Source organism: Adiantum capillus-veneris, chromosome 3 (assembly GCF_014529385.1).
Source record: "Adiantum capillus-veneris isolate H3 chromosome 3, ASM1452938v2, whole genome shotgun sequence".
Taxonomy (NCBI): Eukaryota; Viridiplantae; Streptophyta; class Polypodiopsida; order Polypodiales; family Pteridaceae; genus Adiantum; species Adiantum capillus-veneris.
In genome coordinates, this window is record NC_140933.1 from 63,824,389 (window position 1) to 63,896,477 (window position 72,089).

General features: G+C 45.4%; 1 protein-coding gene across 1 annotated transcript; it reads right to left on the bottom strand.

Annotated features, from left to right (window-relative positions):
• Positions 1 to 11,666: 11,666 nt before the first annotated feature.
• On the bottom strand, positions 11,667 to 46,706 carry LOC147461021 (uncharacterized). The gene is made up of 2 exons (XM_086508677.1): positions 46,077 to 46,706; positions 11,667 to 12,397 (listed from the first exon to the last, which is right to left on the bottom strand). Exons 1-2 carry the CDS (start codon positions 46,422 to 46,424, stop codon positions 12,158 to 12,160), a joined length of 588 nt encoding a protein of 195 aa, XP_086364803.1. The 5' UTR covers positions 46,425 to 46,706; the 3' UTR covers positions 11,667 to 12,157.
• Between the last annotated feature and the right edge of the window lie 25,383 nt (positions 46,707 to 72,089).

Below are 72,089 nucleotides of genomic sequence, written 5' to 3' on the forward strand. Positions count from 1 at the left end.
TGATGGTAGATAAGGTGAAAGTAAGTAAGGAGAGGGAGAGAGAGAGAGAGAGAGAGAGAGAGAGAGAGAGAGAGAGAGAGAGAGAGTTACTATACACATGTCTTGAGGTGAGGTGTCTTTTATGGTTAGGTCAATGGCTATTTTGTGTTAGTATGTTAGTGGTTAGTGTTAGTAATCACTAGAACGTTAATGATATATTTACAATGGGTAGAATGGGTGGGATGGTTGGAGTAAGATGGTTGAATGAAGTGAACAAATCCTTGTGATGGTGAAGCTTGAAGAAGTTTTGAACTTACTTGTGTAGGTTCTTAAATGACCATCGATCTTCTTCTTCGTCTTCTCTTCTTTACGCCACCGCTGCCAAGGTTGATCATCGTGATGAAAATGGTAATTCCGTTGATGAGATCTTTTGATTTGCAGAGGTTAAGCATGGTACACATGCTGAATTTATGTATATATATAAGGAGTAAGATGGAATTGTACTTTGGAGATAATAGAGAGAGGCATAGAGATGGTGTATGTACATGGAGAGCTCATATGAGAGCTATGGGAGTAAGTGGGGAGGTTAATGGTGAAGAAGGTGAGAGAAACCATTGAAGGTGCAGGTTTGAGTGAAGGATTGAGAGAAATGTGTGTGTGTGTGTGTGTGTGTGTGTGTGTGTGTGTGTGTGTGTGTGTAGAAGTGTGGAAAGAGGTGAGAGAAGACTATGGGCTACTTGTGAAAAAAGTGGGCAGACTGGGGTCCACTCAAAAAATCATAGCTCACCGCTGGTAGCGCCAAAAATCATGAAAAAATTTGAGGTGATTATTCAGAGCGTGGGCTACATTTTCTCTTTTGACCACTGCTCCAAATTCGGAGTGGAGATAGGTGCCAAAATTCTCACCAAAAAGCCTGTTTTTATGCTTGCAAAAGTCTTTTAGTGGACCCCTCCTTTGTTGAATTTGTACAATGCATCCAAGAGTGAGCCCCTCCTTTGTCATATCATAATACAAAGCATCCAAGTTGCCCTTGACACATGCATGGAGGAGGATTATTGGTGAATAAAGAAATATATACATGGTGGGACTAGTGTATGGACTATTCATGGACTTTAGCTCAATGAGCACATGGTGTTAGAATAATGAGTAAAAATAATAATAAAAATATGGAGGAGTTATGGATATGGAAAGATATTGGAATCATATGATATGGTCCCTCCTTGAATTATTTTGGGTGAAAGAGGAAAAGGTATGCAAGTAAATAATATAATAAAAGTAACCAATGAGTAGAAATCAATTTTTTGTTTTCACGAGGGTGAGGGTGAAAATGTAGGAGTGATTTGTATAAAGGAAAAATATGAGGTTAGAGTATGTACATATTGGCAAAAAAATATATATATATAATTATGGTGTAAGAGGATGAAAGAAGGTGTACATAGGTTTAATAAAACACACACCTAAGTAGAAATATTTAAATAAAATACCAAAATAATTATAAAAAATCCCTATATTTAGGCCATATGTACAATGAAATATTTACACACAAAGAGGCCATAATATACTTTTATTTTTTTATTTTTTTTATTTTTTTTGGCTCACCTAGCCCAGTGACTAGCTAGCTGAGGGTTTTTAAGAAGATATGGGAAAAGTCCCGTGACTCACGCACGCCTATGTACAGTGAAATGGTAGGGATAGCCACAGTGTTTGGGTGATTTTGGTAGGGTGAGGTAACTCACTGTGGCAATTACAAAGAGCCTAAAAAACGGCTATCAATATATATATAAAATTTATATTTATATTTAAGGATGGCATTTGGGCAGCCATGCTCTCTCCTCAAGTAAACCCCCGGGGGATTAACTATGCAGTTCTGAATGGTATCACATGAGTGTAAGTAAGTGGGGTTTTTAATAGGGGTACCATAAGCGTATACAATAGGGGTAATCCCCACTTATTTTCTATATCTACTGGGGGGGGAGGGCAGCCCTCAAATCTTAAAAGTCCACTAAATACCTCTCATGTTTGGCAAATGTTATCCGAACTCCCAAAATTTTCTATAACTTTCCCAAAAAAAAATACAATATCCCTTATCTTCAATTTGTAATCATCTTGTTAGGCCATAATTTTTGCACCTGCTCAATGGAAGATGGACTTTTCCTCGCTAGAAGTAGATGCTCCATTCTAAGGTGTGAACGCTCTACCCTCTCAAGTTGCTAGATATATTGCTAGTTTCATAACACAAGTCAAACTAGCAAGTGAGCTTGAACTCTCCTTATTCATCTAGCAATCATCTTCCCATATAACTACTCAACTTACTATATGGCAAGAAGATTGCTACTTGAAGCATCTAGGAGTATTCTAATGCTTACTAGTTTGCACTTTTACTAGATGTGTGTATTGAAACTAGTATGATATCTAGCAACTATATATTCTTTTCCATATGGTAAGCCGCCCAAAGCCCCTTGTGAGAGAGAGCAACACTAGCCATCATACATGAACACACACACACACACACACACACACACAGTGTGTGTGCTAGGTGTCCCCTAGATAGTCAGCCCTAAGACCAAAGCCTATAGTGGGACTTGGACATCTTAGCAAAGGCGGCTTTGCAAGACTATTGTGTAGTTTGCAATCTGAGTCAGGACTCGGGAGGGCTAAATAGAGAGAGAGAGAGAGAGAGAGAGAGAGAGAGAGAGAGAGGGAGGGAGAGAGAGAGGGGGGGGGGGGGGGGGGGGGGGGGGGGGATGGCTGCTTAGAAAAAACCATCAGACAGAGGTGTGAACCACAAGGCATTGTGAATTATGGGTAGTGGATTGTGCTTGCTCAATGCTCATTGCTCTCTCTCTCTCTCTCTCTCTCTCTCTCTCTCTCGGGTTATTACTAAGAGAAAAGCACAATGTGCTCTATATTTTCCAAAAGGAGCACCCATAGCACCGGCCTATGCTCATGCCTTCGTTCCCTCCTCTTCTTTGCCTACTTCCTACTAGGTGGCTTGTTTACCTCCATTTCTTTTTCTTAATTCTGTGATTATAGGCATGTTTTTTTGCAATAAATTAAAGTTGTCCGTGTTTCTTAACCTATCTGCTCATATGGTTCTTCTCTTATAGTACTTATTATGTCATGAGAGCATCATTGTGGCGCTAGAATAGATGGATGGTAAACGTATGGTAATGACATGGGGAAGTGTGTGCGTATGATGCACCAGGTTGGAGGCTGGCATGCACAGGTGGTGACATGTCTGGACAAGATTACCAAGAAGTGCCAGATATTCAATTCATAGCCTCTTCACTTGCAGCCAATATGGAGGTGGATCTCAAGCTGGATCACTTTACGGTAGAAGCATATGTGTGGGGGTGTGTCTTTTTTCTTTTCTCTGGTGCCCCCTGACAAATAAATGGTTGTGAAGGAGACATATTGCAAAAGAGCTATTGTAGCCCTTTTTTGAGGATATGGCCTTCTTCCTCAAAACAACATAGAAGTGCAATTGAGCACGTTGACCCTACGTCTTTCGCAATGAGGTAGGCTCCTTTCTCTCCTCGACCATCGGCTCTACATTATTATAAGCTTTACACCTAGTGTACCACTTTGTCATAATTCTACCAGCTTTTACACTAAAAACCTATAAATTTAGCCTGTTTCCATCATGGTGACCCTCCAAACTTGCTAGGAAGTTTCAAATTTTGTGCTTAAAAAATACACCAAAGGCCGGTTTTCTGTGAATACTCTTAATTTCTACGGATGTCTACTCCCTCTGAATTTCTACGCGTGTCATCCCAACCTTCTTCTATAGGTGCCCAAGAGCAAGCACTGTTTATATTGGTAAAGGAAACTACAACTTGATTCTTGGAACACTCAACATGGGTTTACACCAAGGCCGTGCAACCACACACCACATTATGAAAACTTTGAAATGTAAAGTGATTATACACACAACAGAACATACAAATGTGATTTTTTTTAAATCCCAATAGCGCTATAGTTAATTTCATCCAATCAGCTCTTCTTTGAATTGCAACATACAAATGTGATTTTTTTTAAATCCCAGTAGCGCTATAGTTAATTTCATCCAATCAGCTCTTCTTTGAATTGCAACAAATGATATGCTTTGAGCTTTGCCCATGGCTAGGTTCTCAAGGCTCCTTGGAAACAAGGCGGGAGACGGGGGGGCATTTCACCCTTTTGGCTCTTTAGGAGGACCATTTCCCTGTTTTAGCTATTTAGGAGGCATAGAAAACTAGGAATCTCCTTGGAAACATTGTCACTCTTCCCCTCTCTCTTCTTGTTGATCCCCATCATATTGCATGAGATTTTAAAAGTAGAGTCAATGTACAAAGGAAACTATCAAAATTTCTTTAAAATGTATTAAAAAGAACTATCACACGTTCTAAAAATAACAATATTTTGAAATTAGTTTTAGTGTACTAAGGAAATTATTAAATTTTGAAATAAGTGTCAATGTATAAAGAAAACTATCAAAACTTCAAAAATCGACAATTTTTACAGCCCGTATATATATTACTGAGGGGGTCAAGTTGACTATACAAGCACCGTAGAAAAGGGGGTACATGGGTTTCTTTAAAATTTGTAGATAGGGGGGTGGTTTAGTGCTATGGGGTCCGTAGATAGAGGGGTTTTCCCATATGGTTGCACACAGGTAACATCCCCCCCTAAGTATAAGTGAATCCCTCGGGAGTAAACCACATTTGGCTTACATGTCGACCAAGGCAATGCTAAGCACCACATGTTTCTCCAATGGAATATTAATCAAAGCGTTGCTAAAGCACAATATCTCTCTCCAACAACCCTTGACTAGCAATCACACCGTGAATTCTCTCCACCATAACATGTTTCACCAACATTCCCATCCAACTTAATTGATTTTATTGGTGGAGGCACCACATTTAACATACGTAACGACCAAAGCAATGATAAGCATGGCATCTTTATCCATAAACCCTCGAATAGCAATCATCGTGTGATATTTCTCACCTGTCTCAATGCCTTTACTAAGGCGACATTCTTACAAGGTGCAATCGTAAGCAATGATTTATTGAAGGCACCACATTTAACATACATATCAATCAAAGCTTTGCCTAGCACGACATGTTTCTCCCATAGCCCCAAGGCCAAGCCATGTTGTAATTATACCGCTATAATGCTTTCCAAATAATGTCATTCCGGATGGAAACCCTTCAAGAAACCTTTATGCTTTCGTAAAAGCATCATATTTAGCATATGTATCAATCCAATCATCCGCAAAGATTAACATTTGGCTTACACATCAATCGAGTCACCACCATATATCCCATTTGGCATTGCCAAGCACCCTATTTGGCCAAAATATCAACCAAGGCAGTGTTGAGCACAACTTTTTCTTTGAAAATTGTACTACATTTGGCATACTAATCAACTAAGGTATTGCTAAGCATAACATTTGACTTACATGTCAATCAAAGCATTGCCAACCAGTACCGAGTAACACATCATTGCCATGCCTATAGTTTATATGTCCCCATATTTGGCATGAATATCAACCAGGGCATTGCCAAACACCACAGTCGTCTTCGATGCCACAAGTTGGTCAATAATTAGCATACACATTAATCAAATCTTTTCCATCCTCCACATCAGCATGCAAATCAATTAAAGCATTGATAATTAGGATATTTTTCCCCTATAGCCTATAACCAAGGGTGGTAATAAAATCAAACAACTTGTGTCCTGTTTGAGTTTCCCCTTGTGAAACGTCACGAAAACGGCTTATTATGCTTGCTTATTTTTGGGTCTTTTTCAAGCATACAATTCACACATTAGACACTTTTCACACATTGTCCTTTCATTGTGTGATTTGTTAAAAGGTGTCAAGACTCACCGCCAGTGCGTAGTCGTGATTGATGCCGCTAAAAGTGCTTTTGAAGTAGTCAAAAAGGCTCCATGTTTTGTCCTTGCCTCTTGGGAGGAGCCTTTTCAGGTTTGGATTGATGCTAGCTGTATTGCTATAGATGCAGGTTTTACAGCAAAATGATCATCCAGTCACATTTCTCTCTCGTAAACTAAATAGGGCTGAGAAGAATTATTTTGTTTATGATAAATAAATTCTCTATATCATCATGCATTGAAACACTAGAAGTATTATCTTTACGGGCGAGAATTTATCATTCATACAGATCACCGAGCACTTAAGTGTCTTCAATCTATGCCTAGTGCACATTGAAGTGATAGACAAGTACATTGATATGAGTTTTTTGAGCAAATTGGCGGTATGATTGAGTATGTACCTGGAAAACCTAACCTATTGCTGATGCATTTAGTAGGAAATGAAAAATTCTCTCGTTCGAAACACATTCCTTTCTCTCTATTCAAGGTGTTGGTTTTGATGATCCAAAAAAATAATTATATAGGTTCAAAGTTTGAAAAGCAATGGCTATAAATACTTAATGCACAAGGTCTGTGCAATTATATCATTCGTGATGGTTTCCTTTTCTTTAGGAACCGTTTGTGTATGTTGTCTTTTCACACACCATCAATTCTGCATGACACACATGATTCCTATTCTTGATAGACCATGAGGACGTAAGTATAGATTTTGTAACCAGTTACCTCCTTCCGCACCTGCACAGAATAGCAATGTCTAAATATTGTTGTTATTGCACAAGATGTTGCACGATGGTTCATAAAACATTGGTATCCATTGTGTGGTCTTCTCAAATCAATTATGTTGGATCGTTTCACATCCCACTTTTAGCGTGATTTGTTTAAAAATTTTGACACTCGATATTTTTCTTTTGCATTTTATCCACAATTTGATGGATAAATTGAAATACACAATTAGTTTTCATTTGATGTTCTAAAAGCATATGTTTATGATAAATAGCCTAAGAGAACAACATTTGTTGTTAATTTAAATTTTCCTAAATGATTCATTTTTTAGTGCAATCGGTCTACTCCATACAAGGTAGCTTTTTACTAACCATAAAAATATTTGTTGACTATGTCTATTTCCAAAGTTCTTGATGCTGATTTTTCTAGTCAATTATATATGGAGGTACTCGAGAGTATTAAGCTTCGGCTTAGCAAGGATCAAGAGTCCTATTCAAGACATGCTAATAAGCATCGACATGATGTCTCATTCAAGGAGGGTGACAGGGTTTTTTAAAGGGTCATAAAGCAACGTCTCAAGCAAGTTAGTAAGAGGTGTCCTAAACTTTCCTTTCGTATATATATGGTCCGTTTCCTATACTCAAAAAGGTAAATGATGGTTCCATGCAATTATGTTCACCATCTTCTTAGACAATGCAGATCATTTTCCATATTTCTTGCTTAAATCTTTTCACGACGATCCTCCAAGGAGCATTCTAGATGACGAACAACCAAAGATATTTGACAAAGCCAAAGTTATGGAGCCAAAATAGATTCTTTTGCATCAATTCAAGCACGAAAAAAAGAAACAAGCGAGGCAATACTTCTGGACGTTCAAGGATCAAGGGACACGTGAAGCTGCTTGAGTGGAAGATGAATTTTTCATCAACTATCCGATATGCTAGCCTCAAACAAGGAGGCCATGTAGCTCGATACTCGTACCTCACATTAGCCATGAAGAGATGTCACGTGCACATGGCTATGTGCGCTACATGAGCATGACAATTTGTACATACCTCTAGATAGGAGTGTCTAGAATCCTAGGAGGATTAGTATCAATAATTTTGTGAGTCTTCTTGGAGGACCTACATGTTTGGACGAGACCATTAGTTTCAGGCCAACGGCAATCGGAACCGCGCTCAGAAGTGCCTATATAAAGGGCAGAGGTTGGGTGGAGAGATAGGTTCTAGGCTCCCTTTGGTCTCCCAGTGATATCAGCTAATTGGAAAAAAGAAAACAATGGAGCTGCTTTTGGAGAAAGGGGCTCGCATGAACGATCTCCATCTCTGGCTCTTGACAAAGAAGAAGGTACAGGCATGGCCGCTTAGAAGACGGAGGAACAATGGGTAGGTCGATTACCACCAAATCGCGAGCAAGTTAGGTTGTTGAGTTCGTGCTACCAAAGGGGGAAAAAATTTTGTTTCTTCCACGGTCTCTCTCAAGCGCCGTAGTGTACGCTGCAAATGTTTTTGTCCTCCCTACGCTGCCCGCCATCGTTGTTGAGCTTGAGAGTGGTAGTTTTCTCACTTGAGCGCACAAAGCAAGGTTGCCTTTATAATTTATCCTCTAAGGGAGGGTGCGGTGGTCAGCAGAGTTCAAGCCAAGATTCCATACCGAATCTCTATGAAGTTCAAAGAATTCCAAAAAATTTAGAAAATTCTATGAATTTTACAAGCACATATCTCTTCGATATTTCAAAGACGCTTTGGACTAGCAAAGCGGCATCAACCATAGGTTGCACCATACAAATCCAATAATTTCTAGCAAAAATGTTTTTTCTATCAACAAATTGATGGTTCCTAGTCATCAGATTAGACACGGTCTTTTCTGGCGAGCTTTCAAATATCGGCAACGTTCGCGCTTGGACGATGATTTCTAAAGTTTGCGGTCAACATCGACAATTGACTATGACTTGACGATATCGATTTAGCAAGGCTAATCAACTTTGTTTGCGATTGTTCATAGCCGGTTCCAGTCTGGTTTTGGCAAGCAACCTTCTCTCGAAGGTACATCTCTTCTCTGGCTAACACAACACGTTATACCATGGATTCGGATATTGACATGTAACATACGCTTGATTTTAAAAATATTGTACCAGTTCCATCTGTTATTGCCCTGCGGTTGGCTACTCTCACAGAGGACATTTGCACGGCAACGGGACCGGATGATAGCATCAAATTGCTTGATATACTAGGATTTAAAGCACTGCAAATATGCATGACTGTTTTAGAGTTTAATTTTGCACAAGTAAATGCAAATGTCACTAAGATTTCTTATATGCATGTGCAATTCATACAACAGTTGGCCAAGGGCCAAGTTAATGAGCAAACTAAGGTCTATACGACACCCGTGTCTGGCGGGAGCACCCTTGGCCTGCAGGAGCAAGGCTTCAATCTAGAGGGGTTCTCGGAAGGTGCACTATGTAATCATGTTAATGTACCACGTGAGTTCAATAGGAGGGATTTTAAAATGAAAAAATTTTAGGCAATTTAACAGAGATACTGTTAGCAGGTCGTTGTAGCATAGCTGTCTGGCACTAACATAATGTCAATATTCAGGAAAGCGTTTGGATGGGACATGGAGACTCTTAGGGAGCGTCAACCTCAAGAAGTGAACCTATGGAACGGAGCTATCTATAGCACTAGCAAATCCATCACTCTCTACTCAAGTAATCTACCTATGTCATGTCTCAACGCTCTCGATCGTCACGCCATTTCGGCACTCAAACGATGTCAAAATGCTACGAAACTTTAGGAGAAGTCTAAGAGGCCTAGGGGCACTATCCTAACAACTTTAGTCGCAATCCGGCAAGGTATCAAAATCACAATCCATCATGATCAAGGTCTTGAAAATTGCAACGAAACTATCCAAAAAGGTCGCCCTATAGTTTAGGAACACTCTTCTATGGTCGAAATATCAAAAAACAACCATTTATGCACTCAAAAAAACAGATTTAACTCGTAAACAGGACATCGTGAACCACGACAAAATTGAGAATGATTATACTGAACTTAAAGAGCACAAGACAAGGAACATAATGCAATTGTTGGAAACAAATTTGGATTACCAGAGCTTGAAAAATGTCGATTACAAGTTGTTTGAGAGTAGCCGCTCTTAGCCGTACGCTCAAAAGCTCTCAAAAAACTTTTGATAATGATACAAAGGTTGTGTTCGAACTTAAAAATTTGAAGTTTATACTTGGGGCTCTTTTAGCCAATGGCCGGTTTACAAGGCTCAAAACCCAAAATCAAGAATTACAACTTAGATTTTACCAAGGTTTGGCTCAATAATTACTCAGCTCAATAATCAGAGTTCTCTTATTTCCAAATCTTTCTCGGAAAAAATATTAGGAGTACAAAAATGATGACTTTGTGAAGAGGTGGTCGACTAGGAGGGTGCCCGATTAGTCAATCTACTAACATTCCCCCCTTCCTAGCCGTTGCATGTCCTCGTGTAAGCTTGGTCTCTAGCTATGTGTGCAGGTTTGTCTTCAATAGTGAAAAAGCTCTCTTTTCCAGTGTCTCTGCATATCCTTTGTCATTGAGTTAAAGATGGTGGAGTCCATCCCAAAGAAACCGGGAGTGCAAGACCATTCACTTGGTTGGCACAAGGTCAGACTTGTAAATATCTTGGTTTTTGTAAGGGTATTGATGTAGTACCTGAGTAGCACTTTGAGATAGTCTTACAGACTATCAAGAGGAAGCTTTGTCATTGGTCTTCTATGCACTTGTTGATTGTGAATCAAGTTGTTCTTGAGATAGCTTGGTTTATGAAGTCTAGTTGAGTAGAGACAAAACTTGTCATTGGCTAGCAAAGCTTTGACTGTGAATAATGTTGTTCTTGCAACATCCTAGTATACTACCTCTTGTTGGATACTACAACCTAGAGTCATGTCCCATTGCGATGCTTCATGCCCTTGGGGTGGTTCTAACCGCTCTCAAGTCATGAGGCTTAGTGTCTACTAGCGCATTGTTATTATGCTTCGAGAGGAGAGAGGCCTAGGCATTATTGATCCAAAAATGCAGTGTTGCATTGCTTCCGTTTGTTTCCCTTGGGGAGAGCTATCAAAGCAATTTTTGTAGCTTGCCTTATCTTAGGCAGTTCCTGACTTTGGCTCTATGGATGGTGATGGCCCTTGGTGTCTGATGATATGGCTCATTTTTTAAAATGCCCCGGTGGACGTCTCATGTCACCTCTCACAATGAGGATTTACTTGACTATGCGTCTTGCATTGCTACGACATAGACCACGGCTTGGAGGAGCTTGAAAGGCATCATCTGATATGTAATGCTTATGTCATAGACCAGTAAGGTCGATACCTTGGAGAGGACTCGCATTGATGGGGCTCGACGGGAGGGTGGTCCAACCTCATCTGTATACAGCTGGCTAGAGCCCTCCTTGCTAGCTATGGATTTCATTGCTAGGGATTGATGAGGCTATTCCTACCGATTGGCATGCTCCGCCTAGAGGACAAATCGACATGTACAAATGGGCATCTCTCAAGGTGGTTTCTTCTATTGTACGCCTTTGATATCCATCTGCAAGATATAGTTTTAGCTATGATTTGTTGCATCATGCTATGGATTATTTGGAAGGCTGCTTGTGCTCATATCCTGGGATCACAATCTTCTCCTACGTCTGCTACCTTGACTGATCTGGTTGGAGTTGCTGCGTACTCTTGGTGGCCAATGGGATACGTCAGCAAGCTCCTCCAGGGCAGCAAAGCAGCCGATACACTCATTTCTTACTGTGGATGCATTCCTCAGTATTTTTCAGCTTGGATTAGTGACACATTACATGGCATTGGCCCCCCATGGTGGTTCATATGGCACTCATCATCTATGCCACCTTAAGCGTAAGTAGCACACACATCACACTCCTACTGTTAGTACTTCCTTTGAAACATCAGCTTCATCGACGAGCATCCCAGAGGTCTCTTGTACACACTATACAGGTTCTTTTTTGTACACACGCGTGCACACAAACACACACACACACACACACACACACACAGAGAGAGAGAGAGAGAGAGTAGAGAGAGTTGAAAGTGAACTATGAAAAGAATAGGTCCATTCACTGTGCCAGAGGCAGTATACATGACATCAAAGTTGGGTAAACTGTAGGAAGTTGATTGGGAGTAGAATCAAAGTGAACTGTAGGATAAACAGTGGGAGATTGATCGGGAGTACAATCACCACAAACATACGAGAACAATGTTACGCGTACCCCTTGTTAGGGGACAAGCACATGTAAGTTGGACATGTTGAAGTGACTTTTTTGTAATCCTATGAAAAGAATGACTGTACATGCCAGGTAAGACACATAAGAATTTAGGTGGCCTTTCAGAAAATCTGCCTTGTGGATGTGCAAGAGCGGGACACCAGCTCCCTTGTATTCGCATTCAGCTTGTTTAACAAAGAACACTTTCAACCTACTTGGCCATGCCGCATAACAAGCTTCAACCATCCCCTAGTCAGAAATTGTAGGTTACATGTACCTTTGCAACCAGGATAAGGTTCCCACTTCAGCGCTTAACCGATCAGCTCTTTTGCTTTGTACTCATGAATGGCTCAACAATTTGAACTACATTCCCATCATATGTGCACATTGAACCTTTCAGCTTGGCAGGCCTTGTTTTCAACTTCAACCTGAAGCTGGGAAGCAACCTATTGTATCCAACCTGAGGACCTGATGCTTGTGAAGTCACTTCATCTAGAAACTCTTGCGCCACATCCCCATCTTCATCCACCATCAGCTTCTCAGAATACCATTGCAAGCCCTGCATATGCAAAAAAGACATTCGATGCTAGTTGGTAGAATAGAGTAATAACAATAAAGCCACTGCCCGCTGTGTAAAATTAAGCAACAATTTATGAAACATGTAGAGCTAACCAAGGTTATGCAAACATATACAATATTTTAGCAAGCAGTTACACAACTTTCCATAAAACACGTAGAATTGAACAGGCGGCTCCTTGAATGGTGGTGGCTCGAAAGATCTTTGATACTTCTGAGTTCCTAATGCACTAAAATTACATACCCAAGCAATCTCACCCAATTAGGAATATTTAGTGGTTGACACATCACAATGCACAAATGCTCACATATGCATGTTACAAGACACAACAAACAACACCGCTCAACACTCCTCCGAGACAGATGGTCTGCGGCATGAAGCTACTCAACGACTACCTCCTCACTCCCCCCGCAAATAACCTAAAAAGGCCCGGGTCATGAGCTTAGAGGACTGATACAACCAAACGCTCCCCACACCGCAACCTACGTCGCTTGCAAGTTTTCCAGCATACAACGAAACGCTCCACAGACACTCAATTTGCATCGTTTCGATGTTCAAACATTATCAAATAGTAATTCTTCAGTACTCCACCCGGCAGTAAATCACAAATCATTGAAACCAGTATTAAAACCAAAGTCAAACAATTCTCAAATCAATACCAAGACAAATTTTCAATAGATACCATCCATTTCAAGTGAATTTTAAATAGTATCTCCAAACAATTTCTCAAACAGGTTGTCAAAAAATTGCTAAATCAAACTGAAAAAGCATTCTCAAAGACAATTAACTTTCCATCCTAAACCCTACACCAAACTTAGGGTTAGGTTCCTTCCAGGAGGTTGTAGCCGACCGCAACATGGTCCATAAGCTCTTGAATGGTCCAAATTGGCTTAGGCAAACACTGTGTCTGTAGCAGTGATGGCAGTCCAATGATATAGCAATCACAATGGACCTCCAAGGTTATCACCTCGAGGAGAGACACCTGATAAGTGCAATTTCAAATTGTAATCTACTAAGGTTTCCGTGGCAAGCATTTCAAGATACCGCACTCTGCCAGAATCTGCACTCCGAAGGAAGATGAAAGCTTATGAGTGTGGAGCTTGGTACCACCATTGCATGGCACAATCTCTGAGAAAAGTAGTGGCTTGAAAGATCTTTGATTCTTCTGCGTAGTTCCCCATGGCATGGAGGTGGCCCCCCTTGAAGAAGTGTTTTCCTCCTCGAAAACAAAAGTGAGAAATTTCTTCTTAAATGTTTCCCAAGAGGCACCTTCTTCAGGTCGATCTTTCCACTAGACTAAAGCTTGTCGACGTACATGATGATGCGTACGTAAATCATGATAGTCTAAAATGCGTTCAAGTTCATGCGGTTAGGGAGGAGGTTCAACGAAATCAACCAAAATCTATTGGTCAATAACAATGTCGTCCCCATGCAAGCGTTTGGAATACCGGATGAATACGAGAATGTGCCGGTAGGAGAGTTTGTGGGCTCGATCACCAACTCGCTTGAGTATCTTGAAAGCCCACATTAGGTGTTGGCTTAGTCTTCAAACTTTCTGAATGCTCTGGCACACGCAAAAATACCTCTTCGTGAAGGTTACTTGGCGACGTTTCTCATCAGCGTACTTCTTATACCGATCTTACACTTGTCGAACATTCTGACGAGCGAGTTTCAGCATATCCATATGGTCTTGAATAAAGTCCTTAACCTGTTGGAGTTTTTCAATTGCCAACCCTACCATAATCGGTGACCAGTCGTGACATGCTTAGCACTATTGTAAGCAAACTCAAGAAGAGGTGAGATACCCAAGAAGCCTTGAAGCTGCTCGCTGCTGCTGTTGCGCTACCCACTCGCCATCGCAACCTCCCCCTGCCCCTCCCCCCCCTGCCCTCGCGCGCCACCGCTGCCCATTCCCCCCCTGCCCTCGCCGCCCACACCTGCTGCGCGTACGCCAGCGCGCTGCCCAGCCTGCCCGCAGCCCTATGCCCGCCCTGCCCACCTGCTCGCCAGCTTTCCCCCACTCCCGCCTGCCGCCCCGTTTTCTGCCTCAGCCCCCCAGCCCCGCCTCCCAATCCTTCCTCACGACGGCCATCCTGCTCGTCGGGCCTCGCCAGTACCAGTGACGGGTTCGGTCCTGCAAAAGCTTCGTTTTTCGACTACGTTTCTCCGCCCCTCCCCTACAGCAGCAGACACAAATGGAGGCTCCAGCTTCGCCACAGAGGGACTCTGATGAAGCCCCCTCGCCCGACCCCGCTGAGCCCACCATTCGACTTGCTCTCTCGCCTACAGAGCAAGCGAGCCTTGCCGCAGAGGTAGAGAGATTGCAGGCGACTTCGGTCATCTGCAAGGTTCTCGGCACTCGACCTAGCAGAGGAGGGCTACGAGACCTTCTCCAGGCCCGCCTTCTCTCAGAGGTGGGCAAGATCTTGGATGTCCAGATTCTCGGACGGGGGTACTACCAGATTGAGTTCGAGACTTCCGAGATGGCTTCCAAGGTCATTGCTATGAGTCCACTGGCCATCCGAGCATCACGCGCCCACTTTCGACAGTGGCGACATGGTTTTGACCCGACTTCGGATGTGCTAGTAGAGGAGGCAGACATCCCCATCTCAGTCTGCTTTCCGGGTTTACGGAGGGAGTACCTTCCACTTCTCTCCAGGATTGGCTCCGCCATCGGGACAGTCCTGGAGACACCTCGTACGGCAACATCAGTAGCTGCCAAGGCAGCTGGCATCCCTTCAGTTCGAGTTTTGGTCAGAGATACCCACACGCTCCCGAAGGTCATCCTTTTGCCTCGGGTGAGTGGGGGTTGGTTTCGACAGTGTGGAGTACTCGGGTCTCCCGAACCAGTGCTTCATTTGCAGACAGATGGGCCACCTAGCGAAGGCCTGTCCACGGAGGAGACCACGACCCGCACCCCAGCCTCAGCCCCAACCTGCCAAGGCTGGGCCGCAGCCGCAGCCAGCGACACAGAGCACAGATTCAGCGCCACCCTCCGAGCTTGGGGCTCCAGCGGAGGAGGGGTGGTAGCAGGCCCGTGGCCGTCGACGCCAAGGGCCACAGCGTCAGCCTGGCACTCAGAGTGGCCCCCAGGTGCCTACTCAGCAGCAGTGGGTTCCCACGGGGAACCGCTTTGGGCCTCTTGAGCAGGAGAAGCCTCCTTCGCCAGCCTCCACCTCCGCTTCACCCTCGTCAGCCGCTCCGCCTTCCGATCTCCCCTCCTCCTCCTCATGCCCTCCCCCGCCCTCTCCTACCGCTCACCCCCCATGTCTCTGCCGCCCCACCCCGCTTCTCCTCTCCCCCGCCCCCCCCCCCCAAGCCCCTTCTCCCCCTCCTCCTGCTTCAGTACCTCAGTCGGCTCAGGAGACTGGACCCTCGCCGGCGGCTAGGAGATCTCTTGGCAGCGCCTTTGCCACGAGTCGCCTAGCGAGAGAGGGTCAGCCCTTCATGCTGCCCCCTCTGCAAATTCAGACATCTTCTCTTGCAGCTATCCCGCGTGGTTTGACGAGCATTGACCTCCGACGCCGCTGGGATTTCTTCGATTACGGGTTTACTCGTTTTCTTGGCGACTCCGCAGCAGACCACGAGGCAGCCTGCTTCAGAGTCCACGCTTTGTTCCTCGCCGCTAGGGGGACAGAGGCCTTGGACTCAGCAGTTGGTTTCTCCTTCCCCCTCTGTGGCAGGACTGAGACAGAGTGGTCCCTCGACTCAGTGGTGGGATGGTTGCATACACAGGTTCTCGAGTTCTCTCACCACATGGGAGAACTTGGCGTTACAGATTTGCTGTAGACGTTGTGGCCACTGGCCAAGTTTGCGGTGACACCCCCAGAGTCAGCAGGATGTAGACACATTGTGGTGTACTTTTTTGCTGATACGCAGTGTTCGCCTTGCTATGTATTCATTCATGAGGACTCCTGGACAGAGGAGGTTGCTTTACGCACGGCTCGCTCTGCTTGGGCTTGGACCAGGCACTCACTGCAGTCTCGCCTATCTAGAGGACGCTCGGATGCGGATTACTCCCCATCCAAGCCTGCTTCGAAGATAGCTCGTCTTGCTGCTGCGGCAGCATCTGTTCTCTCTCGCTCCCCATGAGGATCGTCTCGTGGAACGTGCAGGGACTAGGTGGGCCCCAGTTTCAGCGACAACGGGGCCGATTGCGTCAGGAGCTTTAGCGTTGCCTTGTGGGAGGAGAGATTGATCTCCTTATGCTTCAGGAGCACCATTTGTCTGAGAGCCGCATTCGGCGATGTGGTCAGATTTTGCGTGGACGCTATGATACCTTTTGGTCAGCTGCTTTTGGACCTGGAGGCATCCACGGTGGGGTATGTATGACTATTGCGGACTCACTTCAACAGGCCATTGTGGGCAGAGGGATTATTGTACCAAGCCGGGCTCAGTGGATTACTATGCAGGTTCAGGGTAGCCTTGTGGGTTTCCTGAACATCTATGCGCCCAATGTGGCGAGTGCTCGTGCAGAGTTTTGGTCACAGATTGTTGAGTCTTTGCCACAGGTTGACCAGTGGTGTGTAGGAGGGGACTTCAACATGTTGGAGGACCCTTCTGACAGGATCGGAGGCAGCCATGCTACTGTGCATGGAGTCGAGTTAGCAGCTTGGGAGAGGTTTTGTATGACGCTGAGGGTCTCGGATACATGGCAGCATTCTGGCTTTGTGAGGCCTCCAGAGAGTCTTGCCTTCTCTAGATCGGACCGCAGAGTGGGAGGAGTGAATCTATCGCGCATAGATCGCTTCTACACTAGTGACCACTTCAGTGACTTGGGGGGATCAGTGGGCATCCTGGCAGGGACATCCTTCTCGGACCATGCACCAGTGATTCTCACAGTGGCAGATAGGCAGAGGAGTGGGAGCACGATGCTTCGCATCCCAGAGCGGGTCTTGTTGGACTCAGCACTCAGAGAGAGGGTCGAGGCTCTATGGACAGAGGGCAAGGACAACCAGGCTCCACCTGCAGACAGAGTGGCCTCAGGCCTAGCTCAGCTTAGCCACTTCTTTCTCCAGGAGTCTCTGGCTCGACGGGCTGCAGCGAGAGAGGAGGAGCAGCGTCTCAGACGAGGCATTGCTTCACTACAGAGGATGCAGGAGCAGCATCCAGACAGTCCATGGTTGGAGGAGCAGTTACAGCAGGCTCGACAGGAGCTTGCTTGCACAGAGGAGAGGCGCCATGAGTTCGGCTTTCATCGACAGGCATCTCAGTGGACTCAAGTGGGTGACACGGTGACAGGTGGTTTTTTTGAGACAGTGGGACCTCGGCACTCGCATGCCAAGGTCAATCAGTTGAGGAGACCCGATGGGTCAGTTGTTTGTGAGCTTGAGGATATGTGTGCAGTCGCTACTGACTTTTACCGTGAGCTACTGTCGGCTGAGCCCGAGTCAGAGAGACAGGATGTATGCAGGGAGCAGGTTTGGGCACAGATGCCCTGTCTTGTGACTCAGGAGATGCGGCATAGGCTTGAGTTACCTCTTCAGCTTGAGGAGCTGCACACGGCTCTTAGGGCCCTCCCTCGTGGTAGCTGTCCAGGTGAGGATGGGCTGACTCCCAACTTCTTCTTGGAGTACTCGGACCTGCTTGGCCCAGATCTTTGTAGTGCCTTTCAGTACATTCTGCACACAGGAGTGATGCCGGATAGCATGAGTGAGGGCCTGATTTACCTCATTCCTAAGGAGGGTGGCTCCTTGGATGAGATTCGACAGTGGCGCCCCATCACCATTCTCAACTCAGCCTACAAAATTCTTGCCAAGGCTCTGAGTTTGAGGATTCAGCCACTTTTGGAGAGCCTTATACATGGGACTCAGACAGGTTTTGTCAAGGAACGCAGTATCCTTGACAACATCTTCACTTTTTGAGAGGCTTCTACCCTTGCACGGCTCCGTGGGGAGGACCTTGTGATTCTTCTTCTCGATTTTGAGAAGGCATACGACAGAGTCGACTAGGACTTTCTAGAGGGCACGCTACGCAGGATGGGCTTCTCAGAGGCTTGGATCAGAGGGGTGTCAGCTTTGTACAGACAGGCTCACAGACGGGTGCTCTTGGCAGGAGGTAGAGGTGAGCGCTTCATGCTCACACGATCGGTCAGACAGGGTTGTCCTCTTGCCCCCTTTCTCTTTCTGTTCTATGCAGAGGCGATGAGCAGATTTTTGGTGTCACAGCAGGTTGGTTTGAGGGGCTTAGCACTCCCTCTACGGGGAGATGAGCTTCTGGACGCTGAGTTTGCCGACGACTCAGCCTTGTACTTAGAGGGCCAGGAGGCCAATTTACACAGATGTGGGCAGGCTTTGGAGACCTTCTGCTGTGCATCGGGCGCACTGATCAACTGGAGAAAGACAGTGGCTTTCTCGGTTGGTAGTGCTCCTGTGCCAGATTGGATGCCAGGAGAGGGTTTCAGGTGGATTCCTCCAGGGACTGCAGTTCGGTACTTGGGTTGTCAGGTTGGTTTGGATTTGTCCCCCGAGCAGCAGATTGCTCCTCTTCTCCTGTCCATCAGGAGAAAGCTGTTACATTGGAGCTCAGCCCGACTTTCGTTGGCTGGTAGAGTAGTAGTTGCCAACCAGGTGTTGTTGGCGACTATGTGGTACATCACTTCTTGCTGGATCTTCTCGAGTTCTTGCATCAGCCAGGTACAGAGGCTGATCAGGAACTTCCTTTGGTCAGGTCGCGACACTCAGATTGCCCGAGCCAAGGTGGCTTGGTCGGTCATCACACTTCCTTGTTCTCAGGGAGGGCTTGGGATCATTGATCCAGCGCAGCAGAGCAAAGCCCTTCTTGGGAAGTTCGTCGTCAGAGGACTTCTTCCAGGCGAGGAGCCCTGGAAGGAGTTCTTGTTGCAGAGGCTTCGTGCCAGGGTGCCTCAGTCAGGAGGCCCTTGGCAACCTTCGACCAGATGGATCTTTACAGAGTTGCGTCGAGTTGGTTTGAGCAGGAGACTGGAGGACCGATTCGCTGTGAGTCTGCTTCGTTCTTGGGAGCTATTACGGCGTGGCCTAGAGCAGAGACAACCGACGTGCACGGAGGAGCGCCTACGGCAGCCCCTCGTCTAGAACCCCATGGTTAGCACTCAGCGAGGCCACTTGGTTGGGAGTAGGCCTCATGTTTCTTGGGGTCCCATGGCAGCAGGTCCAGCGCGCTCTCTAGGTGACTGGCTAGAGTTCACAGGTTTGTCAGAGGAGGTGCAGGTTGTCCAGCTACAGGGCATGAGAGGGGTTCAGAGCATGTGTCAGGACATCTCAGAGTCAGTTCCAGCTGACTGGCTCACGCCTCTCGAGCCAGTGGCACCCTGGTGGATGGGAGCCTTCACACGACTGGAGGTTCTCATTTCAGTCGGGGCTTGCTCAGAGACTGTCCCAGCCCTGTTCTTCGAGCTTCAGGGTGGGGGACGACTACAGAGAGTTGCAGTAGAGGCCCCGCAGGTAGCAGAGTGTTGTTTCCAGAGGATCCGAGTTGTGGGCATCTGTGGGAGGACTTGCGTCATAGACCCTGACCCAGCAGCTCTTGAGACAGGACACTGGAGGCTATGGGCTTGGGAGTGCTGTCCACTGGCACGAGTACAGTGGGATCCTGGTGAGTGGCTATGGAGGGACCCATTCTCTTCTGCAGACCGCCCAGGAGTCCCTTTCTTTCAGTACACTGTTCGGCTTGGACGTCATATACTTGCAGCACAGAGTGAGGCCCGCCCCGCTGCAGCACGTCATTGGCAGGAGGAGGGTCTCACAGTTGAGTTCTTGGCAGCTTTTTGGCAGAGGCTGTGGGACTCCAGACAGCCGAGGCGCGTCACCTTGTTCCAGTGGTTGGTTGCACACAGAGCCACAGCAGTAGGGAGCTAGCTTGTACATAGTGGTCTCTCGGCCGCATGTACAGCCTGTGACCAGTTGGTGGAGAGTCAGGGTCACTGTCTTTGGGACTGTCCCTCGGCCCGGCAGGTGTGGCTACGAGTTCTTCGGCTGATGCCTCCCCTCTCCACGGCTCGACAGTACACTTGGGGGGCAGCGGCTTGGTCCACCCTCACGGGCCCGGCACTTCAGTTTGAGCTATCTTCCACCAGCAGGATGATAGTGATACAGGGGGGTCGACCTACACTCCAGCCTGCTACAGACCTTACTCCACAGGAGTGGAGCAGTGAGAGAGCGGAGTGTTGGGAGCTCATCAGCGGCCTAGCTCTCTGGTTCATCTGGCGGGCCCGTTGTTTCCGCATCTTTGAGGCTCGCCTTGTACCACCAGCAAAGACTGTTCGTGACTTTTGGCTAGAGCTGATCCATACTCTCAGAGGACAGCTTGAGGGACTACAAGGCAGCTCCAACCGCATGCGGGAGCGCCGCGAGGCTTTCCTTCGACTCTGGCGCCCTGGGCCGTTCTACTCCATGGTCCAGGGGGTGCTCAGATGGCACTACTGTCCACCTGTGTGGCTTTTCCCTCCTCCCATCTCTTGATTTAGCCCCATTGTACATATGCTGTTTTTTCATTGGGAGAGTCTCCCCACCATGCTTGTTGTAGCCCTCTCTTGCAGAGGTGGATGTAGCCCTATGGGCAGTTTTCATTAACTAATAGAAGGATCTTTTTATAAAACAAAAAAAAACTCAAGAAGAGGTAGATACTCTGCCCAGTCTGATTGTTTCTTGCTAAGTAGCATACCCACTAGCACTTGGTTTACTCGTTCAGTCTGACCATCCGTTTCAAGATAATCGGTTGTACTTAGGTTGAGTTGTGTACCCAATCGTTTAAACACAGCCCTCCAAAAATGACTATTAAACTTGGGATCACGATCACTCACAATGTTACTTGGCAATCCACACAACTTTTACAGATTGTCCACAAATAACTTAGCTAAATTCGGAGTTTTGATTGTTGCCTTGGTTTAAAATAAACTTGCATAGTTTAGTCAACCGATCTACGACCACCCACACTGAGTCGTGACCTCGTACAGTGGTTGGTAAACCCACAATAAATATCCTAGATATATTGCACGTGTGGTGCAAAATGCTTCGTAAGCTATCACCTTCATGAATTTGCATGTCGTTCCAAGTAAGAGGGCCCATAACACCTAGTGTGCATCCGTTTAGCAAAAAAAATTACTCGAAGCTGTATTTTCATGATTTCAAATGCCAATGCGTATGGTGAATAGCACAATGGATAAATAACCCATTGCTTGAAAGCCTTGCTAAACCATTGGACCATAATAGACTGTGAAAAATAATCACATCTAGGTACCAACCATAAAACATTTTCATTAAGAGAGCATAGCCTTACTATAAGTGTAAACAACCATCCGTCAATGTTGTTTACAATACTTGTAACCGTAACAAGTCTATTCTTAGTACCCACCGACAATTTTTGGCCATCCAATTTGTTCTTGATACTGTGTGCTCAAAATGGTCAAACCAATGGATGTGACCAGCACCTAGAGACTCTGTCACGACACATCATTAGGAAACAGGCGTTAGTGTCAGTCCCAAATATTCTCCACATATGGAATACGTCTCAGAAGATGATGTCAAGAAAGTGACATCTCGGAAGTACGAGATGTACTTGTGTGTGGAGATAATCATAAACACTCAGCAACATGAGCGAGAGGGACCCTCATATACTTTGCTCCACACAGGCTAAACCGAACTCCATGAGTTCTTGGACCATGTTTCACACCTTGTGACTAACAACATGTGCCAAATAGAATGCTACCATGTAGATCTGTAACTGTTGCAATAGGAGACGAACTCGTCATGATATCTTGATGAGCAGGTATAAGAGAAAGTCACACTACTTTCTCAAAATGCTATGCTCGTACATGACCTTGTCATGTGACTAAAGAGCAAATACATCCCACTTGTAGAGCGTAACCAAACTTAACCAAACCAAATGCTTATGATGAGATTGAAGATAGGTTACACTTACCCGGATAGCCAGTGCATCTTTCCACCTAGAAAGATATATGACCAAAATTCATGTGACCTGTGAACAGTGAAACACCAAAAATAGAGTAAGTGAAGATAAAGAAATTTAAGTTGTTAACCGTGGGTGTTGCCTCGGCAATCCGAACCCCTGGGTTTGCCCTTGGCAATCGAAATTCTTGGGTGAGGATCTGGAAGGAACTTATGGACTACCCTTGGCAAGTTTTTAAACACCTTTCCTTGAAAGTACAGCTGTAAAGAGGCCAATAAATGACCAATCAACACGTATAAAGTGATTTATAAATCACAAGTGGGTCATATCCCTAGAAATTATCACTTTTGAATCGTGTGTCTGAAACACTTATCGCATCCATACACCGTGGTATAGAGAATCTTGTACGAATTTTAAATCATCAAAAACTCAGCATGATCTTCGCACTTGAAGTACGTGGTGCGAAAGTGACACCCAGACCATCATTAATGGCGAGATGCTTGCTTATCCATTAGAAGCGATGGAAATTCAACTTGGTAGATCTGGTCGATCTTTAAAACATTCCCTGATGGATTACAAGCAGATAACTTATTTTTGTGGCGTGATTGCCACTTTCTTGCTGAGCGTCAAAGCACCTTGACTCAAGACTACGCACAGACAAAATCTGTATCAAAATCCTACTTAGAAGGTTATCATTGATTCTTGAGAGAAAGAGAAAAGATGAAGAGAATGTTGGCTGAGGAACGTTCCTTAAGTTACTATAGTGTGAACCCTTTACGTATGGTATGATGTTGTGCATTGTATGTCTGGTTGGTAGCTTATCCTATAAGCATATCACAATCTACTTGTATGATGCTCTCGCAAAGAGAGGTGACGTAAGTCACATCCTCATCCACCTGCCTTGTATGTGGTTGTGATTGTACAAGGGTGACTTAAGTATGGCACTTTGCATGTGAATTAAGTCCCTGATTTAGGTTCCTTGTAGGGTTGTTGTTTAGACAACCACAAAATAAACATAAATAAATAAATGTTTTAAGACATCAATAAATTACCTCGTTTTTGACAGAGTAGTTGGTGTTAGAGCGGAAGCGTAAACAGTAATGAGGTGTAATTATGTCTACCTCACTAGCATGCTGTGCACGTAGAGGTGAAAGCCCTTGGTGACAATGATGGCCCCTACACATTGAGCCGATACCAGAAGTGCCTTGCACAATCGGGCATGGATACATCACAATTCACCGTTGTCATACGTAAATTGTGAGCTTATATCCTTATTTTGCCAAATTCCTACGACTGTGTGCCAATGTCGTTGATTCGAAGTCAACCGCAGAATCTTGGCACGGGTTAGAAGCCTTGCTTCTCATGAATGTTGTCAAAGCACTTTGCTTTGTACAATAGGCAATCCTAGCTTAAAGGTGAAAATGTAGGAAAACAAGAAAACTTGAAATTGTCTAACCTGGTTGATCTGTTGTAGCCAGTTGTCTTGAGTTTTCGAAATAAAAACTCGCCTGAATATGGCTCATAGGCATATCTGCTGCTACAGTAAGAACTGATGTATGATACGTCTTCTTGACACTGATCGAACTAAGCTGCAAACACCTTGCAAAGTTTCCCATTTTCGTATGCTCATAGCATATGCTGAACTTTGGAACTTCGATGCAAGAGGCCTAAATTGAAGCCTTGCATCCGAGCTCGCTATTGCTGCCCGCACACCCCCCCCCCCCCCCCCCCCCACGTAGCCCCTCTGCCCATCCTCCTGCGTGCTCTGCCCTGCCCGCTGCCCGTCGCCAGTCCCATCACCCTGCCCATCGCCAACCCCACCTGCTGCCCGCCCGTTCCCCGCCGCTGCCTTGTCCACCTCCCGTTAGCCCATTGCCCCGCCCACCTACACTTTCTCGTTAGCCCATTGTCCCGCCCGCCTGCACTCTACCGTTAGCCACTCCTGCTTGTCGAGCCTCACCAGCACCCTCAACGTGCTCGGTCCAGCAGGAGTTTCCCCCTTCGCCGACGCTTCTCCGCCCCTTCTTCGCAGCAGCAGACACAGATGGAGGCTCAAGCTTCGCCGCAGAGGAACTCCAATGAAGTCCCCTCGCCCGACCCCGCTGAGCCCACCATTCGACTTGCTCTATCACCGACAGAGCAAGCGAGCCTAGCCGCAGAGGTGGAACACCTAAAGGCGACCTCCGTCATCTGCAAGATTCTCGGCACCAGACCCAACAGAGGAGAGCTGCCTGATCTTCTCCAAGCCCGCCTCCTCATAGAGGTGGGCAAGATCTTGGACGTTCAGTTCCTTGGACGCTGCTACTATCAGATAGAGTTTGAGACCTCCGATATGGCGTCCAAGGTCATCGCGATGAGCCCCTTGACCATCCGAGCAGTTCGAGCCCACTTTCGACAGTGGACACATGGTTTTGACCCAGCTTCAAATGTTTTGGTAGAGGAAGCAGACCTTCCCATCTCCGTCTGCTTTCCTGGTTTGTGGAGGGAGTACTTACCACTTTTGTGGAGGATAGGCTCAGTGATTGGGACTGTCCTGGAGACACCTCGCACGGCAGCCTCAGTTGCTGCCAAGGCGGCCGGCATTCCCTCAGTACATGTTTTGGTTAGGGACGCCCACACTCTCCCCAAGGTTATCCTACTTCCTCGGGTGAGTGGGGGTTGGTTCATACAGAGCATGGAGTAGTGTTTCATTTGTCGAGAGATGGGCCAACTTGCGAAGGCCTGTCCACGGAGGAGACCCCGACCTACACCACAGGCCCAAGCCCCAGCCCTGGAGGGCTGGCCAGCAGCAGCAGGCAGAGTCACAGAGTACGTAGGCAAAGCCACTCTCCGAGCCTGGGGCTCAAGCAAAGGAGGGCTGACAGCAGGTTCGTGGTCGACATTGGCAGGGGCCTCCGCGCCAACCTGGCACTCAGAGTGGTCCTCAGGACCCTGCCCAACAGCAATGGGTTCCCACGGGAAACCGATTCGACCCTCTTCAGCAGGACGAGGTCCCTACTCTAGCCTCCATCTCAACCTCACCCCCAACAGCCCCTCCTCCGTTCCCCCACTCTTCCCCCCCCCCCCCTTCTCCCTCTACATCTCGCCCTCCTACCTCTGTCGAACCCCCTCTCCCCCTGCTCCCTCACCTCCTCCCCCTCCAGTCCCACAGCCATCCCAAGGGGCAGGGCCTTCCTTGGCTGCCAGGAGATCTCTTGGCAGCGCCTTTGCCACGAGTCACTTAGCAAGAGAGGGACAGCCTTTCTTGCGACCCCTCTTCTGGTGCAGACGTCTCCCTTTGCAACAGTTCCTCAAGGTATGACGAGCTTCGACATTCGTCGTCGTTGGGATTTCTTTGCCTATGACTTTACACGGCTTCTCGGCGACCCCTCACCAGACCTTGAGGCAGCCTGCTTCAGAGTTCATGTCATGTTCCTTGCAGCTAGGGGGATAGAGGCCTTGGACTCAACGATTGGCTTCTCTTTTCCCCTATGCGGCAGGGACGAGGCTGAGTGGACTACAGACTCAGTGTTGGAGTGGCTACAGACACAGACCCCTAGAGTTCTCTCACCACATGGGAGACCTAGGGGTTACAGACTTGCTTCAGACTCTTTGGCCATTGGCCAAGTTTGTTGTGACACCTCCAGACGCAGCAGGATGTAGACACATTGTGGTTCACTTTTTTGCTGACATGCAGAGCCCGCCATGCTATGTACACATACATGAGGACTCTTGGACAGAGGAGGTTGCTTTACGCACGGCTCGGTCTACTTGGGCCTGGGCTAGACACTCTTTGCAGTCACGCCTATCTCGAGGACGCTTGGATGCAGATTACTCTCCATCCAAGCCTGCCTTGAAGATAGCACGGTTAGCTGCTACGGCAGCATCAGTTCTCTCTTGCTCCTCATGAGGATCGTCTCATGGAACGTACATGGACTAGGTGGGCCCCAGTTTCAGCATCAGAGGGGCCAATTGCGTTAGGAGCTTCAACGATGCCTTGTGGGAGGAGAGATTGACCTTCTTATGCTACAGGAGCATCATCTGTGTGAGAGCCTCATTAGATGTTGTGGTCAGCTCTTGCGTGCACGATGAGACTTTTTGGTCAGCTGCATTAGGACCTGGAGGCATCCAGGGCGGGGTATGTATAACTATTGCGGATTCTTTGAAGCAGGCCATTGTGGGCAAAGGGATTATTGTGCCAGGCAAGGCTCAATGGATCACTATGCAGGTTCAGGGTTGTCTCGCGGGCTTCCTGAACATCTATGCGTCCAATGTGGCGAGTGCACGTGAAAAGTTTTGGTCTCAGATTGTTGAGTCTCTGCCGCAGACAGAGCAATGGTGCATAGGGGGTGACTTCAACATGTTAGAGGAACCCTCTGACAAGATTGGTGGTAGACATACTACTCTGCATAGAGTTGAGCTGGCAGCTTGGGAGAGGTTTGTATGACTGCGGATTTCAGATGTGTGGCAACATTCCAATTTTGTGAGGCCCCCAGACAGCCTGGCCTTCTCTCGTTCGGACCGCAGAGTGGGAGGCGTGAATCTATCTCGGATAGATCGCTTCTACGCTAGTGAAACTTCTGTGACTTCAGGTGGCATTCTGGCAGGGACTTCCTTTTCAGACAATGCTCCAGTGATCCTTACAGTGACCGATAGGCAGAGGAGGGGGAGCACGATGCTTCGTATCCCAAAGAGGGTCTTGCTGGACTCAGCGCTTGGAGAGCGAGTGGAGGCTCTTTGGAAAGAGAGCTTAGACATGCAAGATTCTCCTGCTGACAGAGTGGCCTCTGGACTTGCTCAGCTTAGTCGACTCTTTCTTCGGGAGTCTTCAGCTCGCCTGGCTGCAACGAGAGAGGAGCAGCGTCTCCGATGGGGCGTTGCTTCCTTGCAAAGGATGCAAGAGCAACATCCAGACAGTCCTTGGTTGGAACAACAGTTACAGCAGGCTCGCCAGGAGCTCGTCAGCACAGAGGAGAGACGCCATGAGTCTGCTTTCCATCGACAGGTATCTCAGTGGACCCAGGTGGGTGACAGAGTGACGGGCGCTTTCTTTGAGGCAGTGGGACCTTGGCATACACATGCCAAGGTCAGTCAGTTGAGGAGGCCCGACAGGTCAGTTGCTTCAGAGCCAGAGGACATGCATGCAGTTGTCACTGACTTCTACCGTGATTTACTGTCTGCAAAGCCTCAGTCAGAGCATCAGGATGCATATAGAGAGCAGGTGTGGGCACAAATGCCTTGTCTTGTGACTGAGGAGATGCGTCAGAGGCTTGAGCTGCCTCTTCAGCTAGAGGAGCTACACACGACTCTTAGAGCACTTAGTTGTCCAGCTGAGGATGGCTTGACTCCCAGCTTTTTCTTGGAGTACTGGGAATGCTTTTCAGTACATCTTGCACACAGGAGAGATGCCTGACAGCATGAGTGAGGGCCTGATTTACCTCATTCCCAAGGAGGGTGGCTCCTTGGATGAGATTCGACAGTGGCGCCCCATCACCATCCTCAACTCAGCCTACAAAGTTCTTACCAAGGCTCTAAGTTTGAGGATTCAGCCACTCCTAGAGAGCATTATACATGGGACTCAAGACAGGTTTTGTCAAGGAGCGTAGTATCCTTGACAACATCTTTACTTTTTGGGAGGCTTCTGCCCTCGCACGGCTCCATGGTGAGGATCTGGTGATTCTTCTTCTCGATTTTGAGAAGGCCTACGACAGAGTTGACTGGGACTTTTTGGAGGGCACTTTGGGCTTTTCAGATGCTTGGATCAAAGGGGTGTCAGCTTTGTACAGACGACCACACAGTCGGGTACTTTTGTCAAGAGGTAGAGGTGATCGATTTATGCTCACACATTCGGTCACACAGGGCTGCCCTCTTGCCCCCTTCCTCTTTCTGTTCTATGCTGAGGCGATGAGCAGGTTTTTGGTTTCACAGCACGTTGGTTTACGTGGCTTAGCACTTCCTATTCGGGGAGATGAGCTATTGGACGTTGAGTTTGCAGACGACTCAGCCTTGTACTTGGATGGCCATGAGGCCAACCTTCACAAGCGTGAGCAGGCTCTTGAGACTTTCTGTTGTGCATCTGGCGCACTGATCAACTGGAGAAAGACAATGGCTTTCTCGGTTGGTAGTGCTCCTACGCCCGATTGGATGCCAGGCGAGGGTTTCAAGTGGATTCCCCCAGGGACTGCAGTTCAATACCTGGGCTATCAGGTTGGTTTGGACTTGACTCCCGAGCAGCAGATTACTCCCCTCCTCCTATCTATCAAGAGGAAGTTGTTACATTGGAGCTCCGCACAACTTTCTCTGGCAGGCAGAGTTGTAGTGGCCAACCAGGTGTTGTTGGCTACTATGTGGTACATCACTTCTTGTTGGATCTTCTCAAGTTCTTGTATCAACCAGGTAGAGAGGTTGATCAGGAACTTCCTTTGGTCAGGGCGTGACACTCAGATAGCCCGGGCCAAAGTGGCATGGCAGGTCATCACTCTTCCTTGTTCTCAGGAAGGGTTGGGGATCATAGACACAACACAGCAGAACAGAGCCCTTCTTGGGAAGTTCATGTCAAAGGACTTCTTCCAGGTGAGAAGCTCTGGGAGGAGTTCTTGCTTCAGCAGCTTAGTGCTAGGGTGCCTCAGGCTAGAGGCCCCTGACGACCCTCAACTAGATGGACTTTCACAGAGATGCGCAGAGTTGGCTTGAGCAGGAGACTGGAAGACCGTTTCGCTCTGAGTCTGCTCTGATCTTGGGAGCAACTGCGGAGAGGCTTGGAGCAACGATAGCCTACTTGCACGGAGGAGCGCTTGAGACAACCCCTTGTTTGGAACCCCATGGTTAGCACTCAGAGAGGCCACTTGGTTGGTAGTCGGTCTCATGTTTCCTGGGGTCCCATGGCAAAGGGTCCACCACGCTCTTTAGGTGACTCGTTACAGTTTTCAGGCTTGTTAGAGGAGCTTCAGGGCATTCAATGACAGGGCATGAGAGGGGTGCAGAGCATGTGTTAGGACATCTCAGAGGCCGTACCAGTTGTGGCTCACACCTCTCGAATCAGCAACGCCCAGATGGATGGGAGCGGGGAGCCTTCACGCGAATGGAGGTTCTCATCTCAGTTCGAGCTTGCTCAGAGACTATACCCTCCTTGTTTTTCGAGCTACAAGGTGAGAAACGTTTACACAGAGTTGCAGTAGAGGCTCCACAGGTGGCAAAGTGTTGTTTTCAGAGGATCCGAGTGGTGGGCATCTGTGGGAGGACTTGTGTCATAGATCTCGACCCAACAGCTCTTGAGACTGGCCACTGGAGACTGTGGGCTTGGGAGAACTGGCCACTGGCACGAGTAGAGTGGGATCCTAGAGAGTGGCTTTGGAGGGACCTTTCTCCTCAACAGACCATCCAGGTGTCCCTTTCTTTCAGTACACTGTTCGGCTGGGAGGTCACATACTGGGAGCGCAGAGAGAGGCTCGTCCTGCTGCTGCAGTACCTCATTAGCAGGAGAAGGTCTCACAGCTGAGTTCTTGGCAGCCTTTTGGGAGAGGTTGTGGGACTCCAGACACCCGAGGTGAGTCACTTTGTTCCAGTGGCTGGTTGCACACCGAGCTACAGCAATTGGGATCTGGCTTGTACATAGTGGTCTCTTGGCCGCATGTGCAGACACCCGAGGTGAGTCACTTTGTTCCAGTGGCTGGTTGCACACCGAGCTACAGCAATTAGGAGCTGGCTTGTACATAGTGGTCTCTTGGCCGCATGTGCAGCTTGTGACCATCTTGTGGAGAGTCAATGTCATTGTCTTTGGGACTGTCCTTTGGCATAGCAGGTGTGGCTTCGTGTTCTTCGACTGATGCCAGCTCTTTCCACAGCTCGGCAGTACACATGGGGAGCAGCTGCTTGGTCTACTCTCACGGGCCCAGCACTTCAGTTTGAGCTATCCTCCACCAGCAGGATGATAGTGATGCAAGGGGGTCGACCTACACTCCAGCCTACTACAGAGCTTACTCCACAGGAGTGGTGCAGTGAGACAGAGAAGTGTTGGGAGCTCATCAGCGGCCTGACACTCTGGTTCATCTGGCAGGCCCGTTGCTTCCGCATCTTCGAGGCTCGCCCTGTACCACTAGCAGAGACTGTTCGGGATCTCTGGCTAGAGCTCATCCATACTTTCAGAGGATAGTTCGAGAGACTCCAGGGCAGCTCTGACCGCATGCGGGAGCGCAGAGAGGCTTTCCTTCGACTCTGGCGTCCTGGGCCTTTCTTTACCATGGTCCAGGGTGTGCTCAAATGGCACTACCGTCCACCTGTGTGGCTCTTCCCTCCTCCCATCTCTTGATTTAGCCTCATTGTACATTTGTTGTCTTTTCATTGGGAGAGTCTCCCCATCATGATTGTTGTAGCCCTCTCTTGCAGAGGTGGTTGTAGCCCTATGGGCAGTTTTCATTAACTGATAGAAGGATCTTTTTCTCGGAAAAATAAAAAATTGAAGCCTTGCTTCACATAAGTACTTTTGTGCTCATGGCCATCAGGTATGTCTGCCGACATATATATGTCATGGCAAAATCGTCTACCTCCCTTTGAGTGAGAGAGTGCAGAGAAACCGAAGGGTTACCTTGTCCCTTATTGGAGCCTTGCTCCTGCATATGTGTATCAGTAGAGCCCTTGGCCTCCTATTCCATAAATTGCACTACTAAAGTGGATAATTTACTAACATTTTCATTCAAAGATGCAAAATTCTTTTTCATCACAGACATGCGTGCTTGAAGTGCTCGAAATTCTTGAATATCAAGCAAATTGTAAGGGTCATCTCCTCATGTAGTTGCACGGGTACCCTCTGTGAGAGTATCCGGCCGCGAGCCATCATTGGGAAGATCGGGTGTATGATGCTCGAAATCAAAAGTCATATTGATATCGGAATCCATGGCGACTCTAGTAAGAGAAAGAAGAATACCTTGATTCAAAAAGCTCGTAGCCATACGGTGCACCGCAGATGCCAGTAATTAGCCGTGCTAATTACGTCCGCAACCGCAATTCGTACATGTATGATTGCCGGAAAACAAAACCGTGCTTGGACTTTTGAATGTTTGAAATCTCCAATCACTTTTAGTCGTTGTCCAAACGAATCTTCTACCTTGTAAAAGGTGTACGTACTTCGATCTTGATCAATTTTTTGAATTTACAGAAAAATCAACTGAACTGCTTTACTTTGGACACCTCGACAACGTTGTATGCTATCAATGATTTTTTCTTGAGTCTCCTGCCGAACTTGAAGGGAATAACCAAGAGAGTAGGGAAAAGGGGGGGGGGGGGGCACCCCCCCTTGATTTAATTTAGTGCCCAAGGCCCTTGGCCTAAGGCCTTTTTATGTGAAACCGAAGCCTGCAATCGCTATGGCGACGCGCTGCCCTGTAGCCAAGGAGAGAGGAAGAGTTTGCGGCTTCTGCGTTGCTTGCCAAGCCACACTCAAGAAGCGTGATGCGTCCAACACACTAGGGCGGCCACCTGGCCTAGGAATGCCTTCCCACTGACAATTGACCCTTGGCCCGGTCCTTGACCCCCAGGGTTGCCCTTGGCATGGCACAGAAAGCAGCCAGCACGTTTTCAAGGATTTCCGTACACCCTACCACGTCAGCAACAACAGCGCAAAACGCAGGCATCCGTACAACTGCCATGTCATCAACCTATCAGCGTGATTTGTAGGTCGGTTGGATCTTCAGTGGCTTTACACATCAACAGTTTGTGACAACACTTCCGCATCGTCAACTTTCACATGGTATCAGAGCAACGTGGAGAGAATCAGCACCGTTGAGAAGACGAGGAATTTGTGTAGCTGTCTTGAAGGTATGGATGGGAAGGGTAGCGCTCTGGACCATCTAGCTTCACTCCTCGCAACATCTAAAACGCAAGCACAAAATGGTAGCACCGGCAGCGTTTTAAAACGCAGGCAAAAAATCAAGTGCCGACGCACAGGTTGCAGCTAGTGGGCTAGCATTTTGAGACATTGAAGGTGGGGAGGACTACCATACTTTGCGAGGTTGTAGCTACGAGGTCTTTTTAGGCAGCAATTCAACACGGCGTTTTGAAAACGCTGAAGTAGTGACAAAGGGGTCTAGATTAGTTTGGCTAGCGTTTTGAGATGCAGTTCGTGAGGATGAGTAAGGGCAACGCATCTTGGGTAATTTTGGGGGTGATTATGTTGTCGATTCAAAAATGCCATATCAGCATGTGAAGTCTCCAAGAGTGCATCTTGGGATCCCACATTGGTCTTGGGCCTTGGGCAGTTTCTTTGATTGCTTTGATCGTCATTTCCACATAGCCTTGGCATCAATGATGATGGACCATGACAAACACCAACTATTGGCTATGGAAAGTGGATCGACCAACGCCCAATTAGCAGCCTATGCACGGATGAAGTTCTCAAGGAAACTGTCAACTTGTTGGCTCGGGATTGTGAAACCAAAAGCAAATGCACGAGTTTGCTAGAGGACAGAGGCAAGTGGATCGACCAACGCCCAATTAGTAGCCTATGCACGGATGAAGTCCTCAAGGAAACTGTCAACTTGTTGGCTCGGGATTGTGAAACCAAAAGCAAATGCACGAGTTCGCTAGAGGACGGAGGCAAAGGCAAGCTGGACAAGGATGGCAGGGCTAGTACTCAGTTAGCGACCTCGGCACGTACTAAGGACCTGGCCACCCATTTGCCTCCGAATTCTCACGAGGAAGGCATAACCACTACTCAGTTAGTTGCATCGATACCCACGAGGCCCAAGAGTCGTCGTTATAAATAGGAGAAGCCACTTTGTTTGGCTCAGGAATGCGAAGCCAAAGGCAAAAGCAAGAACTCACAAGAGGAAAACGGCAAAGGCAAGCTGGACAGAGATAACGGTGATAAAGATTTGACAAAGGAGATCGGCATGGCACACGTGGTGACGGCCACAGTTGCCACGATGCCAGATTTCTAGTCAGGTAGCGGTTGCCGCAACTAACTTCAGCTAGGTAGAGGCTTGTGAGCGACGTAGAGGGACAATTCCTGTCACGAGAATGTGACAAACACTAACTTTATTTGTTCCTTGATTTTTATTTAATTTTTAAGACTCCCTTTTTGAAATCACAAATGCCAAGACATTGCATGGCTTATGTGAAATGGCCGCTGGCCAAGAATTTCATCCGCAAAAGTGAAGGCCAGGCATCCATGAGATGGTTGGGCCAATCGGCACTCAAAACTGACTAGTAAAGGAGTGGCTAGGCTCAGTTAAAGTCATTTAGGCCCCTCGGCGAGACTTCAGTAAGTTGGTGGGTACAAGGAAATTATACCAAATGGGCAAAGTGGACCCTTAGCAGCTCTGGAAGCCTTCAGAAGGACACATCGGCAATCGTCGATTTGAGAGAGAGAGGAGGCTGATTTGAGCACATTAAGTGACTACTATGTGTGTGAGTAGTGGGTGTAGGTGATCACAGCTTTAATGGAAGGCTTGCCTTCTCCTCTGTCTTATGCAGCATGATGATTCCACTCTCGTGCATCTCTTCCCCCTTCTAAATACATATTCATGATGCCCAACTCAAGGGCTATTCATCTGTTATGTACAGTTGTGGGCTCAATTGTCGAGGCAAGTGTCACGAAGTGATGACGTGGCATGACCTAAAGAACAGACTCCGAACAGAAAGAGGTCAGAGCCCTGCTAAAAGATGCAGAAGAAGTTGTGGACAGCTTGCAGAACCAAGCCGAGAGGCCAGAAATGAAAGGACACCCAAGTTTATAAGTTGTACCAGCTTATTTATGAGGTCTTATCCAATGGGGCCCCAAGGGACAAAGAGCCGAGGTCCAAGGAAACCACTCGGGAAGTATTATGTATTCGCATGATTAGCGACCACGGATTGTTTGAGTGTTTTATTCGTGACGGTTTCTGGTATTTTTGTCACCGTCTTTATGTGTTCCCTTTTCATAGGCATGCCGTATTGTACGATGCACATGATTCATTCATGGATGAGTACGGATGTATGCAGATTTCTATCGAAAAGAACAAAAGTTTGCATGACACAATCTCAAAAAAAGAGCACAAGAAAGATTGTCCATCAAGCATCGGCATTTTCATTGTGATTTGCCACAGTTGATAGGATTACATCGAAAAGTCAAGATTCGATCTCACTTTTTGCGTGTGTTTGGTGAACGGTTTGGCACTCCGTCATTTGGTTCATCTCTCTTGCATACACAGTCATTTAGGAAGCATAGTATTTTTACAGACACTCTACATGGAATGAGTATGTTCATGATTTTGTGTTGGAAGTGGTTTCAAGAATTTTCCTCCTCGGAGATTCTTGAAGAAAGTGGACCTACGTCCATAGCCGAAGTTGGAGCATTGAAGAAGCCACAGATCGCTTTGTGTCGCTTTCGGCACGACCCAGCGAAGCAAGCATTGCAGACCTTCATGAAGTTCAAGTATCGCACAACCCACGCATCAAAGTGGGCCGGCGAAGATTTCTTTAATGATTATCCAGAGTTAATGGCAGTGTCACGTGACACATCCAACCCTGTGTCCGTGGACAAGCTACAGCACGACAAGGGTTCAGTCAGTCCATTCAGTCTAGAATAGGAAGTGATCTGGCACTTTTGTGAGTCTGTTCGCAGATCGTGCATGTCCAGACACTTAGATTAAATGCATATCCTCTGATTGCACACAGCATGACCATCAGATTCCAGTCAGATCCCATCAGTAGCATTTTTAAAGTGCATAGGCCTATTTTCACTATTTTTGACATTTTTCACTTATTATTTTTAAGTGACTTTTGTTGGAAAGTAGGTAGGGAAAATTGAGTAAGTTTGTATATAAGCAAACCTAGGCTAGCACTAATTGGCAGAAGAGGCAACAGGAGCACCTTGCTCAACAGGCAACTTCTCAGCAAGACCAACCCCCGCGACAACTCTGGCGTTTTCTCTCACCAAAAGGCCTAGCGTTTTTGCATCAGATTAGTCAACGTTTTTGCAATTGCAGATTCTTGGCGACAGCAAGAAGCAGAAGACTCCCAGCATTAGCAGATTCTCCACAGCAAGACCATTTTCAGCCCTAGTGTTTTTACATCTGCAAGACACTTCAGCGTTTTTGCAGATCTTTGCGACGGAATCCCCACAAGCATCAGCGTTTTCAGTTTTCAGCATTTAGAACCCGCAGAAGAAGTCCCGAACCTCGAAGATCTCACCTTCCCGCAACAGTTCCTCGCCGCACGACCAGATCCCGCGTACTTTACAGATTCAGCCCGGAAAACGCAAATTTCAGCATCTGTGTTTTCAGCACGTCGTCGTCATCGCTATCGTCACTGACAGAGAGTCAGAATTCAGCAGATACAAGATTTGCAGATTTCAGCCCTTGGCATTTTCAGATTTCAGCCCGTCTCGTCGTCGTCCTCATCGTCGTCAACACCGTCGGCAAGTCCAAGCATTGTAGAGATTTGTGCAATCATTAGTAGACCGCTCTCGCCATAAAGAGTGGGGCCTTCGAAGGAGGGTTTTACAACATCTCTAGTGTCGTATTCTCTCTCTATCTCTCAGTCTCATGCACTTTCACGCACAATGTCCAATCACTTTGTTTGTGTCCATTGCACTCTCTCATTAAGAATGGAAGGCTCTCCCTTCCATAAGAATAAAAGGAACCTTGAGCATAGTTCCGAGCACTCATCTTGAGCAAAGTTCAAACATTCATTCCGATGCACCTTACATTGGTATCAAAGCTTTGGCAGTGTTCTGTTTCACTCAAGGAAAGAACCACAAGAACCATAGATTTTTTTTTGCTTGTTGCGGTCGCACATAACCCAAGACCTCTTGGGCGTGTCGATTCCTAATCGTGTTTTTGAAGAGTGACAGGAAACCCAAGATAAAAGGACTTGTCCAACCTCCCCTTGTGCCTCTTTTCACTCATTGAGAGCGGACCGTGCACTTAGCGGTCGGCCAATCGACGTGAGGTGGGAAAAAGCAACCTTGGTGTGAGCGCAAGGCCGCCAAGGGGTGTGCCCGCGGAAAAGAGTAGAACTCGGGTGAAGAGAAGATCCTTCTCTAACACAAATTTCAAGCGAAAGAAGAACCTCAAGACCCGCAAGAACCTCAAAAACTCAAGAACCCCAAGACCAAGCCCCCAAGAACCCAAGTTCCTCGTGAACTTAAGAACCCAAGACCACAAAAACCCAAGACTTCAGTGGATGGTCATCACTCGAAGCAAGAATGGCAGCTATGGAGCATGAGCGCGAGCAATTACGCTTGGAGGCCAAAGAATTTGATCGCAAGTACACAGAAAGAAAAACAGAATTGGATCGCGAGAATGTTGTTCATTCTTCCTCTCTCATTTCTAATGTGCAGGCGAAGATTGAAAGGATAGGAGGAGACTCTCTCAGTCTCTTCTTCTCCAAAGCATGACACACAGGATTTGCATGATGATTTGAATGATAATGATAAGCAAGATGATTTGAATGCCAATGCCAAGCATGATGATTTGCATGATGATCACTGTGATTTCTCACGAGCATGATGATTTGTATGATCAAGACGTGATTGTTCACAAGGATGATGGTTTAGTTGATGCTTTTTCTAGCAAACCTAACCTCGTTGCAGATTTGATCAATCACGATCTTGGCTCTCGAGCACAGGAAGATTCAATCAAACACGAAGAATCGATCTTGGCTCTCGAGCCTAGGTCCAAAGAACCCCCACAGGAAGTATTATGTGTTCGCATGATTGATACGCATGCATTGTTCGAGTGTTTCATTCGTGATCGTTTCCTGTATTTTAGTCAGCGTCTTTATGTGATCCCTTTTCCTAGGCATGACATATTGTACGTTGAGCACGTTTCACTCATGGATGAGCACGAATCTATGCGGATTGTTCATGAAAAGCTGAAAGGTATGTATGTAAGGAAGTCACATTCTATGTCTCTTCCTTGGCATGACACACTCATAGACAGAGCACATGAAAGTATGAGCACCAAGCATGGGCATTTCCGTTGTGAATTGCCACAGTTAATTGCTTTAGATCAAAAGAGAGATTCGATCTCATTGTTTGCGTGTGTGTGGTGAACGGTTTAGCATTCCGTCTCTTTGTTCATCCACATTGCATGCACAGTCTATTAGGATGACAAGATTTTTTCCACTCACTTTACATGGAATAGGCATGTTCATGGTTTTGTGTTGGAAATAGTTTTAGGAATTTTCAGCCATGGAGATTCTTGAAGAAGAAAGAAGCATGATTCTAGACGACGTTGAAGCATCGAAGGAGACTCAGATGACTGTGTCACTTTCGGCGCGGCCCAAAGAAGCAAGCGTTGCAGACCTTATGAAGTTCAAGTACCGCACGACCCCCACATCCGAGTGGGCCGGCGAAGAGTACCTTCCAGGATTCCGGATGCTATTGGCGATCTCCCTCGACGCCATACAGTTCGGTACCAGTACCTCACTTTGAAAAGAAGGGGATGTCACGTGACACATCCAACCCTATGTGTCCGTGGACAAGCTACAGCACGACAAGGGTTCAGTCAGTCCAATCAGTCTAGAATAGGAAGTGATCTGGCACTTTTGTGAGTTTGTTCGCAGACCGTGCATGTCCAGACACTTAGATTAAATGCATATCCTTTGGTTGCACACAGCATGACCATCAGATTCCAGTCAGATCCCATCAGTAGCCTTTTTACATTGCATAGGCCTATTTTCCCTATTTTTGACATTTTTCACTTATTATTTTTAAGTTACTTCTCAGCAAGACCAACCCCCGCGACAACTCTGGCGTTTTCTCTCACCAGAAGGACCAACGTTTTTGCATAAAATTAGCCAACGTTTTTGCAATTGCAGATTCTTGGCGACAGCAAGAAGCAGAAGACTCCCAGCATTAGCAGATTCTCCACAGCAAGACCATTTTCAGCCCTAGCGTTTTTGCACCTACACGACACTTTAGCGTTTTTGCAGATCTTCGCGACAGAATCCCCACAAGCATTAGCGTTTTCAGTTTTCAGCATTTAGAACCCGCAGAAGAAGTCTCGAACCTCGCAGATCTCACCTTCCCGCAACAGTTCCTCGCCGCACGACCAGCTCCCACGTACTTTGCAGATTCAGCCCGGAAAACGCAGATTTCAGCATCTGCGTTTTCAGCGCGTCATGTTGCATCGTCGTCATCGCTGTCGTCACCGACATAGAGTCAAAATTCAGCAAATACAAGATTTGCAGATTTCAGCCCTTAGCATTTTCAGATTTCAGCCCGTCTCGTCGTCGTCCTCATCGTCGTCGACATTGTCGGCAAGTCCAAGCATTGTACAGATTTGTGCAATCATAAGTAGACCGCTCTCGCCATAGAGAGTGGGGCCTTCGGAGGAGGGTTTTACGTCGTCTTTGGTGTCGTATTCTCTCTCTATCTCTCAGTCTCATGCACTTTCACGCATAGTGTCCATTCACTTTGTTTGTGTCCATTGCACTCTCTCATTAAGAACGGAAGGCTCTCCCTTCCATAAGAATAAAAGGAACCTTGAGCACAGTTCGGAGCACTCATCTTGAGCAAAGTTCAAACATTCATTCCGTTGCACCTTACAGGCAGACTACGAGGAAGCCATGCAGCTCGGTACCAGTACCTCACTTTGAAAAGGAGGGGATGTCACGTGCACATCTAACCCTATGTGCATGTGGACAAGCTACTTCAAGTCCAAGGTTCAAGTCAGCTTAGGAAGTGTTCTGGCACCTTTGTGAGCTTGTGTGCAGGCCGTGCATGTCCAAGCACTTGGTAGTTACATATCCTCTGGTTGCACACAGCATGATCATCAACATGACAGACAGTAGCCATCGCGAGCATTTTACAGTGCATAGAACCCATTTTCCCTATTTTAGCCATTTTTCACTTATTATTAATAAGTGACTTTGTTGGGAAACTGGGTAGGGCAATTTTGCAAGGCACTACATAAGAAAGCTAGCGCTAGCACTTTCTCGCAAAAGAGGCAACAGAGATCGCGTATCTAGCAGTGCATCTTCTTAGCAAGACCCAACAGGACAACCTAGCATTTTTCAGCCATCAAGACCAGCCTAGCGTTTTTGGGAAGAGCAGATGAGCCCTTGCGTTTTGCAGATTTGCAGATCAGCCCCGGCGTTAGCAGATTCCCCAAGATCAGCCTGGCGTTTTTGCAATTGCAGACCAGCATCAGCGTTTTCCATTTTCAGCATTCAGACTCCGCGGTAGCAACCCCAAACCTTGCAGATCTCACCTTCCCGCAGCAGATCCTCGCCGCGTGGTCAAATCAGCCAGCGTTTTCAGTTTCAGCCCGCTATTCGCAGATTTCAGCATCTGCGTTTCCAGCGCATCGTCGTCGCGTCGTCGTCATCGCCGTCCTCGCCGACACAAAGTCAGAATTCAGCAGATAGCAGATTGCAGATTTCAGCCCCTAGCGTTTCAGCCCGTCTCGTCGTCATCATCATTGTCGTCGACATCGTCGGCAAGTCCATTGCATCTAGACCATTGTACCAGATTTGTGCAATCAATAGCATAGACCTCTCTCGCCATAGAGAGTGGGGCCCTTGGAGGAGGGTTTGACAATATTCTGCTCTCTCTCTCTCTCTCTCTCTCTCTCTCTCTCTCTCTCTCAGTACCTTCATTCACAGTGTCATTCACTTTGTTTGTGATCATTTGCACTCTCTCACTAAAGGAACGGAAGGTTCTCCCTTCCGTAAGTAAAAGGAACCCTTGAGCACAGTTTGGAACACTCATCTTGAGCAAAGTTCAACATTCACTTCCGCTGCAGCTTACATCGGCTTGATCATCTACGGGCGTACAATCCTTGGGAGATCCATTCATTCCAGCCATCTTTCGGCAGTTGCGCACTCCTAAGAAAGCGGTGATTTGTGGTTTTTGCTATGGACACACCTATGCACTCATCAGAGGAGTTCACACGAGATATGGCCATGCTCATGGCATATGGGATTCCGACATTCCCAGAGAGGACACCACCATCTTTGGTGGACAGACACTTACCACTTGACCTCGACACGTCAGATCACTTGCTTACACAGGAGCATCTACATGGACTTAGGGAGAGGATCTTGGATCTCTTCTTGGACAGTTACATTGCTTGGATCTACAGACGGGAGTGGGACTTCAATTCTTTGGACTCTCTTGGAGAGTTTACCCGCGAGATGCGGGAGATCACGCATCATTATGCAACTACATCCGGAGTCGCCCAGAGCTTGGCTTGGATGGTAGTGCAGTTGCTCTTCTACACTCCTGATCATTTGGATTTCTATCTTCAAAGTTGCTTACACTCACCCTTGGTAACCCTACAGCAGACTTAGACTTACACCACTTTGCTGCTTCACAGGTCTAGGGCATACTTGTACAACTAGTATGTCTCCGGGCTGGCCACCCATAGTCTAGGTTGTACCTTGTCTGACCGCCCGAGTTTGGGACCGGCCGCTCACTTGAGTTGGGCGCCCACCTTGGGCACTCATATATATGGGGCCAAGGGGGTACACATTTCATTATCATCTGATCATTGTACGAGTCTTCTGCTCTGGTAGTCATGGGGGGTTGATCGCCCCCTCTTCCACACAGCGTTTTGTGTTTTGTGTTCTCTCTCTCTCTCTCTCTCTCTCTCTCTCTCTCTCTCTCTCTCTCTCTCTCTCTCTCTCTCTCTCTGTGTGTGTAATAGCTCGTAATTGTAGAGCTGCTAAGAGCATAATACGAAAGAGAGACCCCATCATATGGTATGGAAAGTTCGAAGTTATGCAAAATCATCCCATACTGTACCTACTTCGCATAGGTTGAGTATACAGGCTTTTGTTTCAGCCCATCTTAATAGAAGGACGCGCCATTTGTTTGCATCCATTGGTTCGTGGGAGGCGCAGATCTTTAGGAGATTAGATGGCCTGTCTGCCTTTCTCTTTTGAAGCTTAGATTGAAGCTTGTTTCTTGATGTGAGGTAAGGTTTTTGCATAACAATTTATTATCCCTTGCCCCGCGTAGGGCGATTCTGTATCTGTACTGAGTTAAGACATGCTTCTTAGTCTTTATAGACTATACTAACAATTAAAAATAAGCAAGGCAACTGCTGTTTCGCCTCTTGCTTGCAGCAGTTCGACTTGGGATTAGCGCAGCGGTTCGGTTTCCTTGTGCATTCGTTGAAATGGCTGGATCTTGGTCTATCAAACCATAAGTAGCAAATTTGACTACTTTGGCCCTTGTTGTCCTCGGAATCAGGATTAAGGCTACCTAGCATGCATCTAGGGCTGCTTGCGGCTCTTAGATTTAAGACAAAAATGAATCCTGAGCCAATTGAGTCTCCAATTTTCAGTTCACCAATACAATAAAGACGCAGCCACAGGTTGAGTGTTGCGCGATTGTAAATCGAACACTCATTAAGATTTTGTACGGTGTTCGGTAGGTTCAATTCCTACAGCATCGAAAAGAATGCATTGGATGGATGCCTGGGCATTGAGAAAAAAGGACGCTTCCAAAGGCGAAAGGCCATGGGGAGATACCGTCTGTGATCCATGGGTTTCCAATCGGGAAACCGTATCCAAGCTTGTCGGGCATGCCGTGTGCTGCGGCTCTGCCTCGGACTTGAGAGACTTAGCGAACTGAAACATCATTGTAGCTAAAGGAAAGGAAATCAATTGAGACTCCGTTAGTAGCAGCGAGCGAAAGCGGATTAGGCAAAGAAAGGGGAAGGGGCCCCGAGAAAGGGACCTCCGCTTTCCCTGGCCCTGTGCAGGGGAGAACTTGTAGTAGGGGGAAGGCGAAGACACCCGGTGTCTTCGCCCCTTCCTCAAGGAATTATGAAAAGGTTGGAAGATCTGGCCAAAGAAGGTGATAGCCCCGTAAATCTTTCCTAACAAGTTTGATTCCTATTGCAAAACGCGAATACCGTGTTTGAATAATGATCGCTTTGTAGTGACTAAGGGGGACCACCCTCGCGGCCTAAGTATTCCTCAATGACCAATAGCGTACCACAAGTACCGTGAGGGAACGGTGAAAAGACCCCGCCGTATGCCGGGAGTGCAATAGAAAACCTGAAATCCGATGCAAACTATCAGTCGGAAGAGCAAAGCGTTGAAAACAAAAGCAAAGCCACTAATGTTTAATGGAACGCATACGCGAAGCTAAGAAAGCGTTGTAGCCAGGCAAAGCCACTAATGTTTGCCTTGAGCGAACCCTTGAGCGAAGCTTCGCATTGTCGGCTCTTGCTTGGCGCACTTTCCACTTTAACGGCGTACCTTTTGCATAATGGGTCAGCGAGTAAATGGGAACAGCGGCTTAAGCCATTAGGTGTAGGCGTAATGAGGTTGAATCTTCGGCGTTGTTTCTATTTGACCCGAAACCGATTGATCTAGCCACGAGCAGGTTGAATCGAGCTCTCCACAGAGGCCTTAGAGGACCGAATACGGGGATGATTTGTGGCTAGGGGTGAATCAAAGAGCTACGACTCCAAAAAGTGCCTTTGTTGAAGTCCTTTGGACCATAAGAACCTATAGGCAAGAAAAGGAGTCCTCCTTTGGCCTTTCGCCCCACAAGCGTGCGAACGCTTTTTCAATAACTGGCTCATAACGGTGAAACCAGCTGTTTCTGGAAGTAATGGCCACACCGTGGGAAGTCATGAAAGCTTCTCCCCCTTTGTTGCTTGCGGTTGAGTGCCCTTTTTTGCCCTCAACAAAAGATAAAGTTGTTTTGAAAAAACACCTTGTTTTGTAGTTAGGGAATCCCTCTTTTCTTTTCTTTTCTCTACGCTACAATCATGCTCCGGATTTCTCCCAAGCCGTAATACATTGGCGTTGTAGAAAAGCTTCATACATTACACCACCTATATTGCCCCCAACTACAAAACCATGTTCTTCGCTGAGAGAGGAAACCGTACTCACACTTACATGCTTGAGCCTATTCCCTTGTCCGCGATACGCACTATCGCAGCAATTCGGCTTAGCTCCCATTTCCTTCGATGCGAGATAGGGCGTTGGGGCAATGGAGAAGAGTCAAATCGATTGTACACATTATGCTCACTGCAAGTTCGAGAGTCTGAGTACCACACACTACTAGAGTGCTCAGCTTTTGATCACATCCGAACTTGCTTCTCTCACATTTTCAGCCATAACTTAGACCTAGACACTTTCCTCTCCCAGCCAATGTGTGGGCTCTCCATTGCGACTCTCATCACTACAATTTTGGAGCATCGAGAGTCACTCATCAGCCATACACATACTACATCACATGTAACTTTGGTCCCATAGGTCATATTTGACCTCCGAGGACGATAATAAAATCTATCTCTCTCTCTCTCTCTCTCTCTCTCTCTCTCTCTCTCTCTCTCTCTCTCTCTCTCTCTCTCTCTCTCTCTCTTCCGCACACGCACACCCTACAGCAGACTTACGACTTACACCACTCTGCTGCTTCACAGGTCTAGGGCATACTTGTACAGCTAGTATGTCTCCGGGCTGGCCACCCATAGTCTAGGTTGTACCTTGTCCGACCCCCCGAGTTTGGGGCCGGCCGCTCACTTGAGTTGGGTGCCCACCTTGGGCACTCATATATATGGGGCCAAGGGGTACACATTTCATTATCATCTGATCATTGTCCGGGTCTTCTGCTCTGGTAGTCATGGGGGGTTGATCGCCCCTCTTCCACACATAATGTTTTGTGTTGTCTACACTCTCTCTCTCTCTCTCTCTCTCTCTCTCTCTCTCTCTCTCTCTCTCTCTCTCTCTCTCTCTCTCTCTCTCTCTCTCTCTCTCTCTCTCTTCCTTCCGCACACGCGCACTCACATGGTATCAGAGCTAAGGCATCACAGTTTCGCCATGGTTCAGAGAAGTAAGCACGACAATACCTTTTGAAATTCAAAGATCGAGAAACCCACGAGGCACTGTTGGTTGATGAAGCCTTTTTCACAGATTACCCTGAGTTGTTGGCAGACTACAAAGAAGCCATGCAGCTCAGTACCAGTATCTCACCTTGAAAAGGGGGGATGTCACGTGCACATCCAACCCTATGTGCATGTGGACAAGCTATTCGTACTTCTAGGGCTTAGGTAGCCTAGGAAGTGTTATGGCACCCTTGTAAGTTGTGAGCCTGTACACGGGCCGTGTATGTCCAGGCACTTAGAGTAGTTGCATACCCTCTGATTGCACAACCCATGATCACTTGCATTATCACCAATACCCAGCATAAACATTTTTCAATACATGAACCCTTTTTTGCCAAAGTGCACATGAACTACCTCTTGCACTTATTATTTAATAAGTGACATTTTATTTACAAATCGTGGGCTATGGGGAGCTCTGCTCGACCCAAGCATAAGCACCTATATAGATGGCCCGTGGGGCACCATGAAGAGACACAAGACACCGAGTAAGAAGGCCAAGGAGCACAAACAGCAGTGCACCTCAAGACCCAGCATCCCTGGAGCAGGAACTCAGCGTTTTCAGCATCAGACCCTTAGCGTTTTTGCATCAGCAAATCAGCCCTTAGCCTCGCAGCGCAGTACCCACTTCCCACACCAGAGCTTCGCCGGAAATCAGCCCATCGCCAGATTTCAGCCAGCGTTATCAAATTTCAGCCACCAGCATTTGGCATAGCCTTGTCGTCGTCGCCGGCACAGTTGCAAAATTCAGCCCTAGGTCAGCGCTCAGTTTTCAGCCAGCTTTCAGCCTGGCGTTTTTTTCATTTTCTTGAAGCTTTAGGACGACTGCATCTTATCTGGGGTAAGACAGTGATCTATGAGCTGGATGAAGATGATGTTAGAGGCGTAGCACATGGGAATTTTGATCCCATGGAGTATGCAATGCTACAAGATTACACTCCACGTACAGTATACTTGAGGTCATTGTTGTAGGGAAAGCTGGACTAAACAGTCGCACATCATTGGGTGCGGATAAAGCATATGACAGACTTACGTAGACGTTTCACATGTGACGTAGCCCATGCCATTTTTAATTGATTGTATCATGCATTTGTGTCCTGTGATTGTATGAGTACCACTGACATCATTGTATATGCTGTAGAAATTTTCCCAGGTTTCCTGTCTCTTGACCTATATGTAATGCAAAAAGGTACAAGCGCTCTTCCTTTATATATAGGAAAAAAGAGTGATGAGAAAGGCCCGACAACCGCAGGGGACGGTCCAACAACCGTCAAGCACAATCATTCAATCCCATAGACTAAGAGCGGCTCAATGCTCTTCTAAAGCAAGAAGAACCGACTTAACATGATGGCAAATGGAACATCACCCAAGGTACTGCAAGGAACACGGGCAGCCAAGTCCCAGAATGCCTAATGGTTGGCGCACACACCTCAAAGCAAGCCCAAGTCAATGGCTAACACGCACAAGGGCAGACAAAAGGAAGATTGAAAAAACAAACCAAATAACACAAAAACATTTAACCGCAGAGATAGTGTTCTCAACACCAATTGTAGAGAACTCTATTCACGCAAATTGCCGCAGCTGACATTTTTCAGAATGAAAATACCATGCCTCACGTAGTTTCTCATCATCAGTGAGACATTGTCTGCACACAAGGGTCGCTGGATTACAGGAATACAATCACCATGCGACGAACAAAAGGATGAAATCCCTTTAAAAAATCATCAAAGGCCTTGCAAGAATTCAAAATCAGGCTATGGACTTCTAAGATAAAAGAATGGAAAACAAAAGCAACATTTTCAGGTGAATGAGTAGAATGCACGATAATGAACGATGAAGCACAAATTTAATCCAACAGTGTAGACCCATTATGCGATTAAAAAGACAATGTAGATGACTTTGTGATTAGAAAGACTGTGTCCACAGGGTAATCTGACATTGCATGTTATGAGAGCAAGGGCAAATACCTGGACGCCTCCAGATCCAGGTGTGCATTCAATGACGACTGGGGTAAAGGGCTCATGGCAGACCGGAACAGAAACACGAACCCTAAATCCAGTTGGCAATTTCTTCTCCGCTGCCTTGTCAGCAGGAGAAACATCCTTGTTGAAGACGACGTTGAATGTGCCTATGTGTGTGCAGTCTTGGGTTTTTTTATTTGATGAAGGGGGTTCCTCACATGGGAATGAATCAGACGTAGGAAGAGGTTGTGGCTCTGATGATACTTTTGAAGGCGGATGATTGTCTTTGATGAGCCCCAAGTGGCCCAAAATCCTGCTGAATACTCCTGACATGCATCTCTCCCGATGCGACATGATGAGCTTGCAGCGCTCTCTAGCTCTCTCTCTCTCTCACACATACAGATTGCTACGATCCCAAACGTGCGATCAGATCATAAAGCTGCAGCGCCATCTCTCTCTCTCTCTCTCTCTCTCTCTCTCTCTCTCAAATCAGAGGCCTTGAAGATGGATCTCATGAAAATCAGGATGTTCTCCTGAGCTATGCAGTCTGCATACGCCTTCTCTGCGTACACATTTCATTTACTCGTGGGAAGCCCATCTTCACACACTCTTTGAGTCTCCCTCTCTTCCTCACACAAGGCGGGCCTGAGTTGAAACCTCTTCAAATTCTCCACGTGGCCAACCTTTGTCAGCTACCACCTCCAACTAATCAGTAGATAGTCAACTAGTCACGCTTGGTTGGCAACTTGGCGTGGCTTGTTTAGGGGTCTTGGCTCCTTTAATAAGAGCATCTACACACGCTGTGTTCTGGAACATACGGAGAGTTTTGCCCAAAGTTGCCAAAAGATATCGGATTTGTTAGGACTACCTTCACAAGGTGAATTTGGTGGTGCTAGATCTTTCTTTTGTAACTGGCACAGTGCCAATAGCAGGCATTTGTACCCTCACCAACTCAGGAATTGCACATGTTGCATCAGCTACATGCGGTGTGGAGTATGAATTGACGGGCTCGTATCGAAAACTTTTGTTATTTTAACAAAAGTTTCTCAAACGGAATTCCAAATGCTCATTTTTTAATGCGGTTTGGAACGCATCGTGGAAAGACCAAGTTCTATAACTTTTTCCAGTTGAAGCAGCCTAAAACGCACCGTGTGTAGGAGCTCTAAGTAGTTATTTTGTAGCTTGTGGGATTGACTTCGAACCCCTTCGCATGTTGAAAGGCATGGTTGCATGTGACATGAGGATGTTTGTCATGTTCCTGCTTGAACCTTATTACAAGGTGGGGGTAGTGAACACGAATGTGTAACTCCGCCCTATTTGCCAAAGTTACAAAGAGAGGCGAAGGTTCAGGCCTTGCGATTGACGCTAGAGAAAGGAGTTTACCGTTGCTTTGTGTGAAATGCCTCTTGCCAGTAGGCTTAAATTTCTTAGAGATGTTTTTGCTAAGCATAAACATATACTAAGACTACCATAGAACTTTGAAGATGTAATGATTGCTACAAGCGAAAGACACGGCGTCCCTGCAAAATACCTCGAACAGCCTGATAGAAACAATAAAACACCGCAAATATGCATACCTAACGAATCCTGTGAGCATATAATCAAATCGTACACGAACAGAGAGGAAGAGAGAGCGAGATAGAGCGAGAGGGTACGTGCAGGCGCACCTCCTAGAGTGGAGTGCTACACCAGCATGGCGAGAGAGAAGAGGAAAGAGGAGAGAAGAACAACGCAAACACTGGGTGCAATCTCCCCCCGTGCAAGAGTGAGCCTTTTCCCTCTTGCACGTATTTGATTTATAGATTTCTTGAATGGTCAAACTGAGTACAAATTGGCCGGGCGGTCATAAATGGCCAAAACTCATAAAAGAGCACTTGAATAATAAATTATAAAATATAATATCCTTTCGAGATCCTTTCGCATAACCATTAGCCTTTTCCACCTGTCAGTTGCAATAAGTAGTAAAATATCAATTCCATAACATACCTCTCCATTAGAAAGCAATTGTCCTCAGTTGCAAAGATAAGAAATCTGCAAACAATACTTGTCAAAAACAGTGATTAGAAATTGGTGTTAAAAAAAACAACATATACTAAAAATAACGAAAGTAAACAACATTGCTTATGCCTGCCGTCATCCACATACTACCGATTCTAGTGTCCCATACCACTAGAATAAGCAGTATATGTCATACCGTGATGAATCAGGATATCATTGGTCACAGTCATCATTCAATAATTAATTCTCATCAATCTCAAGTCCAATTCCATAGATACTGTTGCAACAGAAAAGCATCATATACCAATTCCAACTCCAAGTCCAAATCCAAATATCTGCCAACATATACCCATTGCAAATCCAAATCCAAATAACCTTCATTTTGTATACCCGCGTAACAAAATCATACCAGTTACAGTGGTGGCCAGCCAATGCAGCATGATTTCGTGATTGGTGTTGCCTAAATCGGCGAATCTACACCAATAAGACGTGGTGCCTAAATCGACGAATCTGCATTTAATATTGTTTAAAAATTATCAATTTGCAATTTATCAATGTGCTGCTTAAATCGGCGGATCTGCACCAAGGTGAGTATCTACACACTGCCTAAATCGGCGAATATGTGTGTCTGTGACCAATGGACTAGGCTAGGCATAAAAATCTAACATTTATCACATGTGTGAGACCAATTTGAAGCATGTGTGAGTATGAGGGTACTTACAAATTGTTGTTCACTATCCCAGAGCACCTTAGCTCACACGAGTAGATGTATAGCTTAATTATGAATAATCATGTCAAAAAAAAAAAAATCATACAGTGCAAGTAGTAAGTCCTGATCGTAGCTGAGTCAGAGTATTTAGTTGACAAAACAATGCAGATTAAAAATAGATAAAACAAAAAAATGTGTGATGTACTAGAGGGACATACCTGGAGGATATTTTGCATCTGAAAATATGTGTACTTGTGTGTGCGTGGATAGAAAGCTATAATTGAAAGAATGACAATTTGGACTAGGGGGTCGCACAAAAATAGAATGCTCGTACAAGCTGGAGAGGGTTGTAACTGTGGTGTTTGAATGGGAGTAGCAGACACATCCAGAGGTTGTCGCAGTTGTAGATAAGAGAGCTAGCATACTTAACAAATGAAGTGCTTTGTAAGAGATTAGGTTAGATAGTGGATCGGTACCCAAAGAATACTAGCCAATAATCTTGTAGAATAGTGTTAGTGGAGTATCACCTGAATGTGATAAGTAACACTGTAAAAATAAAAGAAGGGGATTGATAGTGTGATTAGTAAGCTTCATGACAAATTATCCTACTTATTCGTGAAATATACATACGTACGATGATCGACAAACTAGAAAATATAGAGGTTATTCAAGTGGTAACCAGTGGAAATAGACTATTAAGTAAGTAGGTCATAAGAAAGTCTTATGAGAAATGAGAATGCAATTAGTAACCAAAGTGAGAACTAGAGAAATGAGATGAGAAAGAGAACAATCATTACAAAATCTATACCATGAAGCTCTCTCAATTCTTACATTATTTGAGTTAGATTTTCTTGTAGTGTATTGGAGACAAATTTTTTGTGCCATTTGCAAGGTGAGTGGACATTTAATCATGCTAACTGGACGGGCGTAATGCCAAGTCATGTCTACTATTTCCTATCATTGTGTCAATCGGCATCAATACGTCCAAGGTGGACCTCTGCAAATCGCCATGAGGGTGATCAAAAGTTCGTATTATCTTATTAGTCCTACGTTTGGTTGGGTCTTTGAAGTGTTGGGCGATAAGGAGTGGCGTGTGAGTATGAATAGAGGATTGTAATATGTGCGTTAATGAGGAACACTTATGCAGTTACTTTACTTTTGTGCAGGGGGTGATGGTGCTCGTAGGTAACCCAAAAAAAATCTATTTGATTGGTGCAAGTTGAAACGCTTGGTGAGTGGTTGTGGGGACATGTCGCCACTCATCAATATACAACAAAAAAAAAGTGATGATTGCCGAAAACTTTTGTGGTGCGTAACTTCCAAGGACGCTTGGTTGCAGAAGATTGCATTTGGGGCCACTTAAGCAATTAGCTCTGGCAAAAATAATGTTGGAAGCCACGAGCGTGGGAATGAACCCTATCATCAAGGAAAAAAATAAATAAAAATAAAACGGCCAATTATGACCCTATGAGACAGCTCGCCTAGCATAAGCTTCTTTCTCCTCATCAGCTGCCATGCCACCAGAATGAGCACTGCCGCCGTTTCCATGACCGCCACATCTCCAATTGCCGGGAGCCACTTAACATGACACGTTGTACGGGTCGACTGCGTATGTGTGGTCCTTCTCTGATCCAGACTTGAGAATCATTTCAAGGTCGACAAGGCCCAGGGACAAGAGGCCTAGCGTAAGACTAGACATTATAAGGCCTCCAAAAATCACAAGGGTAGCTACGATCAAGAGGCAGAGGCAGAACAAGAACTCACAGCAACTGTGCTCGACCATCTCACTAAAAGTGGGTCAATAGTTGTTACTATCACTCTTCTCCTTTGAGTTGGGAGTTTTGATCGTTCTGTTAAAAGTTTGCATTCAAAGTTTGTGCAAACAAAGCTTCTGAGATAAGCTAGATGAGGCGCAGCACACAATAGCGATGGTTGTGTCTGTCTACGAGAGAGAGAGAGAGAGAGAGAGAGAGAGAGAGAGAGAGAGAGAGAGAGAGAGAGAGAGAGAGAGAGAGAGAGAGAGGTTCAAGGCATGTTGTTGGTTGGAGGTGTCTGCTTGCTTCTTCGCCTCTTGACAGCGCCACCATCTATAGCACTCGCTTATCGCCACCACATGCATGCCAGGATCAACTACTTCACTCTGTAGAACGAGCGGAAGCAACCGCCTACCTCAAGGTGTTGGAGCATGTCCGAGGCACGCGCAAGGGTTTCCCTGCACCCACTGAGCAAGAGCCGGTCATCTTGGTGGTCATCATCCTATTGGAAACTGAGGGTGAGGATGAGCGTGGGCACACACTAGCTGCTGCCATTGGGTGTTCACAGCTGCAAGTGTGACAAGGGTTGCATGGTGGCTGGTGATTTTGGCTGTTCAAAAGCTTGGTTGGTGGGTGAGGATTAATGGCGAATATCAACTCTCAAAGTTGTTGGTTAGAAAAGATACAAGGTGATTTTAACCGTCCAAAATCTTGGTTGGTGGGTGAGGATTAGTGGCGAATATCAACTTTCGGAGTTTTTGGATGGCAAAGCTACCTCGTATCTGCATGGTAGGTGAGAGTTGTGTGGCTGCGAGGCTGCATGAAGCGGTAGAGAGGGAGGAAGATTGCAAGATATGCAGTTGCAACCGTAGGATTGCAAGGCCCCAATTTTGTTGGTGATAGGAGCGCTGCATTGCCACCTGATATTGTAGGGGTGCATGAGGGCATGCTAGGTAGGTGGGGCTCACAATTAGCCAATAAAAGAAAAAAAACACAGCTTAAGTGTTCGAGTTTGGTGAGATGTTGCTGGTTGATGTATGACGTTAATATTGTCGTTGTTGTGGCCAAACTTGCCATCGATCATGGGTACATATTTCATCATTAATAGTGTCGCTCCTTATGCAGATGACAGATTGTTAACAATTAGAGTAAAGATGTTGAAGGTCTCTTGGGGTTGCTTCGCACTACACTAAATTCTTCTATGCGTTTCAAATCATATTCGTTAAAAAATTCCTCTCTCATACGTCTTGGTGGTTCAGTTATTGACACTCTCCTTTGTCTTCTCTCTATCTCTATCTTCAAGTATTGTTAGGCCCTACACTCTCTCTCGTGACATTGAGACAAAGCTTGAAGCTAATTTACAAACACCGTAGACTGCTCTCAAATCACTATGATTATTAGTATTATTATTTTTTTCATTTGTCTGCCCTATTTTGAAAGCTAAGGGCGCCTATCAAATTCATCATTATGTGGAATTTCAATCCTTGTCTAAGGTCGTGTTTCTCATAGTTGCTACCCCTAATGTCACCAAACAATATATCTGTTCCTTATATTAGCCTCAAGCAGGTCCCATTTCAATCCTTAAATTACACCAAAAATAATAATCCTTTGGTTTTGTTCTCACCTAAATTTTGTAGCTGTTACGAGACTGGGCACCCTCTTGTTGTAGTGGTTAGCTGCAATTGGGATAGCTAGGCGTAATGGTTAATTATGTGCTGTCTATTTATTTTACTAATTGAGTTGATGATGATTTTGTAGGGTGGAATGCGGGGAGTTGATGAAGAGGCGACGGCAACTACTCTTGGCCACTTCATATTTGCACAGTATCTTAGAACATCATTTCAATAAGCCACTATGGCTCTGTAAATAGTTGTAGTGGGAACTCCCCTTATGGGTCATGCAAGAACTAATGAGCTTCACTCATTTGCAAAATTAAAGTGGTTGTAAAAGAGGGGCCTCAATTTTTGGCACCTTAAACTCAAAGTAATATATTAAATACCAACTCCACAAGAGAGGTGCCGTGGAGTTTGGGGCTAGATTTAGGCCTTTCTCTTGCAAATTCTCTTCTCTACTCTCTTAAGCTATGGTTAATTTTCTGTGTACTCTCTAATCTAGTCTCCATCTCTTACACATCTCTTACACTCTCTTACAAGCATGTCTATGTCAATTCTATGTTTACTGTGTGTGTGTGTGTCATAGTCTAGGTGAGTGTGTGTGCTTGGAAATTGGAAGAAGAGATGGACAGTTTGATGGTGATGGCTTGAAAGCTTGTGTTGAATATTCTAAGCGGTCGATCTCCCCCTCTTCTCCCAACAGTCACTCACATATGAACGCATGCGAAGGCAAGAACTTGAAGATAAATTATTGCATTCTACACGCACTGAATCTGCACCGGCACCCAAGAAAATCAAAATTAGCAGAAAAGCCTTCACTTTCAAAGATTTTGATGGCACTAAAGACGCTAGCACGGTTCTCGCATGGGTTAGTCAATTAGATGACTATTTTCATGATGAAGATTTTCCCGAGCGTGAAATGGTAAAGTGTGCATCAAATCATCTCACTAGCAGCACTGCATTGTGGTGGAACGCAACCAAACAACACGGTAGAAGACCACGCACCTGGCATGCATTCAAAAAAGTGTTTTTACCTCAAATTTTGCCCACACAATACAAAGCTAAAGCACGACGTCAATGGGATTTAGTTCGACAGGGTCGAAATGAAGATGTACAGGGTTACACTGATCGTTTTTGGAACTGTTTAATTCAACTGCAAGCTATTGAACATGTTAGTCGCAGGAAATTGAAGCGTAAGTACATATCAGGCTTGGCACTACAAATTGGTGCTGAGGTAGATATGTTCGAACCAGATTCTCTGTCAAAGGCTATTAATTTGGCTCTTAACGCAGAAAAGAAGAAAGGTGGACATTCCTCTCACACTGATCAACCTGCTAACACTAACCGCAACAAGAGACCTCCTTTCTCTACTAACTTTGACAGAAACAAACACCGAAGCCGTACTTTTTTTCAAAAGACGTAGATTCGACAATTCTCCTACAACTGCTCAACCTCATACGAGCAACAACAACAACAACACCCAGCAACGAGGCAACCAAAATTCTTTCAACCAGCGTTCTCCTCCAAATTCTAATGGTAACAAAAAGGTGAAGTGTTTTAAATGCTTTCAATATGGCCACTATGCAGACAAGTGCCCAAATGGTCATACTAAGGGCAATGGTCAATCCAATGGCCATTCAAATGGAGTCAACAGGAATTCAAATCAGAACCCTTCAACAACAACCGCCCCAATGGAGCTACTCTTAACCTCATCGAAGATGCTACACCCGACGACAATGAAGTGGAAGTTAACTACGGTGAGGGATATGATCCTGACTATGATAACGATGACAACCCATCCTCAGGTACTCCTATATCTCCTCACACTTTGTTTAAAGTGCAAGGCACTGTTAAGGGTGAAAATGTCACCATTCTGCTAGATGATGGTAGTAGCCATGATTTCATTTCCACACGATTGGCACAGCAGCTATCACTCTCTGAAATTTCATCACCTCATAAGGTCAAAACTGTTTTTAATAATCAACGTTTTAATTGTAAAACTCAAGTCACTGTTGAAGTTTGCATTGGTGAATTCACACAAGCAGGTACATTTTTGGTAGCACCATTGCATGGACTCGATATGATTTTGGGAATGCCATTTCGTCACGAATTTGACCCGTTGATTAATTATAAAACACGTACAATGTCTCTCACTCATAATAATAAAACTTTCTCCATCCAAGCAACACTGGCACATCAAAAATTTCCACTCCTCTCTCACACTCAAGCCAAACGAGCAATTCAAAAACTGGGGAAAACATATCTAGTATTGCTAAATCAAATTTCTGTTGAAACTGAAACTTCACGTAATTCCACACACGATGAATTTCTCTCACAATTTAAAGATTGTTTCATGCATGATCTGCCACCTGGAATTCCACCATCACGCCCCGAAGACCACAAAATTGACATCATACCAGGTAGTGAACCTCCTTGTAGAGCACCTTATCGTGTAAATCCTACTGCACACAGGGAAATACAAACTCAAATCACTGATTTACTTGACCGAGGCCTAATCCGACCCAGTAGTTCACCATACGGAGCTCCAGTACTTCTTGTTAGAAAGAAAAATGGAACCTTTCGTATGTGTATCGACTACAGGGCTTTCAACAAGATCACCATTAAGAATAGATTTCCTATTCCTAGAGTGGATGATCTACTAGACAAACTGAAAGGGGCAAACATCTTTAGCAAAATTGACCTTAAATCAGGGTATCACCAAGTCAAAATGTTTGAACATGATGTCTACAAAACTGCTTTCAAAACACAAACTGGGCACTATGAATTTCTTGTCATGCCATTTGGTTTGACAAATGCACCAGCTACATTCACACGCATGATGAATCGCATTTTCATTGACCATCAAGATTTTGTGATTGTATTTTTTGATGACATTTTGGTATTCAGTAAATCTGAAGAAGAGCATAAGCAACATTTAACACGTGTATTTGATCTGCTTGCACAAAATCACTTGTATTTGAATCCTGAAAAGAGTTCATTTTTCCAATCTGAAATTGAATATTTGGGACACATTGTATCGGGTAAGGGAATACATGTCGATCCAAAGAAAATTGAAGCCATTCAATCCTGGCCTAGACCCAAAAACTTGCATGAGCTACGATCTTTTATTGGTCTTTGTAGCTATTACAGGAAATTTGTTCGTAATTTTGCTTACAAAGCACATTATTTGACTCTCTTGTTGAAGAAAAACACGCCTTATGAATGGACTGATTTGCAAGAAAGCTCATTTAATGCACTTAAACATGCTTTGACTAATGCACTTGTATTGCAATTGCCTGATTTTGAAAGACCATTCTTTGTGGTAGTCACTGATGCTAGTGGGAAAGGTATCGGTGCAGTCCTTATGCAAGATAACCATCCCATTGCTTTCGAAAGTCGTAAATTCAAACCGTCTGAAACAAAGTTCAGTACTTATGATAAAGAGTTAATTGCTGTGGTACATGCATTGAAAATTTGGAAACACTATGTAATGGGTACTGACTTGATCATTAAAACTGATCAACAAAGTATCAAATATTTACTTTCTCAGCCCTTAATAGATGATAGACACATTAAGTGGGCCGCTTTTATTCAAAGTTTCCAGCCCAACATTCAATACCAACTTGGTAAAGAAAACGTTGTAGCTGATGCTTTGAGTAGACGACCCTCACTTAATCATCTATCAACCATTACGAGAACTTCCTTCGACACTATGCCTGACACTTATGCACATGATGATGACTTCAAAACGACATGGTTGCACATGCTTGATAATTCTGTACACACATTTCTCGAATACACTATTCAAGAAAACTTCCTTTATTTCAAACAAAAATTGTGTGTGACTAAATCTTTTCGTACATTAATTATTGAAGAATTGCACAAACCACCTTATGCTGGACATAGAGGATTTGCTGCAACTTTTCAAAATTTATGTCGTGATTTCTATTGGCCTGCTATGAGAATGGATGTTAAACAGTATGTGTCAACTTGTTTGATTTGTCAAAAAATCAAAGCAGCTACAGGTAAGAAATTGGGACTTTTACACCCTCTCCCCATTCCTGAAAGACCTTGGGAACATATTTCCATGGATTTTGTTACTGGTTTCCCACTCACAACACACAAACATGACATGATATGGACTATTATTGATCGTTTCTCTAAACAAGCGTACTTTGTTCCATGTAAGAAAACACTCACAGCACATCAAGCTGCACTTTTGTTCTGAAGATTGTTTTTCCACATGATGGTTTGCCTAAAGTGATTATTTCTGATCGAGACTCAAAATTTTGTAATGCTTTTTGGACTACTGTATTTGAAAATCTTGGCACTACACTTGACTTCACTTCTGCATTTCATCCTGAATCTAATGGCCAAACCGAAGTCACCAACCGCACTATTATTGACTTGTTGAAGGCTTATGTTTCCTCTCAACCTAAGAAATGGGATGACTACCTACATATTTTGCAATTTGCATACAATAACACCACTCACACTGCCACGGGTAAATCTCCCTTTGAAATTGTATATGGTCACTCACTTCCTACTCCTGCTTCACGTCTTTCTAATGTTGTGCCTGCCGCTGATGATTTCACTCACTTCCTACTCCTGCTTCACGTCTTTCTAATGTTGTGCCTGCCGCTGATGATTTCACTACTGACTTTCATGATATTTTTGCAAGTGTGCATTCTGACATTGAACACTCACAAGAACTTTACACCAAGCATGCTAACAAGCACCGCAAGGCACACCAATTCAAAGAAGGTGATCATGTTTTACTTCGCATCGAAAAACGAAGGATCAAAAGTGTTGATACTAATGTCTTTGTTAAGCTTGCTCCTCGTTTTTATGGACCTTTCAAAATTTCAGCTGTCATTAACGATGTTTCTTTTCGTTTAGACCTACCTGCACATTGGCACATTCACAATGCCTTTCACATTAGTCTTTTACGCCCATTCCGAGGACCCCTACCTACACACCACATTTATGAAGACCCACCTTCACTTGTAGACCAAGAAGAGCAGTTTATCCCTGACAAAATAGTTGACCATGACACCACCACTACACGCACTGGAATGGTTTATAACCGTTACCTTTTGATTTTCAAAGGCCACCCTAGAGAGGATGCCAAATGGATGCCTGAAAAGTTTTTTCGCAACTTTCCCGACCTTCTCCACACTTTCCATCACTCACGGTCCAGTTGATTTCTCTATTGAGCAACTGAGGACAATTGCTATCCCTGGTGGGAGGGATGTTACGAGACTGGGCACCCTCCTGTTGTAGTGGTTAGCTGCAATTGGGATAGCTGGGCGTAATGGTTAATTATGTGATGTCTATTTATTTTACTAATTGAGTTGATGATGATTTTGTAGAGTGGAATGCGGGGAGTTGATGAAGAGGCGACGACAACTACTCTTGGCCACTTTATATTTGCACAGTATCTTAGAACATCATTTCAATAAGCCACTATGGCTCTGTAAATAGTTGTAGTGGGAACTCCCCTTATGGGTCATGCAAGAACTAATGAGCTTCACTCATTTGCAAAATTAAAGTGGTTGTAAAAGAGGGGCCTCAATTTTTGGCACCTTAAACTCAAAGTAATATATTAAATACCAACTCCACAAGAGAGGTGCCGTGGAGTTTGGGGCTAGATTTAGGCCTTTCTCTTGCAAATTCTCTTCTCTACTCTCTTAAGCTATGGTTAATTTTCTGTGTACTCTCTAATCTAATCTCCATCTCTTACACATCTCTTACACTCTCTTACAAGCATGTCTATGTCAATTCTATGTTTACTGTGTGTGTGTGTCATAGTCTAGGTGAGTGTGTGTGCTTGGAAATTGGAAGAAGAGATGGACAGTTTGATGGTGATGGCTTGAAAGCTTGTGTTGAATATTCTAAGTGGTCGATCTCCCCCTCTTCTCCCAACAGTAGCCGAAAAAAAAACAACTTAAAGAATGCCACTAAATAAATGGCTTGCGAAAAGCACTAATAGTAGTATTCTAAACAATTTCTATTGGTATACTCTACTATGCTAGAGATTAATAATTGAAAATTATATGGAAAGAATAAGGAAATGAGTACTCAGTTCTAATTCTCATAACCTTCCATAGTTGTAATGTCTTTGTAGGAACATATACTTAACTTTGATACCACTGCTACAAGCGGAAGACACGGCGTCCCTGCAAAATACCTCGAATAGCCTGATAGAAACAATAAAACACCGCAAATATGCATACTTGACAAATCCTGCGAGCATATAATCAAATCGTACACGAAGAGAGAGGAAGATAGAGTGAGAGGGTACGTGCAGGCGCACCTCCTAGAGCGAAGTGCTACGCCGGCACGGCGAGAGAGAAGAGGGAAGAGGAGAGAAGAAAAACGCAAACACTGAGTGCAATATCCCCCCGTGCAAGAGTGAGCCTTTTCCCTCTTGCACGTATTTGATTTATGGATTTCTTGAATGGTCAAACTGAGTACAAATTGGCCGGGCGGTCATAAATGGCCAAAACTCATAAAAGAGCACTTGAATAATAAATTATAAAATAATATCCTTTCAAGATCCTTTCGCATAACCCTCAGCCTTTTCCACCTGTCAGCTGTAATAAATAGTAAAATATCAATTCCATAACAATGATAAACATTTTTTGTGTTTTGAGTATGTATATATATGTATTCCATCCACCTCTGCAACCCATATGTGCAATGAAGCTCTCTCTCTCTCTCTCTCTCTCTCTCAAGCCTTTCCATATTACATTGTGTACATGCTTGTTTACATAGATTTTCACCTACAAGGCATAAATGTACCTTTGCATCTTGTTTTGTATAGTCCTATGCAGGGATATATAATCCTCTAAAAGCTTGGTCTTCAGGAGACCCCAAGGCAATGAAATTGCTTGGGATTGTTTGTCAAACACAATTGAGTTTCTAGCTTCCCATATAAAGGATAACGTCCAAACTCGAATAGACAACAAACACATTCAAGCACTCTTCATATGTTTGCATCGATCCAAAAAGCATTTTGTACTTTGTGATTTTAGTATGCCAACACAATATACAATAATCCTGGAGAGTTTTCCACTATACTCTAACTTGATTACAATTGAAAAACAAGTGTTCCATAGACTAAAGTTTGTTACATCTAGCACAATTCCCCTGCATTACATTCTTCCTTGCTAATAACTCCCCAATTGGTAAAGCACAAGTCAAGATTCTCCACAAAAAAATGTATATATGTACGTACAATGCACATCCCAATTGAATTGAATCCTTTTGAACAACCATTGGTTGGTATGGTTAAATCCCCAAACCTTGTTACATCTCTCATGAATGTGATTGTCAGGCAATAGCATCTGATAAAAATGCCTGGTAGGTGAGGTCCACCAGTTAGTAGATGAATTTGGCATTTCCCAATCCCTGAATCTCTGAGTTGAGTCCTGATTACATGGGATCTGAATGTTGAAAACACAAGCACACAACAAAGACCATGCCGTCTCTCTCTCTCTCTCTCTCTCTCACATCCTGCAGAAATTATCACATGCCCAAGAATGGGAGACTGTAGTACATGATGCTTTACATGTCTGCCTTTGGGTTGATTTTGATACTTTATAAAGGAACCCCGAGATCCTCGGTATGGAGGTGACGGGAGCAAAGCGAACCCCGAACCCCGACGGCCTCTAAAACACCGGGGACCGAATGGCGCGCCTCGAGCCTGTCATGGTAAAGCAAACAGGGGGCACCACCTAGCTTCAGCGGCTAGGACGCAAACAACACACCACCATAACAAAGTTTTCATCCAAGAGAGATGGATGCTTGGGAGTAATGATGAAGAGGAAAGGGAATGAGATCAAGTGAGAGAGAGAAAGAGAGAGAGAGAGAGAGAAAGAGAGAGAGAGAGAGAGAGAGAGAGAGAGAGAGAGAGAGAGAGAGTGAGGGAGGGGGTATAGCGGCTTAGTACTTAGGCACCACAAAAGGATGGCGAATCTGCACACCCTTCACACATACACAAGCTCACTCCAAAACACAAGACTAGGTGGCGATTCCGCACACCTCACATGGGCAAAACATTGCAAGAAAACATACTCACAAAACCTCAAGCTTTATTTAGAGAATAAGGCGATGAAATGGGGAGCATAGGGTAGGGGAATGAGAAGGGAGAGAGTGGTAGAGCACATGGCGGATAGGTGGGAGTTAATGGCGAAGACTTGCACGAGGATTATGGCCATCATCCTTCATTTAGTTGCCCTTCATCTTCCATAGCCAAGGGTGTAGAGGTCATGCTCAAGACAAGCATGGTGATTGCGGTGATGGTGATGGTGTGGGTGTGTGTGTGTGCACTAGGCACACACAGTGCATAGTGTGTTCTTTGGTGATGTTGTGTGTAGATGTGTGTGAACACAAGAAAAATCAGGTAACCACCGGGTGGGGATGGGTCTGTGGGCACCTTTTTCAGTGAAACTGAGTGTGTGTGAGTGTGGGGGAGGTTATTTAGCTACAAGACAAGAGACATGGCGCCCTTTAGAGAGAGAGGGGGGTATTTGGGTCATGGGATATGATAGGAGAGAGAAAGAGGGGGTGGGGTATACTATTTTTGAAGATAGGGTAAGTTGCATGTGAGTTAGGGTGCATTATTGGTGAGTTATAATGCATTATTGGTGAGAGGTGGGGTAGCTTGAGGGGAGAGAGAAAGGAGAAAGGACAAGGGGAAGAGAGGGGGGGTTGACCTTTTGAGTGGAGGAGAGGAAAAGGGACACACGGCGGGGCAACAGTGAAGAAAAAGGAGGCAAGGTGGGGATGGGCTACCCCGCAGGCATGAGGTGGCCTATTTTACCTTTCTCATATATTTACATAATCATACTTTATTTTTTTCTTACTTTTTTTCAATGTCTTTTATCACTCCCTCCCTAAGAGGGGGTTTTCATGGGGTGGGGACGAGAGAAGAGGGGTATGGGAGCTTGGCTTGTGAAAAGCCCCCATCATTAGCCCTCCCCTTTTGGCTAGAGGCATTCATGTCTCTAGCTCATCTGTTTGATCATTATCGTTGGAGGTGGCGGCTGATGGTGTGTCCTCATCTGGAATGTCAATAGGTGGAGCCTCGTCAAATTGAAGAAAATAAGGTTTAAGTCGCCAACCATTTACCCTGGTTTTATGAAGTTTTCCATCAGCCTCCATAAGCTGGTAGCTTCCATTGGCATACTTTTTCCTAACGATGAAAGGACCTTCCCATCGGAGTAGGAGTTTCTTATCCTTGCGCGTGTCGAAGCGATTGTCGTAGCGGAGCACCAACATTCCTTTCTTCAATTCTTTTTTCCGGAGATGCTCGTTAAAGCTAAGCCGTCTATGCTCTGCTTGTGCTGCATAATAATTTATTGCTTCTTCTCTGTCCAGCTGTAGTCTTTCCAAGTTGATGATGTGATCTCTCAAATGCATGTTGGGCTGTTGAAGCTGGCTTGCCATTACTCTGAGACTTTGTAGTTGCACTTCAATGGGCAAGATTGCTTCCTTACCAAATACTAGATGATACGGTGTGAATCCCAAGGATGTACGAAATGAAGTTCTGTAGGCCCATAAAGCTGGTAGTAGATAGTTATCCCAGTCTCCAGGATGATTGTTTACTTGCTTGGTAATAATTTTAGAAACCATTCCATTTACCTTTTCAACTAGGCCATTACATTGAGGGTAATATGGTGAAGAGTGCCTCCTTGTAATGCCCAATTTCTGCATTAATTCTCCTACCAAGTCTGCTCCAAAACCTGGCCCTCTATGAGAGATGATCTCTAAAGGTGTGCAAAACCTACAGCATATGTGCTCGTAGATAAATTTAGCTACCTCTACCGCTGTGATTCTAGTGGTGGCTGTAGCCTCTGCCCATCTAGTCATGTAGTCGACCCCCATGATAATGTAGAATTTTCCTGAGTTGGCCCTAGGTAATGGCCCAATGGCATCGATACCCCATTTTTCAAATGGGCCATATGAGAGAATAGGTGTCTGTGGTTCAGGCATAAGTGACCTAGTGCCGGCCTTTTGACATAACTTACATGTTTTGCACCAGTGGTGTACATCACGGTTGAGGCTAGGCCATATGAAGCCTGCCTGCAAGATTTTCCTACTTGTTATGTCTAGGGCAAAGTGACCACCACAAACCCCGTCGTGACAGCTAGCAATTACTCCCGTGATTTCCTGAGAGAGAGGGACCTTCCTGAGTATTTGGTCCTTAACCTTACAGTACAAACCGTCATTGATGAGTCGATACCTTGTGGCCTTCCGCGTCAGCCATTGCTTCTGTCCCTTTGTTAAATCTGATGGGCATTCCCCTGTTTCCAAAAAATGCATGATGTCAGGCAAGGCATCACTTCCTTGAAATAGAGGGAGCTTTAGTTTTATTGCTCCAACCACCACTTCCTGTAGTCTTTCACTTGCTAGGGCATCTGCTTCTTGGTTTTGAGCCCTTGGAATATGGTGTATTTGAACTTACCCAACAAGGTTTTTACACCACTTAAGTGAGTCCTTAAACTAGGATTCTTGCATGTCCATGCTCCATTTACTTGCCTTACCAGAAGTAGAGCATCCCCAAATACATTAAGGCGTTGTACACCTTGCGAGACGCACCATTGTAGACCCTTGGTTAGTGCTGCATACTCAGCTTCATTGTTAGAATGTGAATCTAACAATTGGCCCAACGAAAATACCTTTGTCCCTTTGTCATCAAAGACCACTATGTCTGTAGCTGCTTTGTCGGACGCTCGCTTGTAGGCTCCATCAAAGTAGAGAGAGTATGCTCCTTCTACCATTGGTGGTACTGGAGGTAATCGGACTTCTCCTTCCTTAGATTGCTTCTCCTTCCTTTCAAAGACTTGGTAGGTCATGAGTCCCCCCAAACTTGCCCTTGTCGTGCTTTCTACCTGTACCGTGTAGTCAAACTCTTGCAGACGAACTAGCCATTTAGTAATTCTAGCAGACACATCCATGTGTTGTACAACATAGGGAAATATTTCATCCGTGGTTAGAATCACAAATTGCTTAGGCAGCAAATATGACCTAAACTTTGTAGTTGCAAATCTAAGAGCTAGGACTAAGTGTTCCACATGGGTGAAACCTTTCTCTCCTGCTGTCATCATTCGACTAGAGAAGTAGATTGGCCTCATGAAAGATGTCGTCGTATCCTTTTGGAGTAGCACAGCCCCCAATGAGTCATCACCAACACTTGAGGTGACATAGAATTTTTCATCCCACTTAGGTGGTGAGATAGTTGGCAGAGTGGCTAAGACCTCCTTTACCTTGTTGTAGTGATGTTCGCTTTCCTCTTCCCAAGTGAAAGTTGATCTTTGAGTGAGTTGTTGCAGTGGTAGAACAAGTTGTGATAGTAGATGTATCTGTAGAAAAGAGACCAGTTGACGTGCGGTCGTTGGTGAAGGTAGGGCTATGAGTGCGGACACCTTACTTGGGTCGGCGTTGATACCTCTTGCTGAAATTTCATGGCCTAGTAGAATGACTTTACTCTCCCCAATGTGACATTTATCCACATTTAATTGCCCACCTAGGCTCTGCAACCTGGCCAAACCTTCAGTTACCTTTTCTAAATGTGAAATACGGGAGCTATATATACAAAAATCATCAATGAACACTCTTATGGATGTTCCAAAGAACGATTGAAAAACATATGTGACATATCTTTGGAATGTGGCAGGTGTATTTGTGAGACCAAATGGCATAACCCTGTAAGCAAAACAACCCCATGGCGTGATAAAAGTGGTTTTTAGCTGATCTTCCAAGACTATGCGTATTTGAAAGTATCTTGAATAACCATCATAGACGGTATAGCATTCAAAACCCGCTACTTCATTCAGAATTTCATCCAAGAAAGGGAGAGGAAAGTGGTCTCTCTTTGTAGCTGCATTTAGTGGTTTGTAGTCAACACAGACCCTCCACTTACCATTCTTTTTAGGCGTCACCACTACGGGTGACACCCATTCTGAGTTTTCTACAGGATAGATGAATCCCGCCTCCAGCAGTTTCCTTACCTCGGCCAAGAGTGCCTTTTCTTGTATGACCCCCAGTCGTCGTAGCTTTTGCACAACTGGTTTTACCCCTTCCTTCAGCTTAATATGATGTTCCACCACTGTAATGCCTGTGATTCTTTCATAGTTGTCAATGAACAGGTTAGGAAATCCCATCAACATTTGCAAAAAACTGTCTTTCTTCTCAAGTGTTAATTCCGTAGACAACATACCCTTCAACCTACTTCCTCCTAGGCCAGGTGATTTTCTCTCCTCTTCATTGGGTTTCCCTTTTGGTGATGGATCACCAGTTGTGCTTACCCTTTGTGGATCCTTCATAATGATACCCATCACATCAATGGAACTGTCACTTTCGTCGGTGGATGTGGTCTCCTCCTCAGAACTGGAAGATTCTCTAGTGGTTTCATCTGTCGATGTTTCCAGATTCATTTGCTTCTGCTTGCCAATCCTCATGTCGTAGTAGATTGTCTCCCCTTTCTTACCGGTCATGCGTAGAAGGCCAGTACCCCAGTCCTGTTTTGCCTTCATGGCCATCAACCATGGCCTTCCCAAAATTAGTGGATAGCCCTCCCCCTTAGTAGGCATTACAAAAACATCTACCTCTACCTCAGTGTTGAAAGCTTTGATTTTCACGGCACTTACCACACCCACACACTTTACTTTTGCGTTGTTTGCCATCTTTGCCTTGCATGGAGAAGGCCTGTCAACCTCGAGCCCTAATCGAAGCATCATAGCTTCGCTCATTACACAGATTTGTGCACCTCCATCAATGTAGGTGTTTCTAACCCTCTTTCCTTTTATGTTTACGTCGACAATTGGAAGGATGTCATCCATGTTGCACCCCGAAATTGCTCCGGCTACCTTTGTTTTGGAGCGTCTTGTACTTACCATTTTAGACCATTGTCGCCTTACTTTTGGTGCAAGATGTAGCAGCTGTGGCCATGTAATCTTCGGTCCTTGCTCTACCACATCCAATGTTAGATCATAGGGCTTAGAACTTTCCCCTAGCTGGAAGTCGGTGATGCCCAATTTCCGTCGTGGCCTGGATGGCCTCTTGCTAGTTTCTCCTCTCATGCTTCTCTCATCATCTGATTGTGTAGCTTTCTCCCTCCTAGCTCTTTTCACAGTCATGGCTTCAAGTGGTTCTAAAAAGGTTACCTTCTCCTTACCCTTGTCCCTCTCCTTTGCTCTCGGTGGATCCACTACTACGGCTTTTCCTTTCTCTTCTAGCCTTATGATGTTTACAGGGCGATCAGGTGGTGGGGCTGGTGGAAGAGGTGGGATGGATGCTTGTAGTGGTGTCTGGGGTGGACGTAGAATTTGTGTTGGTGGGGGTGGTGCTTGGGGTGGGGTTGTTCTTTCTCTAGGGGGTGACAATTGGTTCCTCCTACCTCCTCTATTATAGTTTTGTCGTGGTTTGGGACAGTAGTACATACCGTGACCGTCTTCTCCGCAGTTGTAGCAATGATACTCCCTGTTTTGTCGTCGTGCTCTTCCAGGGTCTTGATCTCTTTCTTGACTCCTCCCTTGTTGTATTAAGTGGATAGACAAATTCTGCAGTTGGTCAGTAATATGGGCCAACATATCTTGTTGGTCATCTCTTACCCCAAAAGCCGGTGGTGGTGGTATGGTGGTTGTCGTAGTTGCTGGTCGACGTGATGTTCCTGCTTCTGTTGACTTGGTTTCTTTGGCTTTCATTCGCAGCTTCTTGTCCTTAAGGCGAGGAATCTCAACGGCTAACTCGTATGTAGCCGGGAATCTACCTTTCACCTTCTCCTTGAGAAGCGGCCATAAGCCATGCGTGAACCGATCTTTTTTTAGGAAATCGGGTGCGGCTTCCCCCCTAGCCAGTGACTCAACCCACCGTTCCCACAAATCCACAAATTTGGACTCATAGGTGGCATATTCTAAAAGACCCTCCTGCTTCAAGTCTCTCAACTTGTCCCACAACTTTTCTGAAGTGGTACCTCCCCCAAAGCGCCTCTTGAAAGCGGTTTTTAAGGGTTCCCAGTCATCCTTGGTTGCTTGTGGAAGTGCATTGTACCATGATCTAGCTTCTAGCTTCATGAGATGCTTAAAGATTCTAACCCGGGATTCATCCGTATCTTTGTTGCTCACTACACATGCTACTTCAAAGTCATCTAGGAAGTCTGTTACCAAATCCTCCCCCTTCTTTCCTTTAAATGTTGGAAATGCTACACTTGCCATGATTACTGAGACAGAGCTAGAAAGACACACTGCTTAACTTGCAAAAGTTTTTTCTTCTTTACAAGGAGACGTGTATACCCTCTTATACTAGGACATAGATTAAAACTTCAAACGGTACATTGCCTTGTACCAAAGGTAGGACAAATGGTTGATCTGATGCCAGAACCTCAAAAAATCGCTCCCCACCTAGCATGGTGTCAATGACGTGCTGGTAGTGAGCCTTCAAATCCAGTATTACCTTGATTGAGCGTACACGTGTTGGTATGTGTGATCTGTCTTGAGGTAGGTTGTACTGATTCATGTGAAGCTTAGAGGTGCTTAGTCACTGTCCAAGCTCGTGGGAGAGGGTGGTGTTCTTTCCTAAAACAAACTCAGTAGATCCCTAGTTTCTCTAGTGAGAGTGTAAGCCAATGATTTCGTTATCTGTGCTGCAGCATCAGGTGCGACTTGAAAACTGACTGTGATAATTACCTCGGTGACTTGAGTTACCCGATTCTCAAAGTAGAATAGTGTTGATTCTCTATTGTGTAGAGCTCCTTCCATTTTGTTGTTGTGGGTTGGTTGTAGGTTGCGGACATGGTTTCGACCTTCTCCTTCTTCTTCTTGGCACTTGGCCTATGTATATCCACTGGGTTTGGCGTGTTGGTTGACTCTGCCACTGCAAATCGATTACTGTTACGCCTGGCACTTGAGCTTCAATGGAGATGCGGAGTTCGTCTAGTTGTGCTTGGAGCTCTTCTTCTTCTGTCATCCAATTAGCAAATCCTGCTAGCCATTCATCCATTCACAATAGTTTAAGGGTTTCAGTCTTGTAAACTGAAGGGTTTCATGAAAAGATCTTCCGTGGGGGCACCAAATGACGGGAGCAAAGCGAACCCCGAACCCCGACGGCCTCTAAAACACCGGGGACCGAATGGCGCGCCTCGAGCCTGTCATGGTAAAGCAAACAGGGGGCACCACTTAGCTTCAGCGGCTAGGACGCAAACAACACACCACCATAACAAATTTTTCATCCAAGAGAGATGGATGCTTGGGAGTAATGATGAAGAGGAAAGGGAATGAGATCAAGTGAGAGAGAGAAAGAGAGAGAGAGAGAGAGAGAGAGAGAGAGAGAGAGAGAGAGAGAGAGAGAGAGAGAGTGAGGGAGGGGGTATAGCGGCTTAGTACTTAGGCACCACAAAAGGATGGCGAATCCGCACACCCTTCACACATACACAAGCTCACTCCAAAACACAAGACTAAGTGGCGATTCCGCACACCTCACATGGGCAAAACATTGCAAGAAAACATACTCACAAAACCTCAAGATTTATTTAGAGAATAAGGCGATGAAATGGGGAGCATAGGGTAGGGGAATGAGAAGGGAGAGAGTGGTAGAGCACATGGCGGATAGGTGGGAGTTGATGGCGAAGACTCGCACGAGGATTATGGCCATCATCCTTCATTTAGTTGCCCTTCATCTTCCATAGCCAAGGGTGTAGAGGTCATGCTCAAGACAAGCATGGTGATTGCGGTGATGGTGATGGTGTGGGTGTGTGTGTGTGCACTAGGCACACACAGTGCATAGTGTGTTCTTTGGTGATGTTGTGTGTAGATGTGTGTGAACACAAGAAAAATCAGGTAACCACCGGGTGGGGATGGGTCTGTGGGCACCTTTTTCAGTGAAACTGAGTGTGTGTGAGTGTGGGGGAGGTTATTTAGCTACAAGACAAGAGACATGGCGCCCTTTAGAGAGAGAGGGGGGTGTTTGGGTCATGGGATATGATAGGAGAGAGAAAGAGGGGGTGGGGTATACTATTTTTGAAGATAGGGTAAGTTGCATGTGAGTTAGGGTGCATTATTGGTGAGTTATAATGCATTATTGGTGAGAGGTGGGGTAGCTTGAGGGGAGAGAGAAAGGAGAAAGGACAAGGGGAAGAGAGAGGGGGTTGACCTTTTGAGTGGAGGAGAGGAAAAGGGACACACGGCGGGGCAACAGTGAAGAAAAAGGAGGCAAGGTGGGGATGGGCTACCCCGCAGGCATGAGGTGGCCTATTTTACCTTTCTCATATATTTACATAATCATACTTTATTTTTTTCTTACTTTTTTCCAATGTCTTTTATCACTCCCTCTCTAAGAGGGGGTTTTCATAGGGTGGGGACGAGAGAAGAGGGGTATGGGAGCTTGGCTTGTGAAAAGCCCCCATCAGAGGATATGGCAAAGCGCAGGAAGCTGTCTGGATGAGCGGCCTTTTTGCAGTCATTGTTTGCATGAGTAGGAAATGGGACGCCCCGAAAAGCTTGAACATGAAGCTTGAGAGCTCTGATGTGCCCTGTCAGTATGCACAAGATTTTCAATAGAGGTATTAAGGGCGTGCTGACTTATATTATCTGCGTCAGATGGAACCACAATAGTGGTTCCTTCTATAGAGACATGCACATCTTCCTTGTTCCAATCAGAATTGTGGAGCTTTGAAAGGCTGATCAGACATGCCTTATGAGGTGCCCTATCCGTATGTACGAGATTTCCAACAAAGCTATCACGTTGTGGTATATGTTGAGGGATCACACTATGCGGGAACATTCCTATATGGCATCAAGAATTGAAATGAATATAAAAATCTTGCAATCTGATTATGTGTTTGTTGTTTTCTCATGAGAATTTTGCCCCTTTTTGAGGGATCACGTTGCCAAATGTTATGCTCAAAGTTTGTATTTGATTGTCAGTGTTAAGGGATTGACCGAATGGGCGATTGATCGAATGGGCGCCCACCTGGTCGGATATGTAGTCGAACACACACTTGTACTCTATTATTTTTTCGCGCTAGTGCAGTGATACTCTGTGTAAATCCTGATTCTAGAGTAGCAGGTCAATTTTCTGAGTTGTAATTCTGTCATGATGATTGTAAAGGTCCATGTGAGTCGGCGACCACTGGCCATTTAGAAAGCCCTAGACATGAAGGTGAATAACTCTAATGTGAAAGGAGGCTAATCTTTAGAGAAGAAAAAGCTCTGAAAACATACGCTCAAGCTATGAAGCTGCTACAACTTGTAATCAACTTTTTTAACGATTGAGTAATCCGTTTTCGACTCCAAAACTTACATTGTGTTCCTCTCTCTCTTTGCTCTTTCATTCAAGTGTGAGCATTGTCAGGTTTGTTGTGGTTCACAACTATGCGTTTGTGAGACTTAATTGCAGATTTGAGTGCTTAAATCACTGTTTATGACGTTTTGACCGTAGGAGAGTATTCTTAGACCATAGGGCGACATTTTTGGATAGTTCTATTGCGGTTTTCAAGACCTTTTTCATGATTTTGGTACTTTGTCAGATTGCAACCAGAGTTGGTAGAATTGTGCCCATAGGTGTCCTAGACCTCCTCTTAAAGTTTCGATGCATTTCGAGTCCGTTCGAGTGCCGAAATGGCGTGATGACCTAGAGCTGTGAGAAAGGACATAGGCAGACTTCCCTGATCATTGAGTGATTGATTTGCTTGTAGAGTTGTTGCGTTAGCGTCTTAGGTTCACTTCTTGAGATTGATAACCTCAAAGAGTCTCCGTGCCCCATCCGAGTCACTTCCCTGAGTATTGACATTATATTAGTGCCACTAGATCACTATGCTACAAACGTTCGTCATAGCAACCTACTAACAAACAGGCTGCTAAGGGATGGGACACAACACTCACCTAACTGGGCTATGGAGTATTGGTACCAGCACCACCGTAAGTAGTGCAAGTCTTGCTACTATGCATCAAGGATCCGTAATTCCACCAGATGGTCCTTTAACTTGATGTATTGCGCTTGGTGCATATGAGAACATAGAGGACTTACTCTTAGCACAATTGGATGTGTCGGCATGATTCAGGCTATACTTCTTGTCCAAGGAAAACCCACAAGAAGTAGTAATTAGACTGCATGAGCTTGCAACCAACATGATGTCTATCATGAAGACGGATGAGAAGGAACACCTAGAATGGCTCGAGCACTCGCCGAACCTAATGAGAAGGTTTATGGAAAGTCATGGGAAAACTCTGTGCAACAATCCTTTCATTTGACAACGAGAAAAGGTGCTCTTAACAACTCCTCATAGCCTAGAGGTAATTCTATCTCCTCCTATAAAGCGCAATAGTGCACTAATCCCTAGGATCTTGATGAGGATGAACAATAGATCATTGAACAAGGGTTTGCCCACAATCAATAATAGCGAAAGAACCTTTTGAGGCATATACGGGTCCTTATATGCCTTGCAGGCTCTTGGAGATAATGCTTAATGACACCCACCATAAGTCCCGGGCAATGGGGAACTTCACATTGCTCGCCCCATTCATAGGAGGTTTGATTCTCACTCTCCTCACAATAACACCGATATGCAGGCTATGAAGATTGGCTTGATGCAGACCTTGGAGACCAACTCCTCTAACATGTTGGAAAATGGTCTCATGGAGACCCCATTTAGCATGTCATGTTTTGACACAAACAGATGCAAGGCAATGTTTGGGTGTATAATTGGTGTGAAGGGGGTGACCACAACATCACAAAGGGATCCAAATTACACCACACATGTATGGAACATACACAGACCCTTCCTCAAATGCGGGTGTGAATTGCTCCGCCAAGGGGAACACATGATGTATATGGAGAAGCTAAAGAAAGGAATTAAGCAGTCGGTCCTTTTATGCCAACAGGCAGCCTCCAACAACAACACGGAATTGGACCATTTCATTAATCAGGCAATTGCACCAGCAAAAGAAGCTTCAACACTCGCGTGGGGATCATGGTAGGTACACAAGGGATCGCAGCCGTTTTGCAACCCCTTCTAATTCTCTTGCCTCTACCCCAAGTCCTAGAAGAGGCTCGGCATCACCCCCTGCCTCAGTAAGTAGCAACAGGACCTCAGGTATCTCTCTCTCTCTCTCTCTCTCTCTCTCTCCCTCTCTCCCCTCTTTAGAAATCATAGGTCAAGGCAACTATTTGTTGCACGTCTCTTTTTTTTTATCATCTCTGCACCTTTCGTTGCCACTTCTAACACCTCTAACTGTGGCATACAAACAAGACTGATGCACCTTGGTGCTACTATATCTCTCTAAGGATACTTGAAAGTTATGTGTTGTGAAAGACAATGACCTTTGTCTCTCTCTCTCTCTCTCTCTCTCTCTCTCTCTCTCTCTCTCTCTCTCTCTCTCTCTCTCTCTCTCTCTCTCTCTCTCTCTCTCTCTCTCGGATGGGCATTGACTGCTCCTACTATTTTTCGTAGAATCATTTTGGGAAACAATTTTTGCGGAGAATCTGTTATGACATTCTTTTGATTGAACACAAAAAGGATGTAAATCACAGAGCGTAAAAATCTTGGTATACTGAGATGATCAAAAGCACAGAACGCGTGAATTTAATATTTTAGCCTCTTCGGGGGCATAACCTAAGTAATATTAAGGGCTAAGAGTGATTGCTATAATCATAACTCTAGACAAACTTTAAATGATAAAAGATCTTTGAATTTTTCATAAGTATATTGTTGTTGTCTGTCTATAGGTGGAAAAAGATTTACATGGAGGATTGCATTTCGGAAAAAAAGACAAGTCTTTTGGGCCCTATGATTCTGTACATTTCATGGATCCGCTCTTAGATATTTCTAACCTAAAAAGATTTTTTGGGTTCTATTTCTTTGGTTTAAGCATTCTGACAACCCCACTATGGGAAGAATGCGTGATATGTTGGTCCTTTGACCCTCCACTTCACCTCAAAAAGT

Excerpts from the sequence above, each read along its gene's own strand:
- LOC147461021 (XM_086508677.1), bottom strand. The coding sequence starts at position 46,424 with ATGTCGCATCGGGAGAGATGCATGTCAGGAGTATTCAGCAGGATTTTG. Across the intron at positions 12,398-46,076 it reads CTGGATCTGGAGGCGTCCAG|GGCTTGCAATGGTATTCTGA; the intron begins GTATTTGCCCTT and ends TTGCATATGCAG.